The sequence below is a fragment of the Triticum aestivum genome, chromosome 3D, assembly GCF_018294505.1.
Source record: "Triticum aestivum cultivar Chinese Spring chromosome 3D, IWGSC CS RefSeq v2.1, whole genome shotgun sequence".
Taxonomy (NCBI): Eukaryota; Viridiplantae; Streptophyta; class Magnoliopsida; order Poales; family Poaceae; genus Triticum; species Triticum aestivum.
Window position 1 is genome coordinate 45,307,393 of NC_057802.1, and position 72,089 is coordinate 45,379,481.

General features: G+C 43.3%; 2 protein-coding genes across 2 annotated transcripts; both read left to right on the plus strand.

Annotated features, from left to right (window-relative positions):
- Positions 1-31,781: 31,781 nt before the first annotated feature.
- LOC123077261 (aspartate--tRNA ligase, chloroplastic/mitochondrial) lies at positions 31,782-40,029 on the plus strand. Its single transcript, XM_044499495.1, has 15 exons — positions 31,782-32,251; positions 32,723-32,863; positions 33,309-33,418; positions 34,310-34,421; positions 34,905-34,976; positions 35,617-35,708; positions 36,002-36,122; positions 36,415-36,537; positions 36,852-37,047; positions 37,134-37,321; positions 37,441-37,512; positions 38,120-38,218; positions 38,770-38,850; positions 39,148-39,205; positions 39,596-40,029. Exons 1-15 carry the CDS (start codon positions 31,862-31,864, stop codon positions 39,763-39,765), a joined length of 2,025 nt encoding a protein of 674 aa, XP_044355430.1. The 5' UTR covers positions 31,782-31,861; the 3' UTR covers positions 39,766-40,029.
- Positions 40,030-40,290: 261 nt separating this feature from the next.
- On the plus strand, positions 40,291-41,861 carry LOC123077262 (signal peptidase complex catalytic subunit SEC11C). The gene is made up of 6 exons (XM_044499496.1): positions 40,291-40,427; positions 40,560-40,672; positions 40,784-40,894; positions 41,027-41,160; positions 41,294-41,345; positions 41,446-41,861. The coding sequence occupies exons 1-6, from the start codon at positions 40,385-40,387 to the stop codon at positions 41,500-41,502; spliced, it is 510 nt and encodes a 169-aa protein (XP_044355431.1). The 5' UTR covers positions 40,291-40,384; the 3' UTR covers positions 41,503-41,861.
- Positions 41,862-72,089: the final 30,228 nt, after the last annotated feature.

Below are 72,089 nucleotides of genomic sequence, written 5' to 3' on the forward strand. Positions count from 1 at the left end.
TTTTATGCGTGGACACTTTGTCGGATTTTATATTGATATACATTTATTTTTAAAATCAGTTTGAATGTGACTCAAAATTTTGGGATTAAAAACAGTTCGGACCACACCGAAATATGCAAAATTTCGTATAATTTTTTAACCGTGGCCACAATATGGGCTGTAATGCTAACAAAAAGAATATGGGCTCCAAAAAAAACCTTAAGAATTAGCAAATGGGCTGTAAATTGTTAGAAATAATGGCAGATGGGTTGTATGATGTTTTCCACAGATTTGAGGCTTTCCTAAAAAAAGGTTGACGCACAAGCAGTGACTGTTGGATGTCCATCCAACGGTCGTCGTGCTTCTTCAATCTCTGCTCTTCCTGCTCCAGCCGCTCAAACAAGCGCCGGCGGGACTGCCTGCTCCCTCCTCCCCGCGGCCGGCTGTGCTACCGCGCAGGCCTCACCGCCCCACCGTACTCCCATCGCTGGCCTAGCCATCCCTCTACTCACCCACACCTGTTGTTATTCTCCAGCGACGGCAGACGAATCAGTAAACCCTCGTACAGTCATACTCCGCTCCGCGTAGGAAACAACTGTCGAGTCTTCCCTGGCTCCGTGTCGTTCCCTTCCTAGGCCTCGCCGTCGTCCACCGCCCTGGTGCTGTCGCCGCGGCCTGGTCAACGTGGTCAACGACCGACATGTATCTGAAGTGGACTGTACATGGAGAGGCTGACAGCTGGGTCCACGGCCGCACGCAAGGAAATGCCTCCTTATTACGCGCAAAATAATGATTCCTCCACCTGACATCTGGGACCCACAGAAAGGGCCTCTGTATTTCACGAAAAAACGTTACCTCCACTGACAGCTTGGACCACCAACTATATCTTCGCACGCAAGGAAGTACCTCCTTATTACGCACAAAAAAATGAATACTCCCCCTGCTAGCTGGGACCCAGTACATTGGCAGGCTGACTTGTGGGCCTACTAAGTTGACGGGGACGGAGGGCTTTGTCAACTTAGTCAATATGCATGATTCTAGCTCCAGTGACCGTACGATGTCCATCCAACGGCCGTAGTGCTTCTTCAACCTCTGGTCTTCTTGCTCCAGCCGCCCAAAGCAGCGCCGGTCGTGCCTCGTGCTCCTGCCTCCCGTTGCCGGTTGCGATGCGGCGGAGGCCTCACCGCCCCCTACTACTCCCACCGCTGGCCAGGCCATCCCTCTACTCACCCACACCCCTTGTTATTTTGTGGCGACGGCAGGCTCACACCGCAGCGAACTAGTGAACCCTCATACTCCTCTACGCATGGGCATCCACTGCCGCGTCTTCCCCGGCTCCGCGTCGTCCCCTTCCTAGGCCTCGCCGTCGTCCACCGCCCTGGTGCTCTCGGCGCGGCATGGTCAACGTGGTCAAGGAACGGCTTCCATCGGACGTGGACTGTACGTGGAGAGGCTGACAGCTGGGTCCACGGCCGCAGCAAGGATGAAAGTGCGTTATATCGACTAGAGGGGGGTGAATAGGCGATTTTTATGAATTCTTCACTGAGGAATTTGTGGGTGAGGAAATTCCTTAGCGAAGAACTACTTGCAGCGGAATAAGTACTCAAAAGTATGCATAGCAGAACACAAGCATAGTCATCATGATGAAATGAAGACAAGCACAGAGTACAGAAAGCGTAAACACAGGATAACACAGGATGAAGACAAACAGACTGAAGAAATTGAACTGAGGAAATTGAGAACGTCTTCAATCAAAGTCTTCAAACACAGATATGAACAAGCATACAACACATTAATGAGGAAATGAAAGAGTTGAGGAAATAGAACCAGTAGGCTTGGTGAAGATAATGATTTGGTAGACCAGTTCCAACTGCTGTCTCAGTTGTACGTCTGGTTGGAGTGGCTAGGTATTTAAACCTGAGGACACACAGTCCCGGACACACAGTCCTCACCGTATTGTCCTTGAGCTAAGGTCACACAGACCTCGCCCAATCACTCGTGGTAAGTCTTCACGTGACTTCCAAACCTTCACAAACTCGGTCACTCGGCAATCCACAATTTCCTCTTGGATGCTCTAGACATTGACGCCTAACCGTCTGGAAGAAGCACAGTCTTCAAAGGTAACAAGCGTCGGATCCACGTAGGATCAATCTCTTCAGTGATGCTCAATCACTTTGGGTTTGTAGGTGTTTGGATTTGGGGTTTTCCTCAATTGATGATTTTCGCTCAAAGTCCTCGGAGGATGGGATGCTCTCAAATGACAAGTGTCAGTTTCTCTCGGAGCAGCCAACCAGCTAGTGGTTGTACGGGGCGGCTATTTATAGCCTAGGGAGCAGCCCAACATTATAAGACATAAATGCCCTTCAATGATATGACCGTTAGGTGGGTAGATATTTTGGGACAGCAGGCGCATAGCACAGCAACGGTCGGAAATTTGAGTATCAAATTCCTCAGGGCTATCATGTTCCTCACTGTGTAGGCAATCCGCACTGGCGAATTCCTAACTCCTCAGTCAGAACAAATTCCTCGGAGACCAGAAGAACTTCGTCTCTGTCACTGAAGAATATGACTGACCTGTATGAGATTTCCAATGGCTTCACTCGAAGGGATTGGTAGGTGTAGGATTTTGAGTTGAGCATCACATGGAAATTTTTCCTTAGTATTTCCTCGACCCCCTTTAACAGTACGGTGTTTCCTATGACTCAAGAAAGAGAAAATGAAACTACGAAAACAAAAGTCTTCACGCTTCATGTTCCTCAAATGAATACCAAGTCTTCAAGGTCACACCAATTTCTTCACTTTCAAAGTCTTCAGAAAGTCTTCAGAAATACCAAAGTCTTCAGTCGAAGAACTTCATTTTTAGGGGTCGACTTTCTCTGTAAATATCAAACTCCTCATAGACTTATAGACCTATGTACACTCATAAACACATTAGTCCCTTAACCTATAAGTCTTCAATACACCAAAATCACTAAGGGGCACTAGATGCACTTACAATCTCCCCCTTTTTGGTGATTGATGACAATATAGGTTAAGTTTTCAACAGGGATAAACATATGAAGTGTAAATACTGATATTGAGGAATTTGATTGCAAGATATAGAAGAACTCCCCCTGAAGATGTGCATAGTGAGGAATTTGCTTTTGAAGCAATGCACACTTGAAGAGTTGAATCATGGAGAGCTCCCCCTATATCTTGTAATTCATACACGCATTTGACAATATAATATGAAGAATTTGAAATGCATGATGAAATATGGTGACTGATGTAATTCAGCATGCGTGCAATAACATTAATGGGGAATAAGCATGCAGAAGAACATAGCAAAAGTATCAGGTCACCATAGAGTTTAAGTTTATAACTCGATCCAGCAAAGTCATCAGAAGAACGAGAGTTGTAACTTAGAAAAAAACGCCCATAAGATAGACCCGCTTGAAGACTAACTCAAATTTCTCCCCCTTTGTCATCAAATGACCAAAAGGGTCGAAAATGAGGACTAACACCCCCTGAAGAATATCAAGTTGATGAAGGAGCGTCATCGTTGTTGGGGTTGTTTGTCGATGTTTGGCCTGCCGCAGTGTCGTCCAAGTCTTCATGTTCATTAGTGTCACGTGATGAAGAATAGGAGCTGGCCACCAAGGAAGGAACCTTGACCTTCTTGTACTTCTTCGGAGGAGGTGCAACCCAGTCAAGATCTTCCTTGAGACCCATTTTCTTCAGATCTTCTTCACTATAGACTTGAGACAGAACAGCCCAGGTGCGGTAGAGGGTTTCATGAAGGTAGTAGTGGTTTTTCTTCACTGCATTGTGGGTAGCAGTCATGTTGTGAAGAATTGAACCAAACTGACGCTTGACCCATTTATGATTGCGATCAACCTTCTGATGAAGACTGAGGAGAAGCTCACGGTCAGTCATCACCCTGGGTGATGTGCCTTGAGGATTTTGCTTGGGTGCGTTGGCGGCAGAGTCATGGGTGGCAGAGTCATCATTGGTGGAGTAGGATGCAGCCTTGCGAAATTGTCCATCCAATGGACGAATGCCTTCATCAATTACAGCAGTAGCCTTGCCCTTTTCATCAGCTGAGGAATATGCCCGTTTGAGGACTTCAATCGGAGGCAAGTAGCTGCAATGGTTCAGTGTATCAGCTTTATAGTTGATTGAAGACCTTGTCCTGATGAATCTCATAATCCATGGTGCATAAGGCTTCAACTCAAATGGTGACATTGCCACATTGGCCAGAGTCCTCATGAAGAAATCATGGAAGTTGACGGGAACGCCATGAATGATATTGAAAAGCAGATTCTTCATGATGCCAACGACTTCTTCTTCATTTGAGTCGTGGCCCTTGATTGGACTCAATGTCTTCGACAGAATGCGATAGACAGTCCGAGGCACATACAGCAATTCCTTCACAAGGAATTTTGTTCTTGGGGCCTGACCTGGCTTCAAAGGCTTCATCAGCACTTGCATGTAGTGATCGGTAAGCTCAGGTTCATTGTAGACGCAGCAAGCACCTTCAAGGGGCGGACTGAGAGGCAAAGCACGAAGCAATTCAGTAGCTGGTGCTTTGTAGTGAGTGTTTTCAGATATCCAGTCCAGCACCCATGAATTCACATCTTCAGAATTTCCGGTGATGTGCAGCGTTGCATAAAATTGAAGAATAAGTTCTTCATTCCAATCACAGATGTCAGTGCAGAAATTTAACAATCCAGCATCGTGAAGAACACTTAGGACTGGCTCAAAGCACGGTAGAGATTCCATATCCACGTGAGGAATGTGCTCATGATCGAAGACTTTGTCTTTGTCGAACAGCACTAAGGAATAAAAATTTGCCTGGCTGGCAGTCCAGAAACGCCTCTTCCTTATGTGAGCAGAGTCATAAGGGTTGTACTCGGTGAAGAATACGTGCTCGCCGAAGAAATCATCAGCCTTGAATTTTTGCTTCCTTGAGAATGGATCCTTTGGCTTGGGCAGAGGAGTGTCAGTCAGTTGCATGATGACCTCGGGAATCGCAATCTCAGGTTCTTCAGGCTGAGGAATTTCTGGTTCCTCTTCAGTGGCAGCCTGGTTCTTCAATTCTTCATTCTCATTTTCTTCAGCACTAGCGGCTGGAATGTCTTCATGAGCTTCATCAGATCCCATTTGAACTGTAGTGACTGGGGACTGAGGAATTTGCTTTAGTGGAGTGAAGAGTGGAGAATTGGGGTGCTGACTTTCCCAAAAGTCATCATTCATCACAGGTGTGGTACAGCCAATGTCCACATCTTCATCTTCAATTTCTTCAACGCCAGCCTCTTCAGCTGTGAAATGAGGCATAGGCGAGGAAACAACTGGTGTTGAAGGGATTTGATCTGCTTCAATTTCTTCATCCATCTGCTCTGACGAAGCAGCAGAAGGATTTTCTTCATCAGATCCGCTAGGGATCTCATATTCTTCATCAAAAGGGATGATTTCCTTTGATGGCATGGAGGAAACTGGAACAACATCAATTGGATTTGCAAACAAACTGGTCAAAGGCTTCATCTTCTTCGGAGCTGAAGAATCTGAAGTAGCTGATGCTTTCCTTTTCTTCACAGCTGCACGCTCTGCAGCCTTGGTCTTCTTCACATATGATGCAGATGGAAGGATCGGAGTTGGGGTAGGCGCAGGAGGAGCAGAGGAATTTGGTTCAGTTTCTTCAGGAACAATTGATGCAGTTGCCCTGACCTCTTCATTTTCTTCAGGCGCACCACTAGTGGATGCCCTGGCAATTTCTTCAGCGGCTGGAATGCAGTCATCAGCCCTGGAACTCACATTTTCTTCAGCAGCCTGATTATCATCAGCGGTGCTGGCATGTTCTTCAGTTGGCTGAGCAGATGCATCAGCCTGAGGAATTTCCTGTTGCGTTGGGGCTGCAACATTGGTGGTGAACTTCTTAGTCAATTTAACAAACCTGACCTTGGCTCCTTTCCAATCAGCATAGTAAGCGTTGAAATCATCGCTGAGGACTTTGATTTCAGACTGGATCTTTACAAGTTCATCAGTTGTCATAGAGACAATGTTGTTCTTCAGGAACTTCTCCTTCCTGTACTGTGCTTTCTTGAGTTGCCTGGCCTTCTCATATTTCCATTTTTCTTCTTGGATGAAATGGGTCAGCATGTGACTTTGGCCAGGTGTCAACTTGAAATCAGGCATAGGAGTGTTTGGGTCCTTGTGCCAGAGGTCAATGTAGTCGAGGATCAACTTTGGATCCAAAAGCAGTGGCACATATGTGCCCTTGGCTCTAGCGGCCCTGACTTGCCTGTCTCTGATGATTTCAGCAAGTTCTTCATCATCAGCTTCGTCTTCTTCAGACGGCACTTGGAAGGCGACTTGCTTCTTGTGAGGACTTGGGCGAGAGCCTCGTTGAGTAGTGGTCTTTGTCTTCAGTAGAGAGGGTCCTGTTGAAGAATTTGGTGCAGCTGAGGAACTAGCTGAAGCTCCTGAGGCAATAGAGATGCCTGTAGTCCTTTGGCACGTGGTGAGATGCACAGGTGCTGAGGATTTTGTCGGAGCAGCTGAGGACTTTGGAGGAGCAGGAGCGGCTTGAGGAATTTGCCGTGAGGGCTTAGCTGAGGAAATTGGCCGTGAGGGCATTGAAGAAGAGGCACTTGGCTTGTGCGCAGGCTTCTTTGCCATGGATTTCTTCGACCTTACAGAGGCCTCAGCAGCAGCAGCAGTGGAATCTTTGTTGAATTTCCTCACTTCATCTTTTGCCTGTTTGGCCAACTTGGCCTGGCGCTTGGCCCATTCTTCAGGAAAATCCTCACCGCGCTTGATGCTAGTGCGATCTGCCTCTTGGCCAGGTGCCAATGGTGGTCTTGGGCATGGAGGAGTAATAGCGAATTTCTTCATGTATTTTGGAGTCAGATACCTGTACTCCCTCCACTCTTTTGCCCATCACCTTTCTATCCTCTGAATGCGCACCTTGCGCTGATTTTTATCTTCCTCAGGGGATGTGCAGTACCCAGCATAAATGTCCTCAGGGATTTCAAAGGCAGTATTGACCTCAGGCCTCTTTCCTCCTTTCTGTGGCTTCTTTCCATCAGCCATTTTCTTCAGTTGAAGAATTTGAACAATTGAACTCTCTGAAGAAGTATGCAACTTTTCTTCAAGGAACGCTGCAAATGAGTTAAGTTGATGAGAACCTAGTGATTCAACAGCGGACATGAGTACCTGTGAACAGAGTATAGTTGCGAGGAATTTGGAGAGGTCATATGCGTTCTCAGAAGGTTTTTCAAAAAGAACAAGTTTGAGGAATTTGACCAGATGAGTCTTGAAGAATTTCACTAAGCGTTCTTTGTCTTAGGTTCCAGAGTTGTATAGATCGAAGATCCACACAATTGAGGAATCTTGAAGAAAAATGATACTTAGAGAAACAAATCAAGAACAGATGATATGTGAGGTGTTTAGTGTGTGAGGATTTGAAGAAAAACACCTCTGAAGATTTTGTAGTAAACATTTGAATCAAAGAGGGCAGTAAAAGTAACTTTTAATTACCCTGAACGAAGAACACGATGAACTGGGATGTGGAGAAGTGAAGCTCGTCTGTGCAGATCTTCCACGCCCTAACTTGGCGGAGGAAGACGGCTACGGCGGCGACGGAGTTAAGATTTCCGCGGCCGGCGCGAGTTCGGCGGCAACGAGGTCGAGGCAGTGAAGCTCTTCCTCACCGGCGACGATCATGTAGCGGCGGCGCTAGGGTTTGAGAAGCTCGAGCTGGAGAGAGGTCGAGCGGAGTAAAAGAAGTGAGGAAGGGAAGAGGGGTTATTTATAGCCACAGTGAAAAACTGTTCGCCCAAAGATTTTGGATGAACGTGCCCCTGACCCTTCTCATTCGCTTGACATGTGTCACCCACGTACAGAGAAGTGGAGATCGTGTTAGATAGTGGGTGAATAGAGAAGTATATCGTGGGAAGCGGAACGGTTTGAGCGGCAAAGCCGAAAATTTGGATAGGATAAGTTAAAAGTTCCGTTCGCAAATTCTTCAGCTGACAAGGACACAGTGAAGATTTTGAACGAGTTTCAAATAGAACGCACATGAGGAATTTGTGAATAGATTGGGTTGAGTATAGCATAGAGGGGGAAGGGTCCGATCACATTCACTTAGCAGAAAAACTAACTTGAAGAATTAGCCATAAGTGAATGCTGTAGAGGACATAAACTCATATATATATAGCCAATGAAGAAAAACGACGGAAACAGTGAAGATTTTGCAAAGTTGAAGAATATGAACAACTGAGGAATTTCAAAACTGAGGAAAAATTCAAATTGAAGATTTTCAACTTTTGTGGTGGCGTGACCCACCGTATAAGAATGATGATTTCAGACACCGCATACAATTGTCGTAGGGTTCTGAGAATCAAATTCTTCATTAATTTCTTCACACTTAGTGTTATTCTTCATTGATTGAAGAAAAACGTTTCTTCATGTGTTGCACATCTAAGTCATCAATTTTGCATAAGTGTTAGGATGAGTGTCCTTTTCAAAGAACATTCGAAGATTCTAAAATATTTAGCTCACACCGCAACTTGCTAAATCTCTTCTCATCCAAGGGCTTAGTGAAGATATCGGCTAGCTGTTCTTCAATCTTCACATGCTCAATAGAAATGTCGCCCTTCAACACATGATCGTGAAGAAAATGATGACAGATCTGAATGTGCTTTGTCTCCGAGTGCTGAACTGGGTTGTGAGCAATCTTTATGGCACTCTCATTGTCACAGAAGAGAGGCACATTCTTCACGTTGACGCCGTAGTCCTTGAGAGTTTGCTTCATCCACAGCAATTGAGCACAGCAAGAACCAGCAGCAATGTACTCAGCTTCAGCAGTAGACAGTGATACGCAGTTCTGCTTCTTCGAGGACCAACAGACCAAAGATCGTCCGAGGAAATGACATGTACCAGATGTTGACTTGCGATCCACATGATCACCAGCATAGTCAGAGTCAGAATATCCAATGAGATCAAAAGCCGAGCCCTTGGGGTACCATAATCCAAGTGTTGGTGTGTGAGCTAGATATCGAAGAATATGTTTCACAGCCTTATGGTGTGATTCCTTCGGTGTAGCTTGAAATCGGGCACACATGCAAACACTAAGCATAATATCTGGCCTAGATACACATAAATACAATAAAGAACCAATCATGGAGCGGTATACCTTTTGATTGAAGTCAATACCATTTTCATCAGTGCACAGATGGCCATTTGTGGGCATAGGAATTTTGACGCCTTTGCAATCTTGCATGCCGAATTTCCTCAGTACATCCTTGAGGTATTTCTCCTGAGATATGAATATGCCATTGCTCTGTTGACGAATTTGAAGACCTAAGAAGAATTTCAACTCTCCCATCATAGACATTTGATATTCTTCACTCATCATATAGGCAAATTCATCACTATAACGTTGGTCAGTACAGCCAAAGATGATATCATCAACATATATTTGGCATACAAACAATTCTTCATCATATGATTTAGTGAAAAGAGTAGGGTCGAGTGAACCGGGTTTGAAGCCTTTCTTCATGAGGAATTCCTTCAAAGTATCATACCACGCCCGAGGGGCCTGCTTGAAGCCATAGAGGGCCTTATTTAGTCTGAAGACTTTGTCAGGATGCTTAGGATCTTCAAAACTTGGGGGTTGAGCAACATATACTTCTTCCTCAAGCTTACCATTGAGGAATGCACTTTTCACATCCATTTGATATAAAGTGATATCATGATGGTTAGCATAAGCAAGTAATATGCGAATAGCTTCAAGTCTAGCAACAGGTGCAAAAGTTTCATTGAAATCAATTCCTTCAACCTGTGTATAGCCTTGAGCTACTAACCGTGCCTTATTCCTCACCACAAGGCCATTTTCATCTTGCTTGTTGCGGTAGATCCACTTTGTGCCAATGATATTGTGTTTGCGAGGATCTGGACGATTGACCAGTTCCCAAACGTTGTTGAGCTCGAACTGATGTAATTCCTCTTGCATGGCCTGAATCCACTCAGGCTCCAGAAATGCTTCATCTACCTTAGTGGGCTCTGTGATAGAGACAAAAGCATAGTGCCCACAAAAGTTAGATAAATGTGAAGCTTTTGAGCGTGTGAGAGGACCTGGTGCTTCAGTGTCATCGATGATCTTTTCAACTTGCACTTCTTTTGCAACGCGAGGATGAGTAGGTTGTCGTCGAGGAATTTGATCAGCATTTTCTTCAGCACCATTTTCTTCAGCATTTTCTTCAGGTGCGTTAGCTCGATGTTCTTCATGTTCTGGAATGAATTCTTCAGCAGATTCTTCGGTAGGAATGACATCCTCAGTAGCCTTGAACTTGATAGTTTCCTCAGGTGATGGTTCATCTATCACAGAGGGTAGGTGCTCTCTTTGCGAGCCATTAGTTTCATTGAACCGCACATCTACAGTTTCAACAACCTTGTGAAGAACGGTGTTGAAGACTCTGTAGGTGTGCGAGTCCTTTCCGTAACCAAGCATAAAACCTTCATGTGCCTTCGGTGCAAATTTAGCATTGTGATGAGGATCTCTAATCCAACATTTAGCACCGAAGACTTTGAAATAACTCACATTGGGTTTCTTGTCAGTGAGGAGTTCATAGGCGGTCTTCTTGAAGAATTTGTGAAGATATACCCCGTTGATGATGTGGCACGCAGTATAAATTGCCTCAATCCAGAAGTGACGAGGCGTCTTGTACTCATCAAGCATAGTGCGAGCCATCTCAACAAGAGTTCTGTTCTTGCGCTCCACGACGCCATTCTGCTGAGGAGTATAAGGAGCAGATAACTCATGAGTAATACCAAGTTCATCAAGATAGTCATCAAGACCAGAATTCTTGAACTCAGTTCCATTGTCACTTCTGATGTGCTTGATCTTCACACCAAAGTTGGTTGAAGCCCTCGAGGAAAATCGTTTGAAGACTTCCTGCACTTCATGTTTGTAAGTAACAATGTGTACCCATGTGTAACGAGAGTAATCATCAACAATAACAAGCCCATAGAGAGATGCGTCATTCGTGACAGCTGAGTAATGGTTAGGACCAAAGAGGTCCATGTGAAGCAATTCGAATGGTCGAGTAGTGGTCATGATAGTCTTCGTTGGATGCTTAGCCTTGGTCATCTTTCCAGCTTCACAAGCTCCACACAAGTGATCCTTGAGGAATTTGACATTCTCAATGCCAATGACATGCTTCTTCTTTGCAAGCGTGTGCAAATTCCTCATGCCTGCATGACCAAGTTGTCGATGCCATAGCCAACCTTCTGAAGCTTTTGCGAGTAGGCACACGGCCGATTGCGGTCCTGTAGAGAAATCAACAATATACAAGTCTCCTCTCCTAAAGCCTTCGAAGACTTTGGAATTGTCAGCTTCCATAACCACAACACAACGATACTTGCCAAAGACAACTACCATATCAAGATCACAAAGCATTGAGACAGACATGAGGTTGTATCCTAAGGACTTGACAAGCATGACTTTGTCCATGTGTCGATCCTTTGTGATCGCAACCTTACCTAGACCCAATACCTGACTTTTGCCTTTGTCAGCGAAGATGATATGCTTCAGATGCGATGGTGATAAGGGAGCATCAATCAATAGATTCTTGTCACCAGTCATGTGATTTGTACATCCACTATCAAGGACCCACTCAGTGGCTTTGGGTTGATCATCCTGCAGATGAATTAGTGCAGCTTACGAACTTCATATACTTCATCAGTGAAGAATATGACATCACAATTCATCAGACCAATTTCATCAAGCAATGCAATAGTTAAAACAGTATGAGGACGTGAGAAATGAAAGTTCATTTCTTCATGATTAGCATGCGTCCTTTCAGGCACTCTTCAGGTCTCCAGCAAATTCTTCAGGCGTTTGAGCACGTCTGGAGACCTGACCCTGCAGAAGATATTAGTTCTTTTCTTCACCACCCACATCTGAAGGGGTGGCAAAGAGTTCATCACTCTGCGAGCTCCATACGAAAAAGGTGGCATAGAAGCTAATCCATTTCGTTTCACATAAGAGAGGTTAGGGTAAGCATATGAATAAGCAGAGAAATTCTTCGAGGACTTATGAACATAATGATTAGAAGAATAATGCTCATATTCATAGCCCTTGGCTCTTCCCTGCGAAACAGAGTTGTTAGCACGATGATGTTCATATGAGGACTTTGATCCTCTTGAGGAATATGATCCATGTGAGGAATTTGGTCCGTATGAGGACTTGGATCCATATGAAGAATTTGATCTGGGGTTCCTAATCTTCACAGGTGGTGTCATGAGGACATTCACCTGAAAACTTTCAAGGCACCTTTTGGGAACCCAGATTTTCTTCATAGGGGAACTGTTCCTGCAGTTAGTGCCAACATATCTAGCAAATACTTCACCATTCTGAGTTTTAAACAGTTTGTAGTTGGAGTCAAATGACTCATCAGAAGAATGAGAAGATTCACATGTAAAGCCAGATAAATTAGATGGATCAACTGGAGGTCCCTTTGCAGCAACCCATGAGGTTTTGGGGTACTGCTCAGGCTTCCAATATGTACCATCAGCACGTTGAGTTTCCTCTCAAAGGCAATACCCTCTTTCCTAGGGTTCCTGTTGAGGATCTGCTTTTTATGCACATCACAAAGAGTCTGATGCCCTTTGAGGCATTTGTACATGTCTGTCATGTACAATTCCTTCAGCCCTGCATCGTTAGTGATACTAGCAATGTCCTCAGATGAGGAATTAATGATAGCAGAGACAGTTGAGGAATTTGTAGCATTAGAAGCATTTGAACATTCAGGTGAAGAATTAGCAGATTCACGTTCAATGCATTTCAAACATGGAGGAACAAATTCTTCCTGAGCAGCGCTGATTTGTTGAGCAAGTAATGAATCGCGCTCCTTCTGAAGATCTTCATAACTCACTTTTAGCTTCTCAAGATCTTGCTTTCTTTGAAGAAATTCATAAGAGAGCTTCTCATGATCAGACAAGAGAGTGTTATGATGACCTTGAAGGTTGTCAAACCTAGTCTGAAGTCTCTGAAGATTTTCAGTCAAGGTTTTAGTGCGATCCATTTCTTCACCCAACATATCATCACTTTTGTCTAGCATGTTTTGAACCTTTTCAAGGGCCCTTTGTTGTTTCACAGCAATCTTAGCAAGTTTAGAATAGCTGGGCTTAAGGTTTTCATCAGATTCATTTTCACTTGATTCAGATGAGGAATATTTGAGTACTTTGGCACCCTTTGCCATGAAGCAGTAGGTGGGAGCGTAGTCATCATTGCCTTCATCAGCCTTGTTGGTGAGGTCATTTTCTTCAGTGTTGAAGATAGACTTGCTGACGAATGCAGTAGCGAGGGCTAGGCTCGCCACACCGGATTCGGAATCCTCAGATGCCTCCTCTTCCGCATTTTCTTCAGATTCAGCCTCAGAGTCCATTTCTTTGCCAATGAATGCCCGAGCCTTTTTGGAGCTGCTCTTCTTGTGAGATGAAGACTTTGAGGATTTCTTCTTTTTTTCATCATCAGAACTGTAATCCTTGTATTTCTTCTTCTTTGATTCCTTTTCCCACTGAGGACAATCTTGAATGTAGTGTCCTGGTTTCTTGCATTTGTGACAAAGCCTCTTCTTGTAGTCACTGGATGAGGAATCATTGCTCCTTGAGGGTCTTCCAAAGCGACCACGTCTTGAGAACTTCTGGAATTTCTTCACTAGCAGTGCTAGATCATGGCTCAGTTCTTCAGGGTCACCAAGGCTGCTGCCAGAGTCTTCATCATCAGACTCAGAAACTGCCTTGGCCTTCAGTGCACGTGATTTGCCATAGCTTGAACCATATAGATCTCTCTTTTCAGCAAGCTGGAACTCATGAGTGTTTAGCCTTTCGAGGATTAGCACGTTCTTGTACCATCAATGCCAGAGTATCAAATGAAGAATCAAGCGATCTCAACAATTTCTTCACCACCTCATGGTCGGTGATGTCAGTGGCACCAAGTGTTTGAAGCTCATTTGAGATGTCAATGAGGCGATCGAAGGTTTGTTGAACATTTTCATTGTCGTGTCTTTTGAAGCGGTTGAAGAGATTGCGAAGAACATCAACTCGAGAGTCATGCTGAGTTGAGACTCCTTCATTCACTTTGGACAGCCTATCCCAGATAAGCTTAGCAGTTTCCAAAGCACTCACTCTTCCATACTGTCCTTTGCTCAGATGGCCACATATGATATTCTTCCCTTGAGAATCGAGTTGCTTGAATCTCTTCACATCGGCTGCGTTCAGTGAGGGTGAGACAGAGGGAACACCATTTTCCACAACATACCAGAGATCATTATCAATTGCCTCAAGATGCATTCGCATCTTATTCTTCCAGTAGGGGTAGTCTGTCCCATCGAAGGTAGGACACCCAGCAGAGACCTTGATCATACCTGCGGTCGACATAACTAAAACTCCAGGCAGTTAAACCAAAATTAAACAGAACAAGGGAGTACCTTGCTCTGATACCAATTGAAAGTGCGTTATATCGACTAGAGGGGGGGTGAATAGGCGATTTTTATGAATTCTTCACTGAGGAATTTGTGGGTGAGGAAATTCCTTAGCGAAGAACTACTTGCAGCGGAATAAGTACTCAAAAGTATGCATAGCAGAACACAAGCATAGTCATCATGATGAAATGAAGACAAGCACAGAGTACAGAAAGCGTAAACACAGGATAACACAGGATGAAGACAAACAGACTGAAGAAATTGAACTGAGGAAATTGAGAAAGTCTTCAGTCAAAGTCTTCAAACGCATATATGAACAAGCATACAACACAGTAATGAGGAAATGAAAGAGTTGAGGAAATAGAACCAGTAGGCTTGGTGAAGACAATGATTTGGTAGACCAGTTCCAACTGCTGTCTCAGTTGTACGTTTGGTTGGAGCGGCTAGGTATTTAAACCTGAGGGCACACAGTCCTCACCGTATTCTCCTTGAGCTAAGGTCACACAGACCTCGCCCAATCACTCGTGGTAAGTCTTCACGTGACTTCCAAACCTTCACAAACTCGGTCACTCGGGAATCCACAATTTCCTCTTGGATGCTCTAGACCTTGATGCCTAACCGTCTGGAAGAAGCACAGTCTTCAAAGGTAACAAGTGTTGGATCCACGCAGGATCAATCTCTTCAGTGATGCTCAATCACTTTGGGTTTGTAGGTGTTTGGGTTTGGGGTTTTCCTCACTTGATGATTTTCGCTCAAAGTCCTCGGAGGATGGGATGCTCTCAAATGACAAGTGTCAGTTTCTCTCGGAGCAGCCAACCAGCTAGTGGTTGTAGGGGGGCGGCTATTTATAGCCTAGGGAGCAGCCCGACATGATAAGACATAAATGCCCTTCAATGATATGACCGTTAGGTGGGTAGATATTTTGGGACAGCTGGCGCATAGCACAACAACGGTCGGAAATTTGAGTATCAAATTCCTCAGGGCTATCATGTTCCTCACTGTGTAGGCAATCCGCACTGGCGAATTCCTAACTCCTCAGTCAGAACAAATTCCTCAGAGACCAGAAGAACTTCGTCTCTGTCACTGAAGAATATGACTGAACTGTATGAGATTTCCAATGGCTTCACTCGAAGGGATTGGTAGGTGTAGGATTTTGAGTTGAGCATCACATGGAAATTTTTCCTTAGTATTTCCTCAACCCCCTTTAACAGTACGGTGTTTCCTATGACTCAAGAAAGAGAAAATGAAACTACGAAAACAAAAGTCTTCACGCTTCATGTTCCTCAAATGAATACCAAGTCTTCAAGGTCACACCAATTTCTTCACTTTCAAAGTCTTCAGAAATACCAAAGTCTTCAGTCGAAGAACTTCATTTTTAGGGGTCGACTTTCTCTGTAAATATCAAACTCCTCATAGACTTATAGACCTGTGTACACTCATAAACACATTAGTCCCTTAACCTATAAGTCTTCAATACACCAAAATCACTAAGGGGCACTAGATGCACTTACAAAGGAAGTGCCTCCTTATTACGCGCAAAATAATTATTCCCCCACCTGACAGCGGGGACCCACCGGACGGACCACCATATTTCGTGAAAAAAACATTTCCCCCTGACTGCTGGGACCCACCAGCTACATCTTCGCACCCAAGGAAGTGCGTCTGGGCAAAAAAAATGATTCACCCCCTGACTGCTGGGACCCACCAGCTACATCTTCGCAGGCAAGGAAGTGCCTGACAGTCGGGACCCACCTGGTCGAAGCGTACGTAGCGTTGTCATTCTGGTCGCGGACGTGTAAATACATACTGGTCGTTGTAGAGGCGCACACGTGTCGCAGTAGAGGCACGCACGTAGCATGTACACGTACGTACAGCGGCCAGGGTGCAAGAAAGAAAATACGGCCACGTCCGTACATACGCGTAGGGTCTCGAACGCCTACTCGCGCATACGTACAGCCAGGGCTCGTGTACATGGCTGGGTCGGAACGGAGAAACAACGTCGGCGTCGTGTTCATGGGGAGCCAACCGGCTGGGTCGGAACGGAATGCGTCATCGTGTTCATCGGGAGGGCTTGGACGGAACAGCCGATGGAAACAAGGCCTGGCGTACCGCAAAACGGAGGAAACGGCCTTGTGTTCGACCGACCACGTTCGAAACGGGATCCTATTCATCGGGAGGGGTCTGGCGTACCGCAAAACGGAGGAAACAGACCTCCTACGGTCGAAACGGGGGTCTTGTTGATCGGGAGGGGTGTGGTGTACCGCAAAACGGAGGAAACGGACTTGTGTTGGAGCGCTACGGTCGAAACGGGGGTCCTGTTCATCGGGAGGGGTGTGGCGTACCGCAAAACGGGACTCCACGGGATACTGTTCATCTCCACCGTCGACCCCCTCCAGCCTCCACGGGCTACTGTTCATCCATCGTCGACCTCCTCCAGCCTCCACCTACGACTGTTCATCTAGCCTCCACCGCGCGCTACTCCACCGGCTACTGTTCAACCAGCCCTCTCCACGGGCTCCTATTCAACCACCCCTCCATGGGCTCCTGTTCATCTAGCCCTCCACCGTCTACTGTTCATCCTGCCCTCCACGGGGTGGTCCTGTTCATCCAGCCCCGGCCGGCTCGAACGATCGGGGTCCTATTCATCCAGAGGCAACGCCATGGGGTCCTGTTCATCCACCCCCACCGGGACTGTTCATCCAAACCCCCCAGCAACGCTCACTGTTCATCCAGAGGCAGCATCGATCGGCTTCAGTTAGCAGAAGTAGCGAAGGAATCGCTCGATCGGGTTCAATTAACAGCCATCGATCGATCGCTCGGGTTCAGTAACGCGTAGCCTGCAGTGCAATCGCTCGGGTTCAGTTAGAGCCCAACGCCTCGCACACACGCGTGTACGTATGAGAAAAACGCGCATCGCTCGGCCCCCAACCACCCATCGTAACCGGGGACTCCCCGATATTTTCTGTGCCCTCGCTTCTACCATGGTTTTTTCCGTCATGGACGGCCCAAAGAATGTCATGCACCTGCGTCTCCAGCCCGCCCAGGACGAAAAGCCCATTTTCTGTCATGATTTTTTGTCATATAAGTAGGACCCCACCACATCGATGATGATACCGGGTTTTGTCACAATTATCGTCATAGAAGTGTCATAAGTATGACAGAAAAGATTTTCGTTCGGCCCAAAATGTCACGGATGTGTCTTTTTTTATAGTGAAGGGAGTGTGCGATGATGATCTTATCATCCTTGGAATCATTTCCAACACACATCGTCACCTCGCCCTTAACTAGTCTCTGTTTATTTTCAACTCTTGTTTCGAGTTACTACTCTTAGCAACTGAACTAGTATCAAATACCGAGGGGTTGCTATAAACACTAGTAAAGTACACATCAATAACATGTATATCAAATATACCTTTGTTCACTTTGCCATCCTTTTTATCCGCCAAGTATCTAGGGGCAGTTCCACTTCCAGTGACCATTTCCTTTGCAGTAGAAGCACTCAGTTTCAGGCTTGAGTCTAGCTTTGGGTTTCTTCACGGGAGTGACAACTTGTTTGCCATTCTTTCTTGAAGTTCCCTTTCTATTCCTTTGCCCTTTTCTTGAAACTAGTGGTCTTGTAAACCATCAACATTTGATGCTCTTTCCTAATTTCTACCTTCGTCGATTTCAGCATCGCGAAGAGCTCGGGAATTACTTTCGTCATCCCTTGCATATTATAGTTCATTACGAAGTTCTAGTAACTTGGTAATAGTGACTAGAGAACTTTGTCAATTACTATCTTATCTGGAAGATTAACTCCCACTTGATTCAAGCAATTGTAGTACCCAGACAATCTGAGCACATGCTCACCGGTTGAGCTATTCTCCTCCATCTTGTAGGCAAAGTACTGTCAGAGGTCTCATACCTCTCGACACGGGCATGAGTATGAAATACCAATTTCAACTCTTGGAACATCTTATATGCTCTGTGGCGTTCAAAACATTTTTGTAGTCCCGGTTCTAAGTCGTAAAGCATGGTGCACTTGAACTATCAAGTAGTCATCATACCGAGCTTTGTCAAATGTTCATAACGTCTGCATCTGCTCCTGCAATAGGTCTGTCACCTAGCGGTGCATCAAGGACATAATTCATCTGTGCAATAATGAGGATGATCCTCAGATCGCGGACCAAGTCCGCATCATTGCTACTATCATGTTTCAACATAGTTTTTCTCTAGGAACATATCAAAATAAACAGGGAGCTACATCGCGAGCTATTGATCTACAACATAGTTATGCAAACACTATCAGGACTAAGTTCATGATAAATTAAAGTTCAATTAATCATATTACTTAAGAACTCCCACTTAGATAGACATCCCTCTAATCATCTAAGTGATCACGTGATCCATATCAACTAAACCATGTCCGATCATCACGTGAGATGGAGTAGTTTTCAATGGTGAACATCACTATGTTGATCATATCTAATATATGATTCACGCTCGACCTTTCGGTCTCAGTGTTCCGAGGCCATATCTACATATGCTAGGCTAGTCAAGTTTAACCCGAGTATTCTGCGTGTGCAAAACTGGCTTGCACCCGCTGTATGTGAACGTAGAGCTTATTGTCGGGGATCGTTGCAGAAATTAAAAAATTTCTACGCATCACCAAGATCAATCTATGGAGAGACTAGCAACGAGTGAGAGGGGAGTGCATCTTCAAACCCTTGAAGATCGCGACGCGGAAGCGTTACAAGAACGCAGATGAAGGAGTCGTACTCGCAGTGATTCAGATCGCGGTTGATTCCGATCTAAGCGCCGAACAACGGCGCCTCCACGTTCAACACACGTACATCCCGGGGACGTCTCCTCCTTCTTGATCCAGCAAGGGGGAAGGAGAAGTTGGGGAAGAGCTCCGGCAGCACGACGGCGTGTTAGTGGAGCTTGCAGTTCTCTGGCAGGGCTTCGCCAAGCACTACTACTACTACGGAGGTGTTGGGGAGGGAGAGGGCTGCGCCAGGGAAGGGGTGCAGTAGCCCTCCCACCTCCCATCTATTTATAGGGGCAAGGGAGAGGGGGGCCGGACCCCTCCAGATGGATCTAGAGGGGGGGGCGGCCAAGGGGGGAGGCTTGCCCCCCAAGCCAAGGGGGGGCGCCCCCTTTAGGGTTTTCCCAACCCTAGGCACATGGGCCCTAGGGGATTTTGGTGCCCAGCCCACCTAGGGGCTGGTTCCCCTCCATATTCAGCCCATAGGGCCCTTCGGGGCAGGTGGACCCTCCCGGTGGACCCCCGGAACCCTTTCGGTGGTCCCGATACAATACCGATAAACCCCGAACACTTCCAGCGACCGAATAAGGACTTCCCATATTTAAATCTTTATACTCGGACCATTCCGGAGCTCCTCGTGACGTCCGTGATCTCATCCGGGACTCCGAACAACATTCGGTAACCGCATACTAATTCCTATAACAACTCTAGCGTCACCGAACCTTAAGTGTGTAGACCCTACGGGTTCGGGAATCATGCAGACATGACCGAGACATCTCTCCGGCCAATAACCAACAGCGGGATCTGGATACCCATGTTGGTTCCCACATGTTCCACGATGATCTCATCGGATGAACCACGATGTCGGGGATTCAATCAATCCCGTATACAATTCCCTTTGTCAATCGGTATGTTACTTGCCCGAGATTCGATCGTCGGTATCCCAATACCTCGTTCAATCTCGTTACCGGCAAGTCACTTTACTCGTTCCGTAATGCATGATCCCGTGACTAACTGCTTAGTCACATTGAGCTCATTATGATGATGCATTACCGAGTGGGCCCAGAGATACCTCTCCGTCATACGGAGTGACAAATCCCAGTCTCGATTCGTGCCAACCCAACAGACACTTTCGGAGATACCTGTAGTGTACCTTTATAGCCACCCAGTTACGTTGTGACGTTTGGTACACCCAAAGCATTCCTACGGTATCCGGGAGTTGCACAATCTCATGGTCTAAGGAAACGATACTTGACATTAGAAAAGCTTTAGCAGACGAACTACACGATCTTGTGCTATGCTTAGGATTGGGTCTTGTCCATCACATCATTCTCCTAATGATGTGATCCCGTTATCAACGACATCCAATGTCCATGGTCAGGAAACCGTAACCATCTATTGATCAACGAGCTAGTCAACTAGAGGCTCACTAGGGACATGTTGTGGTCTATGTATTCACACATGTATTACGATTTCCGGATAACACAATTATAGCATGAACAATAGACAATTATCATGAACAAGGAAATATAATAATAACCATTTTATTATTGCCTCTAGGGCATATTTCCAACAGTCTCCCACTTGCACTAGAGTCAATAATCTAGTTACATTGTGATGAATCGAACACCCATAGAGTTCTGGTGTTGATCATGTTTTGCTCGTGGAAGAGGTTTAGTCAACGGATCTGCGACATTCAGGTCCGTATGCACTTTACAAATATCTATGTCTCCATCTTGAACATTTTCACGAATGGAGTTGAAGCGACGCTTGATATGCCTGGTCTTCTTGTGAAACCTGGGCTCCTTGGCAAGGGCAATAGCTCCAGTGTTGTCACAGAAGAGAGTCATCGGGCCCGACGCATTGGGAATAACTCCTAGGTCGGTAATGAACTCCTTCATCCAGATTGCTTCATGTGCTGCCTCCGAGGCTGCCATGTACTCCGCTTCACATGTAGATCCCGCCACGACGCTTTGCTTGCAACTGCACCAGCTGACTGCCCCACCATTCAAAATATACACGTATCCGGTTTGTGACTTGGAGTCATCCAGATCTGTGTCGAAGCTAGCATCGACGTAACCCTTTACGACGAGCTCTTCGTCACCTCCATAAACGAGAAACATATTCTTAGTCCTTTTCAGGTACTTCGGGATATTCTTGACCGTTGTCCAGTGTTCCATGCCGGGATTACTTTGGTACCTTCCTACCAAACTTACGGCAAGGTTCACATCAGGTCTGGTACACAGCATGGCATACATAATAGACCCTATGGCCGAGGCATAGGGGATGACACTCATCTTTTCTCTATCTTCTGCCGTGGTCGGGCATTGAGCCGTGCTCAATCTCACACCTTGCAATACAGGCAAGAACCCCTTCTTGGACTGATCCGTATTGAACTTCTTCAATATCTTGTCAAGGTATGTGCTTTGTGAAAGACCAATGAGGCGTCTCGATCTATCTCTATAGATCTTGATGCCTAATATGTAAGCAGCTTCTCCAAGGTCCTTCATTGAAAAACACTTATTCAAGTAGGCCTTTATGCTTTCCAAGAATTCTATATCATTTCCCATCAATAGTATGTCATCCACATATAATATGAGAAATGCTACAGAGCTCCCACTCACTTTTTTGTAAACACTGGCTTCTCCATAAGTCTGTGTAAACCCAAACGCTTTGAACATCTCATCAAAGCAAATGTTCCAACTCCGAGATGCTTGCACCAACCCATAGATTGAGTGCTGGAGCTTGCATACCTTGTCAGCATTCTTAGGATCGATAAAACCTTCCGGCTGCATCATATACAATTCTTCCTTAAGGAAACCATTAAGGAATGCCGTTTTGACGTCCATTTGCCATATCTCATAATCATAGAATGCGGCAATTGCTAACATGATTCGGACGGACTTCAGCTTCGCTACGGGTGAGAAGGTCTCATCGTAGTCAACCCCTTGAACTTGTCGATAACCCTTAGCGACAAGCCGAGCCTTATAGATGGTCACATTACCATCCGCGTCTGTCTTCTTCTTAAAGATCCATTTATTTCTATGGCTCGCCGATCATCGGGCAAGTCAGTCAAAGTCCATACTTCGTTTTCATACATGGATCCTATCTCGGATTTCATGGCTTCAAGCCATTTGTTGGAATCCGGGCCCGCCATCGCTTCTTCATAGTTCGAAGGTTCACCATTGTCTAACAACATGATTTCCAGGACAGGGTTGCCGTACCACTCTGGTGCGGAACGTGTCCTTGTGGACCTACGAAGTTCAGTAGCAACTTGATCCGAAGTTTCATGATCATCATCATTAACTTCTCTAGTCGGTGCAGGCACCACAGAAACATCTTCCTGAGCTGCGCTACTCTCCGGTTCAAGAGGCAATACCTCATCAAGTTCTACTTTCCTCCCACTTACTTCTTTCGAGAGAAACTCTTTCTCCAGAAAGGATCCATTCTTGGCAACAAAGACCTTGCCTTCGGATCTGAGGTAGAAGGTATACCCAATAGTTTCCTTAGGGTATCCTATGAAGACGCATTTTTCCGATTTGGGTTCGAGCTTTTCAGGTTGAAGTTTCTTGACATAAGCATCGCATCCCCAAACTTTTAGAAACGACAGCTTAGGTTTCTTCCCAAACCACAATTCATACGGTGTCGTCTCAACGGATTTCGACGGAGCCCTATTTAAAGTGAATGCGGCAGTCTCTAAAGCATAACCCCAAAATGATAGCGGTAGATCGGTAAGAGACATCATAGATCGCACCATGTCCAACAGAGTACGATTACGACGTTCGGACACACCATTACGCTGAGGTGTTCCAGGCGGCGTGAGTTGTGAAACGATTCCACATTTCCTTAAGTGCGTGCAAAATTCGTGACTCAAATATTCCCCTCCACGATCTGATCGTAAGAACTTTATTTTCCTGTCACGTTGATTCTCAACCTCACTCTGAAATTCCTTGAACTTTTCAAAGGTCTCAGACTTGTGTTTCATTAAGTAGACATACCCATATCTACTTAAGTCATCAGTGAGGGTGAGAACATAACGATAACCACCGCGAGCCTCAACGCTCATTGGACCGCACACATCAGTATGTATGATTTCCAATAAGTTGGTTGCTCGCTCCATTGTTCCGGAGAACGGAGTCTTGGTCATTTTGCCCATGAGGCATGGTTCGCACGTGTCAAATGATTCATAATCAAGAGACTCCAAAAGTCCATCTGCATGGAGTTTCTTCATGCGTTTGACACCAATGTGACCAAGGCGGCAGTGCCACAAGTATGTGGGACTATCATTATCAACCTTACATCTTTTGGCATTCACACTATGAATATGTGTAACATCACGTTCGAGATTCAATAAGAATAAACCATTGACCAGCGGGGCATGACCATAAAACATATCTCTCATATAAATAGAACAACCATTATTCTCAGATTTAAATGAGTAGCCATCTCGCATTAAACGAGATCCAGATACAATGTTCATGCTCAAAGCTGGCACTAAATAACAATTATTGAGGTTTAAAACTAATCCCGTAGGTAAATGTAGAGGTAGCGTGCCGACGGCGATCACATCGACCTTGGAACCATTCCCGACGCGCATCGTCACCTCGTCCTTCGCCAGTCTCCGCTTATTCCGCAGCTCCTGTTTTGAGTTACAAATATGAGCAACCGCACCGGTATCAAATACCCAGGAGCTACTACGAGTGCTGGTAAGGTACACATCAATAACATGTATATCATATATACCTTTGGTATTGCCGGCCTTCTTATCCGCTAAGTACTTGGGGCAGTTCCGCTTCCAGTGACCGTTTCCCTTGCAATAAAAGCACTCAGTCTCAGGCTTGGGTCCATGCTTTGGCTTCTTCCCGGCAACTGGCTTACCGGGCGCGGCAACTCCCTTGCCGTCCTTCTTGAAGTTCTTCTTACCCTTGCCTTTCTTGAAACTAGTGGTTTTATTGACCATCAACACTTGATGTTCCTTTTTGATCTCCACCTCCGCTGATTTCAGCATTGAATATACCTCAGGAATGGTTTTCTCCATCCCCTGCATATTGAAATTCATCACAAAGCTCTTGTAGCTAGGTGGGAGCGACTGAAGGATTCTGTCAACGACCGCGTCATCCGGGAGATTAACTCCCAGCTGAGACAAGCGGTTGTGCAACCCAGACATTTTGAGTATGTGCTCGCTGACAGAACTATTCTCCTCCATCTTACAACTGTAGAACTTGTCGGAGACTTCATATCTCTCGACCCGGGCATGAGCTTGGAAAACCATTTTCAGCTCTTGGAACATCTCATATGCTCCGTGTTGCTCAAAACGCTTTTGGAGCCCCGGTTCTAAGCTGTAAAGCATGCCGCACTGAACCAGGGAGTAATCATCACTACGCGACTGCCAGGCGTTCATAACGTCTTGAGTTGCTGGGAAAATGGGCGCTTCACCTAGCGGTGCTTCAAGGACATATGCTTTCTTGGCAGCTATGAGGATGATCCTCAAGTTACGGACCCAGTCCGTATAGTTGCTACCATCGTCTTTCAGCTTGGTTTTCTCTAGGAACGCGTTGAAGTTGAGGGCAACATTAGCGTGGGCCATTTGATCTACAAGACATATTGTAAAGATATTTAGACTAAGTTCATGATAATTAAGTTCATCTAATCAAATTATTTAATGAACTCCCACTCAGATAGACATCCCTCTAGTCATCTAAGTGATACATGATCCGAATCGACTAGGCCGTGTCCGATCATCACGTGAGACGGACTAGTCATCAACGGTGAACATCTCCATGTTGATCGTATCTACTATACGACTCATGTTCGACCTTTCGGTCTCTTGTGTTCCGAGGCCATGTCTGTACATGCTAGGCTCGTCAAGTCAACCTAAGTGTTTTGCATGTGTAAATCTGGCTTACACCCGTTGTATTCGAACGTTAGAATCTATCACACCCGATCATCACGTGGTGCTTCGAAACAACGAACCTTCGCAACGGTGCACAGTTAGGGGGAACACTTTCTTGAAATTTTAGCGAGGGATCATCTTATTTAAGCTACCATCGTTCTAAGCAAATAAGATGTAAAACATGATAAACATCACATGCAATCAAATAGTGACATGATATGGCCAATATCATTTTGCTCCTTTTGATCTCCATCTTCGGGGCGCCATGATCATCATCGTCACCGGCATGACACCATGATCCTCCATCATCGTGTCTTCATGAAGTTGTCTCGCCAACTGTTACTTCTACTACTATGGCTAACGTTTAGCAATAAAGTAAAGTAATTACATGGCGTTTTCATTGACACGCAGGTCATACAATAAATTAAGACAACTCCTATGGCTCCTGCCGGTTGTCATACTCATCGACATGCAAGTCGTGATTCCTATTACAAGAACATGATCAATCTCATACATCACATATATCATTCATCACATCCTTTTGGCCATATCACATCACACGGCATATGCTGCAAGAACAAGTTAGACGTCCTCTAATTGTTGTTGCAAGTTTTTACGTGGCTGCTATAGGTTTCTAGCAAGAACGTTTCTTACCTACGCCAAAACCACAACGTGATATGCCAATTTCTATTTACCCTTCATAAGGACCCTTTTCATCGAATCCGATCCGACTAAAGTGGGAGAGACAGACACCCGCTAGCCACCTTATGCAACTAGTGCATGTCAGTCGGTGGAACCTGTCTCACGTAAGCGTACGTGTAAGGTCGGTCCGGGCCGCTTCATCCCACGATGCCGCTGAATCAAGATAAGACTAGTAACGGCAAGTAAATTGACAAAATCGACGCCCACAACAACTTGTGTTCTACTCGTGCATAGAAACTACGCATAGACCTAGCTCATGATGCCACTGTTGGGGATCGTTGCAGAAATTAAAAAATTTCTACGCATCACCAAGATCAATCTATGGAGAGACTAGCAACGAGTGAGAGGGGAGTGCATCTTCATACCCTTGAAGATCGCGGCGTGGAAGCGTTACAAGAACGCGGATGAAGGAGTCATACTCGCAGCGATTCAGATCGCGGTTGATTCCGATCTAAGCGCCGAACAACGGCGCCTCCGCGTTCAACACACGTACAGCCCGGGGATGTCTCCTCCTTCTTGATCCAGCAAGGGGGAAGGAGAAGTTGCGGAAGAGCTCCGGCAGCACGACGACGTGGTGGTGGAGCTTGCAGTTCTCCGGCAGGGCTTCGCCAAGCACTACTACTACGGAGGAGGTGTTGGGGAGGGAGAGGGTTGCGCCAGGGAAGGGGTGCAGCAGCCCTCCCACCTCCCCTCTATTTATAGGGGCAAGGGAGAGGGTGCCGGCCCCCTCCAGATGGATCTAGAGGGGGGGCGGCGGCCAAGGGAGGAGGCTTGCCCCCCAAGCCAAGGGGGGCGTCCCCTTTAGGGTTTCCCCCCAACCCTAGGCGCATGGGCCCTAGGGGATTTTGGCGCCCAGCCCACCTAGGGGCTGGTTCCCCTCCATATTCAGCCCATAGGGCCCTCCGGGGCAGGTGGACCCTCCCGGTGGACCCCCGGAACCCTTTCGGTGGTCCCGGTACAATACCGATAAACCCCCGAACACTTCCGGCGACCGAATAAGGACTTCCCATATTTAAATCTTTATCTTCGGACCATTCTGGAACTCCTCGTGACGTCCGGGATCTCATCCGGGACTCCGAACAACATTCGGTAACCGCATACTAATTCCCATAACAACTCTAGCGTCACCGAACCTTAAGTGTGTAGACCCTACGGGTTCGGGAATCATGCAGACATGACCGAGACATCTCTCCGGCCAATAACCAACATCGGGATCTGGATACCCATGTTGGTTCCCACATGTTCCACGATGATCTCATCGGATGAACCACGATGTCGGGGATTCAAACAATCCCGTATACAATTCCCTTTGTCAATCGGTATGTTACTTGCCCGAGATTCGATCGTCGGTATCCCAATACCTCGTTCAATCTCGTTACCGGCAAGTCACTTTACTCGTTCCATAATGCATGATCCCGTGACCAACTGCTTAGTCACATTGAGCTCATTATGATGATGCATTGCCGAGTGGGCCCAGAGATACCTCTCCGTCATACGGAGTGACAAATCCCAGTCTCGATTCGTGCCAACCCAACAGACACTTTCGGAGATACCTATAGTGTACCTTTATAGCCACCCAGTTACGTTGTGACGTTTGGTACACCCAAAGCATTCCTACGGTATCCGGGAGTTGCACAATCTCATGGTCTAAGGAAATGATACTTGACATTAGAAAAGCTTTAGCAGACGAACTACACGATCTCGTGCTATGCTTAGGATTGGGTCTTGTCCATCACATCATTCTCCTAATGATGTGACCCCGTTATCAACGACATCCAATGTCCATGGTCAGGAAACCGTAACCATCTATTGATCAACGAGCTAGTAAACTAGAGGCTCACTAGGGACATGTTATGGTCTATGTATTCACACATGTATTACGATTTCCGGATAACACAATTATAGCATGAACAATAGACAATTATCATGAACAAGGAAATATAATAATAACCATTTTATCATTGCCTCTAGGGCATATTTCCAACACTTATCACACCTGATCATCACGTGGTGTCTCGGCACGAAGAACTATCGCAATGGTGCATACTCAGGGAGAACACTTATACCTTGAAATTTAGTGAGAGATCATCTTATAATGCTACCGCCGTACTAAGCAAAATAAGATGCATAAAAAAGATAAACATCACATGCAATCAATATAAGTGATATGATATGGCCATCATCATCTTGTGCCTTTGATCTCCATCTCCAAAGCACCGTCATGATCACCATCGTCACCGGCTTGACATCTTGATCTCCATCGAAGCATCGTTGTCGTCTCGCCAATTATTGCTTCTACGACTATCGCTACCGCTTAGTGATAAAGTAAAGCACTTACATGGCGATTACATTTCATACAATAAAGCGACAACCATATGGCTCCTGCCAGTTGCCGATAACTCCATTACAAAACATGATCATCTCATACAATAAAATTTAGCATCATGCCTTGACCATATCACATCACAACATCCCCTGCAAAAACAAGTTAGACGTCCTCTACTTTGTTGTTGCAAGTTTTACGTGGCTGCTACGGGCTGAGCAAGAACCGTTCTTACCTACGCATCAAAACCACAACGATTTTTCGTCAAGTATGTGTTGTTTTAACCTTCAACAAGGACAGGGCGTAGTCACACTCGATTCAACTAAAGTTGGAGAAACTGACACCCGCCAGCCACCTGTGTGCGAAGCACGTCGGTAGAACCAGTCTCGCGTAAGCGTACGCGTAATGTCGGTCCGGGCCGCTTCATCCAACAATACCGCCGAATCAAAGTATGACATGCTGGTAAGCAGTATGACTATTATCGCCCACAACTCACTTGTGTTCTACTCGTGCATATAACATCTACGCATAAACCTGGCTCTGATACCACTGTTGGGGAACGCAGTAATTTAAAAAAAAATTCCTACGCACACGCAAGATCATGGTGATGCATAGCAACGAGAGGGGAGAGTGTTGTCTACGTACCCTCGTAGACCGTAAGCGGAAGCGTTATGACAACGCGGTTGATGTAGTCGTACGTCTTCACGATCGACCGATCCTAGCACCGAAGGTACGACATCTCCGCGATCTGCACACGTTCGGCTCGGTGACGTCCCACGAACTCACGATCCAGCAGAGTGTCGAGAGAGAGCTTTGTCAGCACGACGGCGTGATGACGGTGATGATGAAGCTACCGGCGCAGGGCTTCGGCTAAGCACTACGACGATATAACCGAAGTGGATTATGGTGGAGGGGGGCACCGCACACGGCTAAGAGATCAATGATCAACTTGTGTGTCTATGGGGTGCCCCCTAGCCACGTATATAAAGGATGGAGGGAGGAGGAGGCCAGCCCTCATAGGGCGCGCCCAAAGTGGAGTCCTACTAGGACTCCCTAGTCCTAGTAGGATTCCACCCCCCCCCCCCACATGGAATATGAAAAGGGGAAGGGAGAAGGAGAAGGAAGGAAGGGGGCGCCCCCTTTCCCTAGTCCAATTCGGACTAGTCCATGGGGAAGGGGCGCGGCCACCCTTGAGGCCTTTCTCTCCTTTCCCGTATGGCCCATTAAGGCCCAATACGAATTCCCATAACTCTCCGGTACTCCGAAAAATACCCGAATCACTCGGAACCTTTCCGATGTCCGAATATAGCCTTCCAGTATATCGATCTTTACGGCTCAATCATTTCGAGACTCCTCGTCATGTCATTGATCTCATTCGGGACTCCGAACAACCTTCGGTCATCAAATCACATAAACTCATAATACAAACCGTCACCGAACGTCAAGCGTGCGGACCCTACGGGTTCGAGAACTATGTAGACATGACTGAGACACGTCTCCGGTTAATAACCAATAGCGGAACCTGGATGCTCATATTGGCTCCTACATATTCTACGAAGATCTTTATCGGTCAAACCGCATAACAACATACGTTGTTCCCTTTGTCATCGGTATGTTACTTGTCCGAGATTCGATCGTCGGTATCACCATACCTAGTTCAATCTCGTTACCGGCAAGTCTCTTTACTCGTTCCATAATGCATCATCATGCAACTAACTCATTAGTCACATTGCTTGCAAGGCTTATAGTAATGTGCATTACCGAGAGGGCCCAGAGATACCTCTCCGACAATCGGAGTGACAAATCCTAATCTTGATTTATGCCAACTCAACAAACACCATCGGAGACACCTGTAGAGCACCTTTATAATCACCCAGTTACGTTGTGACGTTTGGTAGCACACAAAGTGTTCCTCCGGTATTCGGGAGTTGCATAATCTCATAGTCATAGGAACATGTATAAGTCATGAAGAAAGCAATAACAACATACTAAACGATCAAGTGCTAAGCTAACGAAATGGGTCAAGTCAATCACATCATTCTCTAATGATGTGATCCCGTTAATCAAATGACAACTCATGTCTATGGCTAGGAAACTTAATCATCTTTGATTCAACGAGCTAGTCAAGTAGAGGCATACTAGTGACACTCTGTTTATCTATGTATTCACACATGTACTAAGGTTCCGGTTAATACAATTCTAGCATGAATAATAACATTTATCATGATATAAGGCAATATAAATAACAACTTTATTATTGCCTCTAGGGCATATTTCCTTCAGAAAGCACGTGCGGTGTTTTCTTCGTGGGGAGTCTCCATGTCTACTATGCCCCCCTAAAGGGGTGAGTGATCCTCTAAGGTGTGTGAAGAGAGTGCGACCCCCTAAGGTGTGTCTCCCAGGCTCATCTCGTGCTTCTTGTGAGTTGCTTTCTTCATTGCGAGCTTTAATCAGGCCTGGGCCTCCCATAAGAGGTGGGAGTGCCGAGCCGGGCTCCCTGGATGTCGTGCGATCTGCTCGGAGCTAGTCGAAAATTCACGTTGTCGAGTGGGCCTCGACCAGGCTAGTTATCGGTGCTTGAGCTTGTGTGGTGGGAATTTTGACGTTGGGCCACCGAGTCTTGGATGACCCAGAGGGTTGCCGCAAGGAGGCCAGGATCCACCGCGACGAGCGGTGCATGCGGAGCTTCTGCCCCTGCCGACGGATTGCCTCTGGCGTCTTGGGGCCCTTGGCTGACTTGCATCTTGCATCTTGGGGGCCCTTTCTTTTGGTGAGCTTGGCTCACAAGCTTCGCCAAGTTGGCGGAGGTGCGGCGGCGTTGTAACTCTTTTTTTTGCATGGCTTGGCCATGGTAAGGATGACAAATTTTTCAGCAACATCGAGTTGACGGAGTCACGAAGGCGTTTGTGGTTCCAAGCCACTCCAAGCTTGGCGAAGACGTGTGGGGTTGCATCGTCGCGGATCCACGCGACTCCTGAGTGGAGCTACGTCGAGGATCTGCTTGACTCGAGCTTGGTGAAGATGGGCGGGGTCGCGACGTCGAGGATCCACGATGACTCCAAACTTGGTGACGATGTGCGGAGTAGCGACGTCGAGGCTCCACGCGACTCCTAAGCGGAGTGACATCGAGGATTCGCTTGACTCCGAGCTTGATGAAGGCGAGTCTAAGGCGCCTTCGAGGAGTCCTTCACCTTTTCTCACCTTCGACTTTGGTCGGAACTTGCTTTAGGCGGAGTCATCTAGCTGCAAGGGTCGATGACTTTTCACAAGGCGAGGATTCCCCACGGTCGTCACCAATGTTGATGTTGAAAAATCAACTTTTGGCTAGGGATATCCTTGGCGGCATGGTAGATATTAGTAGGTGGGATGCGTACGACGGCCTTATAGCGAAGGTCGCTCTACACTCGACAAAATGACACAACGGTGTTTTTTAAATAGGTTCAATCACCTTTTGTTGTGAGAGCGTGACCTATGTCTGAAGTGTTTTTTAAATTGTTATGTTTTTACATTTCTGTGTGCCTAATAGGGCCTAAAATTTCTTTCTAAGTTCGGAAAGCATGTATTCAAACCGTTCGAAAGCTTTGAATTCGGGCGTATTTCGCTGCACAGTTCGAAGGTGTGAGGCCGTGCTGTAAGATTCGCGCCGGAGGATAAGGGCCATCAATCAATGGTTCAGAAACCCATCGTCGTCCCTAATCCCAAACCCTCTCTCGCTCCTCTTCCTCCGCTCCCTTCCCAGGTTGCCTCCAATGGCGTCCTCCCTCCTCCGCGCCTCGCCGCTCTCCCTCCTCTCCCGCCTGAGGCCACTCAACCGCAGGCCTCCCGCCTCGCACCTCCGCCGCCTCCTCCTGCTCTCCGGCCCCGCCTCGGCCCCCTCACGCTCCACGCCCACGCCCCGAACCCTAGCGGCCGCCACCGATGCGGCGACCCCGCCGGAGGAGGCGGCGGCGCTCCCCGCGGCCGACGCGAGGCTGGAGAGGATGCAGCCTCTGCAGTGGCCCCAGCGGGACGCGCTCTGCGGCGAGCTCGGGGCGGGCGACGCGGGGCGCCGGGTCCGGCTCTGCGGCTGGGTCGCCCTCCGCCGCTCCCACGCCGGCCTCACCTTCCTCACCCTCCGCGACTCATCCGGCATGGTCCAGGTGACCCGTTTTCGTCTCAATGCCGTTGGTTTGGTTGTTATTGTTGATGCGAAGTGCAAACATAGGCATCAATTCATCATCTCTTAGCTGTGAACATGTAATGTAGTTTGCTGCTGCGGCAGAGACAACCTCTATCTATGCGTTTGACCGCCGATGATATCGCATTTTTTGCCAAAGCTTTCGCCACATAATTTGTGCCACCTGGAATGGTCTGTTGTGTTGACGTGGAAACAAGATACTGCATTTTTGAGTGATTTTGGCTAGTGTTTGCGGTCAGCAAAGGTCAATGTGGAGGCAGTACTCTATACTGACGCAACTAATATTCCCTTTTTATCGGAAAAAAAACTTCGCAGAGGCTTTTAGAGTGATAATTATTTCAAGATTGTCTGTCATATTTATCGATGTTTATGGTCATTATTGTTCAAACTGTTTGGTGATCTCAAGCCAGTGTTTGTTCTACTCTTTCGGCAGGTGACGACTCTGCCAGAATACCCTGAAGTTTACGCTGTTGTGAACAAGCTGAGAGTGGAATCAGTGGTTTCTGTTGAGGGGGTGGTGCGCCTGCGCCCAACAGAATCTATCAACGCAGATATGAGCACTGGGGCTATAGAGGTACTGACTAGCCTCTATAGTAATTTATTTAATGTTTTTTGGGGATGAAAGAGCTAGTTAATGTGGTCAGAATTGGAAATTTACACTATCTAGCACAGAAATGTTACTACCTACTGCTACAGATCAACAGTAGGATGTAGGTTTTCTCCAAGACCTGCCTGTGTTGTTACTCTCTTATCTTTCTATTCCAAGTTGTAGAACTGCAAGACACTGTTACTTCAGTTGATTGTAATGGAAATGGGATCAGGCCATCATCCCATTTCTGGAACATGCAGAATGCATTACAGATTAGCAAAAAGGAGAGAAACCATATACGACATAGTTCATATTTTACTGTTCGAATAATTGTTTCCTTAAACTGTCATGAGATTTCCTATCTTTGTTTCGTGTTCCTCCAAATTGCAACATCTTTTTGTAACAATGATACCATGTTCGCACCTTGAAGGTTGCTGCAGATTGTGTATCAGTGCTCAACTCCGTAACTCGTTCCCTACCTTTTCCAATCACTACTGCTGATACAGTGAAAGAAAAATTTCCGGAAGAAGTCAGATTGAGGTAAGAGAAGCAGAATCTGTGTTCTCTGCATATTTTCTTGTTGGCATATTGTCAAAGACTTGGAAGAAAGTTTTGTTGGACCCCCCAAAATATCCAGCTGCTGATTGACTATTGGCTAGCAAGTGCTTAACACATTTGAGCAGAATGTGATTAGGTTGTACATCTGAAGTTGCACATATTATTTTAGACACCAAGATGATGCATAAGAAACTTAGGCATTGTGAACCACTTCTTTTGCCGCTGACTATTGGGACTTGGGAGCATATACTTTGATTAGGTATTAACTCTTCCGCAAAGGCATCACAATTCATCACTCACTTTGTGATTATCGGAATTTCTGTGGGTGTATAATCATATTCAGTTCGGTTAGCAACAATTACTTAACGATTTATATTGCTATGATTTCTCAATACTTACTTTTATGGTATCTTCTCGTTAGAGCGATTTTTAATATTTTAGTATTCATTGGTATCATGATGGAGGTTTGCAGATTTAGTTTAGTTGAGACATTTTCATCATCATATCGATCATGCTAACTTGTAGTAGTCTATTTGAATATCATACCGCAGTCTGTCAAGTCACTGTAAAATTTTGGTACGATGACTTATGGTAAAATTTTGTATTTCACTGTAAAAAATTTCATTGGCTGTAATGACCGAGTGTCAGCCCACAACTTCACTCTAGATAGAAATATTCTTGTCAAAGATATGACCGCTCCTATATTCCCCTAAATTTCATTTCCTTATTATCACTTCTTCCTCTGTTCAGCTTTAGGGTACCAATTTACCGCTGTCCGTTATGCTTGAATTTATTTAAATGTTGTGTTCAATTTCCACCATTTTAAACAATGAGTGCCCTTTTTGTATGAATGTCCCATCTTCAATATTACAGATTTAGGGTGCTGGACTTGCGTCGACCACAAATGCAGTCAAACTTGAGATTACGTCATAAAGTTATTAAACACATTCGTCGTTATTTGGAGGATAGGCATGATTTTGTTGAGGTATGCTAACTGTACATTTTGTGCTGTTGTTTGGCTGCAGCATGCCCTATTTACCTATATATGCCTGTCATTTTCAATATGGTGGCCCTGTTCTTAAAACTGCAACATAAAGATCAAGATAGGTGCTTAATTGGCCGACCGCTACATAAGCCGCTGGGCCAAGAGGTCAACTTGTCCCTTGGGGTTGCTAATTTTCCACCCACTTGTCTAACAGCATCAATTTTTATGCATCGGCCATTTTCATTACTGGTTGTATAAAGGGGACATAAATATGACCAATGTGTTGTCACCAGTAGCAGTAGTATATAATGCACATTTATTGATGTAAATTATGTGGATTGGTCAAAATAGATGCAACGATTCACTAAACTGAGTGCAGTGCAATCATTAGTGTATCTTCCCTTGCAATATCTAGAATGTATGCATCTCTTGGCATCATTTTTTTAAATATTTTATCTAAAGTTACTACATGTTCCAAGGTAGATTGAGACTCCAATTTTATCCAAGTCTACACCAGAAGGTGCTCGGGACTATCTTGTACCTTCAAGAGTTCAGGTGAATAACCTCTGTACTTCGCAGACACAATTATAACATGGTTGTTTCCTCTGTTGAATCCCACACCATTCTGTTTGCTTTGTTCTCGTACTGTTTGTAATTTTCAAAGATCTGATGCCTAATGCCATATTTGTCTGCTTTATTGTAAAAGTAACGCCAATATCAATCTCTACTCGCTATTATGCGCAATCACCTTCCAGGAGATAAATGTGATTAATTTGCTGTGTTTTTCTTTTGGGTTGATGGCTCATTTTTCTGATCTAGAAAATTACTTTGAAGTTGAGTTGGCTACTTGGCTTTTAGAAGTTGCAATAGAAGTACACTTACGAACTATTTTGGAGGACTAAACTTGTTCCTATTTTATTTTGCCTAGACCCGGACATACAATCCTCTATAGTTTTGTTCTTATATACTTAACGCACTTCTGTTCCATTTGAGTATAACAATGATGTTGCGGAGGTGCAGACTTATTATGCATTAGAATTATGTTGCCATTGCTTGTTAGTGCGTTAGTGGTAGGTATAGTAATTTAACAAGTAATATTTGTCAAAAAAAACTTCATAAGTAATAACTACGCAATGAAGGTTCATCACTTTGCCAAGTTCTGTTCCTCTGATTTCCTCCAATATGATTTCTGAAGCCAGGAACATGCTTTGCTCTTCCTCAAAGCCCTCAGCTGTTCAAGCAAATGTTGATGGCCTCTGGCTTCGAAAAATATTTTCAGATTGCAAGGTAGGTAGCACATTTGAAGGCCTGGGTATTATTTCATAGATATAGTTGTGTTAATGCATGGAGTATATTATTGGTGCAACTATTTTTTATGCCAACTATTTTTCATCTTCGTTTTTGTAACCTTAACTGAATTAATTATAAATACAAATCAATCAGAGCACAAGCATATGTGTCATGTAATGTACTCATGTCCAGTTGGCATATAGTACTATACTAGTATTGAATCAATTAACTACGTCTCTGGAAAGCTGCCTGGCACAATTGTCCTTGTTCACTGAGCTGCTTTATTGCAGATGCTTCCGGGATGAAGATCTGCGTGCAGACAGGCAACCAGAATTTACACAACTTGACATGGAGATTGCCTTTACATCAATGGAGGATATGTTGAACTTGAATGAAGAATTGATGATACATGTATGTTGGTTTTGACCAGCTTTATGTTTTCTTTCTCTTTTTTCTGTCAGACATCTATTGTCATCCTTGTCTGTTAGTGAAATACCTAGTTAGAAGGTAACACAATCAGTGCATTTTATAATTCTAAAGAGGTCACGGGCACAGCAACTGTGTGCTCATTTTGTAGTTTAGCTGCCGAATATTAAACCATCAGTAGTAGTCTCTTAGTTCATTATTCAGAAAACTTTCCCTTTTTTCTTGATCTATTATTGCTATTCATGGTTGATTGAGCTATGGAACATTCATATCACAGATATTTCAAGAGGTAGGAGATATCAAGCTGCCTAAGTGTTTTCCAAGGCTCACCTATACGGAGGCGATGAACCGTTATGGGACAGACAGGCCTGACCTTCGGTTCGACTGGGAGCTAAAAGATGTGAGGACTTTTAATATCTTTGCAGAATGGCCTTGGTAATTTTGGTAACTATTTATTTAGTTAATTACCATCACAAATTTGGACAACTTCATTTTGGATGAGGGGCTACTCCTTGCCCCATTTTTTGCATATAAAAAGCGGAAGCCATCTACTCTAATTCACATGTTATACCGTTAGTAGTATGATATTGTAGGTCTGTAGATTTAGATGCTGCTTTTACCTTGCAGCTTACATGGGAAACATACTTTGTAAACTCTTTTCTTTGTTTATTACTTGCATATTTTCTCCCTTCATTGTTGTTCTGTCAAATGCAGGCTAGTGATGTATTTTTGGGCAGTAGCTTCAAGGTTTTTGCAGATACATTAGAAAATGGTGGTGTAATAAAGGCATTGTGTGTGCCTGGTGGTGCCAAAGTTTTTTCAAACACTGACCTAAAGAAGGGAACTGTTTATGCTGAAGCTTCCAAAGCTGGAGCAAAGGGCCTGCCTTTCCTCAAAGTTATGGACAATGGTAAAAGAAAAATATGTCCTTGTTATGTTAGACAAAACTACAAGGCCTGGCAGCAAATGATATGTTATTTATTTGTGGTACCACAGGGGAGCTTGAAGGAGTTGGTCCGCTGGTGTCAAGTCTGAAACCCGAAAAGAAAGAACACATGTTGGAAATCTTAGATGCAAAAGCAGGTGATCTTATCCTGTTTGCCTTGGGCGAGCAATCAACAGCTAATCAAGTTCTTGGCAGGTTAAGATTGTTTATTGCTCATAAGCTGGAAGTGATAGATACAGTGAGTCTCTCATACCAAGAACTTCCGTCCTTGTATTGTCAACATATTCTTGGCATATTGATGAGACACCAAGAATAGTTCTGTTTCTGCCCTTAAAAAGTTTCTATTTCTTTCTGTAGTCAGCACACTCAATTCTTTGGGTGACAGATTTCCCAATGTTTGAATGGAATAGTGATGAGCAGCGGTATGAGGTCAGTCTTTTAGTTTGTACTAACAAATTATAATTGGTTTGTATTCTTCTTTACTTCTACAAAACCGAAATGGGTATTCCAGTATTCCTTAAGCCTGTGTGTGTATCACATTAGAGAACTAGCATTTTACTGTTTTTTAAGAGACTGCAGTTATTTGCTGAATGTTGATTGCTGTTTAGTTGCTGATAATACACTACGAACAAACGATGAACCTTGGTATAGTAGGATACATAGTACTATGTTGTATCACAAGAATACCCACCAATATTGGACGAATCTTAGAACTTTGTTGATGACATCCAGATATGATCTGGTACGACACATGTTTACAAAGAGATATGTGAAGGGGAACATCAGTTATACAGTTTTCTTTACATGCTAATGCCATTTGGATGGGCATTGATACATACGTACCATGGATTCATGGTTTATATTATAGCATATGCCCAAATATTCTACTGAACAGTATGGAAAGTTGTGTATTTTTGTGAAAAATTACGAACAGAAGAGCCTGGTTGAACTGGGTGTTCACATCTAGCTGAAAGAAAAAAGCTGTATCTTATTTTCTGTTTTCTCAGTACCCTGTTCTTCTCCCTTTCAAACACAGGCTCTACACCATCCTTTCACCGCACCAAATCCTGAAGATATGAATGACCTACCATCAGCTCGTGCCTTGGCTTATGATATGATTTACAATGGGGTGGAGGTACTCCTTGTTTCTCTTTTCAAGTGTGTAGACAAGTTTTAGTTTAGTTTGTCATTTTAATGTTTCAATCTGTTTGAATCTGCAGTTATGCACTACAATGTGAAGTTCATGTACCTAGATTTTTCATGTATTATCTTTGATAAATAGTCATACATGCCTCCAGCAGACAAACAAGACATGAAACGTACTGATATGCATCAGTCAACATAATTTAGTACTCCCTCCGTTCCATAATTCTTGTCATGGTTTTAATTCAAATTTTAACTAAAACCACAACAAGTATGGAACAGAGGGAGTAGTTTTATGCACATTAAGATGATATTGTATCCCCCTGTACAGGCACTACCTGTGTTTTCTTGTGTTACATTTGTATTAGTGTGTGTTTCAAGTTTCAGATGCTAAATAGTAAATACGCTTTCGGAGTTAGTGCCCTTTTCTATTGTAAATGACCAATTGAGCAAGGTGGGCAAATGATCACATGTGCATGTGTTACTGGCTTACTGCAAATGAAATCATACAGTACATCTGATGTTTTGTCCATTTGTTCATAGATTGGAGGGGGCAGTTTGAGGATCTACAAAAGTGATGTGCAACAAAGGATTTTTGAGATCATCGGTATCTCACCTGAACAGGTTTGACTATATCTTTTTGACTTGGTCTTCATGATATTAATTTACTCCCTTTATGTTGTCGATCATGTTTCTTCCAGTCTTCAGTTTGTTGCGTAAACTAGTCAATCAGATTTTCAAGTAAAAAGTATTTTGTTTTAGGCTGCTCTCAACAGCTAATTCAATACTGCACCAACTGAGTCCATAACCATTCAGTAGCTGAGCCTTTTACTTGTTCATGATTGTTAGTTTGGAGAGTATTTCTATATCCAGCGCTGCTCTCTTTTGGCTGTGTACTTAAGATTTGAATTTCCAATGCAGGCGGAGGAAAAATTTGGCTACCTTTTGGAGTGTTTCGACATGGGTGCTCCTCCGCATGGTATGATATTTCAACACATGGATTTCAATGTATCATGTTCTTTAGTGTAAGATTGCATGTTTCATTACACTGCTATTTCTGAAACAAGGGCAGCCTTCTAAAGCAATCTTACTCCTTTTCTCTATAAGTGACGCAATCTTGTTCTTTTGTTGTATCCGTAGCATTAGACAATTTCTTGATTCTAAGTGTTTGAATAATCTTGATAAATTTCCTTTTCTTTTACTTACTAGCACTAGAACTAGGATATCACACAGATGTTAGCCTTTGAATAAAGGCTGTCACTCACACATTTGCTGCGTATTATTTTTATTAAAAAAAATGCTTTTAGTTACCAGAACTAGAACTAGAATATCAAACAGAAATGTCACATTTGTTGTCACCTTAATGCAGGAGGCATTGCCTATGGGTTGGATCGTTTGGTGATGCTTTTGGCTCGCGAAAGTTCAATCCGGGATGTGATAGCTTTCCCAAAGACCACGACTGCTCAATGTTCGCTCACCAAAGCACCGTCCCCTGTGGACCCTCAGCAATTGAAGGATCTGGGCCTGCGTACTTCGTGAGGATACTGTTCATGGCTAAGGGGTGCATTATTTAGGAACAGATACATTGTACACATGGGGCTCAAACTGTCCCTGCACATTCTCTTTTTGCACTGTAGAGGAGAAAATTTTGACGTCGGCGTTTAGATGTCGCCAAATCTGCCAGCATCGATGTGATGCGGGGTATTTTGTTCAAAGTTGTGGCTGCCAACATGTAACCGTATTATTATTGACTTGAATGAACCAGGCGGCTTTGTAACACGGCATTGGAAGTATTTGTGTGTACCAGGTTGAATCTCTGTGGCTTTGTTCGTTGCAGGGAGTTAAATTCCTGTAGCTGGTCGAGCGCTTTTTCTTGCATCGTGCTTGGGAAACAGTCTCGCAGATAGCAGTCCATTGCATGGCTGGAGTCGGACCCGGAAACCGAATCCCGTACGTGTGGTGATCCATCGAGCCCGTCACCGATTCGTGTCTAGTAGTACGTCTATAACTACCTACAGCTTCTTGTATCCTCCCTCCTATCTATATATACACGCACGTTAAGGTGCTAGCTGCAAGCGAGATCACACGTTCGCTGGAAAACTAGACTCGGTCGTAAAACCACTTGTGTTTAACCCCCATCGTCCACTCGAGAAGAGCTATGAAGATCCGGCACGCGCTCACCCAATCCGTCACCTTCCTCGGTACATATACATCGGCATCCTTTTTTTTTTGGTGTGTGGAATCGGCATCTCTCTTCACTGTGTTTTCCCACGCCGACGCGTCCATCTGTTCTTTGTTTCTGGAGAAATTTTAATTGAATTTGGCATGTGCAGTCATGGTCGTTGCATTGTTGGTGCTGGTGCCGGAGGGAACGATGCTAGTGACGGGTGTCAAGACACCCGCTATGGCGGTTCTGTCGGAAAGTATGGAGCCTGCAATTAGAAGGGTACGTGGTACACATTTTCTTATAAGAAAAATGTGCACTTCAATTTGCCTTGCGCCCTTTAATTCCGACTGGCATATTGTTAGATGCATGGAACATGTGCTTATTTTGCAGGGCGATATGGTGTTTGTGCACAACATGAGCAATGAACCTTTCCGCATAGGAGAGATCATTCTTTTCAAAGTTGATGGCTTTGAACATCCAGTTGTCCATCGTGTGATCAAGGTAACAACAAACCCTCTAGTATATGTCGCTACACACCCATCAAATAACCCCTCCCCTACTTCATTCGATGTTTAGACGTCATTTTTTGTTTGCTATGAATTTACCTGAATATTTTTCTTTAAATTATTATAGGTTCACAAGCACCGGGATACCGGAGAAATTCGAATACTCACCAAAGGAGACAACAATTCAGTGGACGATCAGTTTCTCTATCCAGTTGGGCAGCCCTGGCTTCAGCCGCATGATATTATTGGACGGGTTGCGAGGTACGTGGGTTACTATCTCACCTAATGCATCTAGTACTGAATTAGGACGCAAGTTTAATTTGACTTTATATACATCGGTCTACCGTTTCAATCACCTAATGAATTTTCATTGTGTTATGTCTAATGCTAACAGCTATCTGCCATATGTTGGATGGCCTAGTGTTTTCATCAGCGAAGCTTATAAGGTACGCAACCACACATTATATTCTGGTTCATTTCTGTACATATTATTATTTATTTAATTAAATACTCACGCAAGGTTTTTTTATTTTGTTCTTATAAAAGATGTTGCAGAGTGGTGGAAGCACTACAACTCCACAAGTACACTGGGTCACAATGTAACCGGGGCAGATTTCTGTGGGTTGCTGTCAAAGTGTCCTGTTCATAGTCAAGGAATGCATCAAGCCATCGAGGAGTATGTAAAACACACATCATTATCATAGTTTCCGCACAGAGTTAATACAGCTCTCAGCTCTGTCTGTTTTGTCGAAGTCAATTCAGTACACGGTCGACATGATTCTAACACCTTCTTTGGAAGGTAGATTTTGATGAAACATGTAGTTTTTTTTTGCGGGGAGATGAAACATGTAGTTACATGTATACTTGTTGAGAATGGATTGACATGCAATTAAGTTTATCCATTTTTCAATAAAAAAAAACACTTTCCCGATGGACCAATTGTATGGATACGGTGTAGTCCGCCACCTATGAGATGATGCAAAATATTTTGTACAATTTCGCTATTTTCTTGTACTCACAAGAGGATCTCTTAACGCTCGATGTCGAGAACCGTGGATCCAAAAATGTGATCCAGCCATGTTCCACAATTCTGCACAATGAGAATAAATACTGCAATTCTTTTGCACTCGAGTACTACTACAACTTGATGAACATTTTGTAACGGAGTAGTCTAGTTGGCAAACCTTACGATTTTAGAGATTGTCGGAGACTGGGATTTAAATGAAATACGAAGGGGAAAACAATGAGAACCGAAGCCACTGACCATCGCCGGACCATGCGTACGAACGGAACTCGTATCGGCTCTCTACGGCGCGTTGGCCCAGATAAGAACAACTTTTTTTTTTTTAGAACCAGATCAGAACAACTAAGGCATGACTCAGCATTTTTTTCATAGTAAAACGTGTCTTATTTATATCATAAGTATCATAATACAAATCACGTACACACCAATCTTGTAAAAATGAACAACTAGCATAACGCGCCTTTGCACAAAGAAATATCAGCCAAGAAGTAAAATTACAAACAAGACCGAAGGAACCTTTGAGTTTGACACCAACGCCCGTCACCTGCCTCTGGCACTAGCACCACAGCCACCAAAGTAAAAAAAATGACGGATTACCTTCACACTCGAGCTCGACGCGGCTCCATCGCTGATTTGCAGCTTTGCGAACCTCCAAGGTGGCTCGTCAAAGGCGAAACCATTACCGTTGAATGAATCAGGCCGGGCAACACCCCGGACACGCTATCGAACTTCAGATCTGGCATCGCCACATGACTAAGGAGTCTAGGAGGAAACCATATCTGTCATCCACATACCACGAACCCAGCATACGATCCACCATCTTTCAGATGCCACAGATGTAGACCACAATCTGCATCCATTCCCGGACTACCTCCCAAGCTCCGCGCCGGCACTGGAGCAGACGCCGTCACAACGGCGGAGCCCGAGGACACAGGTACACCACAAAGATGCCGCCGCCGCACCATCCTTACTTGAACAGACTGAATTCCAGACCCATCCCCAACCATAGGATACATCGCCTCGTTGGAGTAGGATCTGAAGAAATTTTATTCAGCGCCACCATCGCCGCCGCCAAAGCCAAGACGATGAACAACCTAAAAACTAAACAATTTTAGTCTAAAACTATCCACTCGCATGGATCCAACGACCCCTTACCACCGACGACCTCTTGAGGAGGGGAGCCGCCGGAGGACGGCGCTGGAAGGCTGGCTCTCTTGGGCGCTAGGGTTCCAGTCGCCCTAGACAAGAGGAAAAGACGTTCGTATGTCAACCATTACAAACAGTCACTCTCCCAGCCACATACAACCATCGAGGCGTATAATTCACACCTGGGCCAAGGTGAGTGCCAACGAAGCCTTGGCCGTGATTGATTGAGCCACTCGTATCTCTTCGACCACATTGGAAAAGTTTGCATGAGAGACAAACAATAAGAGCAAGTCATCCGGTGATAGATTAACGTAGTCAGGTATTTGTTGGATATACCCAACCATAGTATTAATTAAAAAGTCCCCTTTGATCCTATACACAATAACTCACGAACTCGGTTTAGGTTTCTGTCACCCCCGAAACCCATTATATATAAGCGAATAATTAACATATTGCAACACCTTAGAACGGTGATCCCACATGCTTGCTCAACACGGAGGGCACCATAGAACAACACCCAAAAAAAGCTTGCAACTCAAACAAATCATGATCACCGATCAACCATAGGACAAAAGGAATCTACTCAAACATAATAGACGTGCAACAAATCATTGGATAAACATATATGGCATAAAACACCATGTTTAAGTAGCGCGTACAATGGGTTGCGGGAGAGGTGTTGTTGGAGATGATTGCCATCACAATGGTTCCTCCGGTGGCACTCTGGCGCCACCGAGAGAGGGGGGCGGGGAGAGCCCTGATGACCCACAAGTATAGGGGATCAATCGTAGTCCTTTCGACAAGTAAGAGTGTCAAATCCAACGAGGAGCAGAAGGAAATAACAAGTGGTTTTCAGCAAGGTAATTTCTGCAAGCACTGAAATTGTCGATAACGAGTAGTTTGATAGCGAGGTAATTTGTAACGAGCAAGTGACTCTAGCAACCCATCATCTAATAACTACTCCACAATGCATTCCTTAGGCCCAAAGATGGTGAAGTGTCATGTAGTCGACGTTCACATAACACTACTAAGGGAATCACAACATACATTCCATCAAATTATCGAACGAATACCAAATTCACATGATTACTTGCAACATGACTTCTTCCGTGGCCTCAAGAACAAGGGCAACCACTCACAAATAATATTCATGCTCAAGATCAGAGGGATATCAAATAGCATAATGGATCTGAACATATGATCTTTTACCAAATAAACCATATAACATCAACTACGAGATGTAATCAACACTACTAGTCACCCGCAGGTACCAATCTGAGGTTTTGATACAAAGATTGAACACAAGAGATGAACTAGGGTTTGAGATGAGATAGTGTTGATAAATATGTTGATGAAGATTGGCCTCCCAAATATGAGAGGGTTGTTGGTGATGACGATGGCTTCGATCCCCCCGGAGGGAATTTCCCCTGGCGGAATCGCTTCGCCATAGGGCAAAAGTGCTCCTGCCCAAGTTCCGCCTCGAGACGACGGCACTCCGTCCCCAAAGTCCCCCCCTTATTTTTTCTAGGTCAAAATACCTTATGTACCAGAAGATGGGCACCAGAGGTGGGCCAGGTGGCCCACTACCCACCAGGGCGCGCTTGGAGGGGCGGGCGCGCCCTGGTGCCTTCTGGTCACCTGGTGGCCCCCTCTGGTAGTTCTTTTCTCCAATATTTATTATATATTCCAAAATAATTCTCCGTAATTTTTAGCTCATTTGGAGATGTGCAGAATAGGTATCTCTGACATATAGCTTTTTAAGGTCCAGAATTCCAGCTGCCGGTATTCTCCCTCTTTGGGTAAACCTTGCATATTATGGGAGAAAAGACATTAGAATTACTTCACAAAGTGTTATAATGCATAAAAACACTATAAATAATAGTAGGAAAATATGATGCAAAATGGAGGTATCAACTCCCCCAAGCTTAGACCTCGCTTATCCTCAAGCGAAAGCTGATATCGAAAATCTCATGTCCACATGTTTAGAGAGAGTGGTTCCGATACAAATAAAATGCGGACATAGTAGCATCATGCTTATTATTATAACAACAACAAACTTTATCATAAAAATGTATCATATAGCTTCTCATGAATAAGTAACAATTCATCACAACATCGAAGTAGAAAGCATAAACTTTATTGAAAACTAACAAACTATATTCTCAGTTAACTTTACAACTACAATTCATCATATTTTCAGGAAGGGTCTCGTATCGGAGCCTTTTGGCAAGTCCACATACTCAAAAATCATTTAATCTTTTACGATTGCTAACACTCACAACATATATATGAGCAAAAAGTTTCAACCAGACACATAGAAAGATAGGGGCTTATAGTTTCGCCTCCCAACTTATTCACCTCAAGGGTGATGTCAATAATAATAATTCATGCTCACTCATATATATCCAACTGGATATATGTGCCTAGATCTTTCCCCACCACATGGTGTTTGCCAAAGAGAAAAATAAAAAGGAACAGAGAAAAATACTTTGACTCTTGCATAAAAAGTAAATACATAAAAGTAAAAGATAGACCCTTCGCAAAGGGAAGCAGAGGTTGTCATGCGCTTTTTGGTTTTATATGCACAATCTCTTAATGCAAAAGAACGTCACGTTATATTGCCCCTTATGATAGAAACCTTTATTATGCAGTCCGTCGCTTTTATTACTTTGCCATCACAAGTTTGTACAATGCTTATTTTCCTTTACACTAAAAGACCAAACACATTTAGGAGTAATTTTTATTGCCTTTTTGCACCGATGACAACTTGAAGGATCTTACTCAATCCATAGATAGGTATGGTGGACTCTCAAAACAAAGATTTGGGTTTAAGGGTTTTAGATGCACAAGTAGTATCTCTACTTAGTGCGGATTTTTTGCTAGCAAAGATATTGAGCAAGCACCACATGTTAAAGGATATATGAAAATATAACTTCTATGTGAATATGAACAAATATAAATCATTACGTTGTCTTCCTTTTCCAACGTCAACAATTTGGCATAAGATATTTAATGGGGGCTCACCATCATAAAAGATGTCCAAGATAGTGTATTTGCATATGAATCTTCACTTCCCTGTAACATCCCAAATTTTCAATTTGGAATGTTATACATTAGATCATCATTGCATATCATAATTCATTTCATTTTGGCTAGATCCTAGAAATTCTACGCAACTCAAGGACCCACCGGAGAGAGTTGGGGATTTCGTTATTTTCATATTTGGGTTTTCTCAAATTTGAAAATAGGATCATTTGGTTTTATTTATTTTATCTTCAATTATTTCAATTATAAAAATATGAGAGAGGGAATAAAATGACTTTCCCAAAATAAAGGAATAATGAGGATTTAATAAAAAAATCAAAGAAGATTTTATTTTGGAGTTTTTCGCTATTTTATTTGGATAGGAAAAATGCGTGTTTTTAAAAATTGCATTTAGGCCCCAAATAAATGTTCATCTTCTCCGGCTTGATTTTAGAAGTCGGGAAAATTTATTTCGGGATTTTTGGAGTTCGTTTAGTATTTCTTTTGTTTGTTTTTCTGCGCGTATTTAAAAAAAAATGAAACCGACTATGGGCCATGTTCAGCCAGGACTCCGCCTGGCCGGGTCCTTTATAAGTCGCGGCCCGACCCCCGCCATTGGCCCAAGTCGCCCGCCGCCCCCGAACCCTAACCCTAGCCGACCCCGCCGCCGCCGCCGACGCCGCCGCCCCGTCGCCCGCTGTCGCCCCGTCGCCTGCCGCCCGACGCCGTTGCCCCCGCCGCCCGTCGTCCCGCGGACCCCGCCGGAGCTCGCCGGAGCCGCCGCCCCTCGCCGAGGTAGCCGCAGGAGTTGTCGCCGCCGCCGGCGGTTTTCTCTAAAAAGCCGCCCGGTTTTTTTTAAAAAAGCTGCGGTTGTTTTATTTTTTTAGATCGGTTTATTTTTTTTTCTTTTTCTCGGTTTAGTTAATTAGCGAGCGTTCGCTCATTCGTTCGTTTTAACGAACGTGTTCATCGTTTAGTTACAGTTAATGAACATTCGTTCGATAAACTGTTCGTCAGTTTTTCTTTTTCTCGGATTTTCCGCGATTATTCCAGATCGCGATTTCTGATCCGATTTTCGTTCTAGTATATCTTTTCGCTCGTTTAACGGAATCAGGCGATTGAAGCGCCTAGAGTTTCGTCTCGAAATTCTCTTTCCATTTAACCAACTCAAACAAGTTTTTGCTACTGTAAAATTTGACTTAGATCCAGATTAGTAAACGAAGCTTGTTTCCTTCGCTGTTTGAATTTTGTTGCTTCGTTTGATTTGATTCTTTTTGCAAACCGGAGTTCTTAAGTTGAACTTTCTGGTTAGATCATTTATTTGAGTTTTACCTGTGCATTAGTTGAGTGCTTACTGTATGCTTGTTTGTTTGCGATAGAGTACCCGGAGTGCGCCGCTTGCTACTTCGAATCTCTAGGTTTCACGGATCATCAGCAAGGCAAGTAACACTTTGATCATACCTCTTTACTACCCAGTTTTATTGCATTAGACCAATCCTCAAACATTGCATGATTAGGATCTAATTAAATTGTGGGTATTGGGAAGTAGATGAGGTAGTACCTATTACTTGTTTTGTTATCAAACCTTACCTATTACCTGCTCATGTTGCTATGCTATGCTAGTAGACGTGGATTGGGTGAGTGTATCCATGACAGATGTGAGATTGTTAATTTAATGGTTTACTTAAGGTGGCAACTTAAACACACATCTGGGTGGATTGAGGCACCTGGGTATTCCAGTGATTGCCTGTTTTTTATGGACCGCCACCCAGGCTCAAAGGGATCATGAGATTATTCATGCTAGAAACTTCCGTGTGCAGCCACAAGCTATTATGGGCTCTAGCATAGTTGAATAAGTTGTGTGAACTCTTACAGTGGTAGACTAGCAGATGTAGGGGAAAGTAGGTGTAACGGTCTACCCGAACGTAAGGTGCAAACACTTCTGAAAGACTATGTCTCCGTAATCCGTCACTCAAACACCATGTAGTGCGAGTAATCCAACGGAGGAGATCGAGTCTTGTGGGGAAAAGTGCACAAACCTCTGCAGAGTGTATAAACTAATCATGGTTAGCCGTGTCCCTGGTTATGGACGTCTTGAGTATCTAGTACTTGGATATCATGTGAATCTCATCATGTTACTCAAATCAATTTTGTTGGGTTAAGGATGATACTTAATTGGGATTGAGATGTTGTCAACCATTCTCAATGTTTAACAACCACCATGATAGTTAAATAAAATTTATTCCTTTGTAGTAGGAAAAAATTGGCTTTTCGCAAAACTGTAGCCATAGAGCTTAAACACCAGCCAAATATGCATGTAGTATAGCTTTATTCTGTTCATTACTCTCTATGTGTTATTTTGCCAGCATATTCCATGTGCTGACCCGTTTTCGGGCTGCAACATTTCATGTTGTAGACTTTTCAGACGACGAGTAAGGTGCCTTAGGTCGTGGTCTTATACTCAATGATGCCGTTGGAGTTGATGGACTCACTTATCTTCCAAGTCTTCCGCTGTTATCGTTTTAGATGGCCTTAAGCCATATTTGTCATACTTATTTCTCTTTTGAGATACTCGATGTAATAAGTGTGTGATTGCTACCCTGTTATAAATCCTCCAAGTACTGTGCGTGTCAGCATTACTGATCCAGGAATGACACTGGTGCACGGTAGATCAGACTGTTTGAGGTCTGGTCACTACATTCCCTTATTAGTTCTTTCATGAATTGCATCATTGACCAATGCTATGTTTGTCAACTTTCAATAAATTTTACCACTTATACTTTTCCTTATGTGATGTCATTACTTACCATAAGATTAGCATACGATATTTTTCATTATTTTCCTTTATTTTGATTGGAACATAGAAGGTAACGAAACAAAAACTCAAAGTAAACTTTATTATATAACTCTCACTCAATTACATAGATAGATATATCACGAAACTAGCACCAGAAAATAGATAATACTAAACTTTTATTAAACTAAATCACGAAATAGCCAAGAATCGAACTAAGGTAGGTAAAGGTAATAAAAGTGATCGTGATACGATACCGGGGCATCTCCCGCAAACTTGGCACAAGCCAAGGGGAGTGCCCATACTTGTGTGCTTAAGTCTCCTTCTTTGGGGATGAAGACGATGGTGGTGGTGATGAGGTAGTAAGCTTGTCCTCCAGCTTCCATGGAAGGGTTCACCATCATAAGAGGATGCACGCGTCTCCTGAGTCCTGAAACCGACAGCTAAACTCATACCTTTAAATCTTGCTTCATACTCAAAAACTTGATTTCGAAGATCATAGATTTGGCTTTGCAGAAAAATGATTTGCTCGTTGAAGGTGAAGACGATGTCCTTCATAGACCGGCCATCCACCTTGGGATCACGGGTGAATTCCGTCATCATGGAGTGATTGGTACTGAGTCTACGGTCCACCATCCCTTAGCGCTTGAAAATCTCCTGCTCCACCGCCTCAAGCTTGGCCTCCACGCTTCCCGTCCTCTTGGGGCCTTGAACGTCTCGGATGTGAAGCACCCCCTCACGCATCTCAATAGCTTGAGGGTGCTTCAACACCTTCGGTAGGTAGGGGTTGATGACCTTCCCGAAGAACTTGTCCTTGGAAGAGCTTGGGGTAGCCATGGCGATCTAGATCTGTTAGAAAAACAGCACGAAACAAGAGCAGAGGATTTTTCTGCGATACGATAGTCAAATTGTCCAGGGGTATTTATAAAGAATTTTTATCTTGTGAAACAAGTATACGAAAGGAAAACAGAGTCGGGAAGGTGCCCGAGGGGCCCACTACCCACCAGGGCGCGCCAGGTGGGGCAGGCGCGCCCTGGTGCCTTGTGGGCACCTGGGTTGCCTTCCCGGTTGTTTTTTTTCTAATATTCCAAAACTGACAAAAAATATTTTTGCGGAATTTTTGGAGTCCGTTTACTTACCGTATCACGTACCTCTTCCTTTTCAAGGTTCTGGAAGGTTTTTTTATGTGTTCCTCCGGTGTCATGGTTTCGATAATGTTAGTTCAACATTAATAAGCGTACCTGAAATATAGTGTTTAATTCTTTGTCCATTGACCACCTTCGGATTGGTACCTCATTATTAATCTTGATAGCTCCAGAGCGATAAACTTCTTCGATGATATATGGTCCTTCCCATTTGGAAGAAGTTTTCCTGCAAAAAAAATCTGAAATGAGAATTGTACAATAGGACATATCCACCAACTTTAATTCCCGCTTTTGGATTGTTTTGTCATGCCATCTTTTAATTTTTTCTTTGAATAGTTTGGCATTTTCATGAGCTTGGCTTCTCCATTCATCTAGTGAGCTAATATCAAATAACCTCTTTTCACCGGTAAGTTTGAAATCATAATTGAGTTCTTTAATTGCCCAATATGCTTTATGTTCTAACTCAAGAGGCAAATGACAAGCTTTCCCATAAACCATTTTATATGGAGACATACCCATAGGATTTTTATAAGCTGTTCTATAGGCCCAAAGTGCATCATCAAGTTTCTTAGACCAATTCGTTCGGGACCTATTGACAGTTTTTTGTAATATTAAATTTATTGCTCTATTGCTAAGTTCAACTTGACCACTAGATTGAGGATGATAGGGTGATGCAATTCTATGGTTAACATCATATTTAGCAAGTAATTTACGGAAAGCACCATGAATAAAGTGTAAACCACCATCGGTCATTAAATATCTAGGGACTCCAAACCTTGGGAAAATAACTTCTTTAAGCATTTTAATGGAGGTATTATGATCAACACTGCTAGTTGGAATAGCTTCTACCCACTTAGTGACATAATCAACAACAACCAAAATATGTTATATTATCATGCTGTTATATTATCATTCTTGGATGTTTTACAATCATTTTATAGCAACTTTATATCTTTTTTTGGGACTAACCTATTGACATAGTGCCAGTGCCAGTTGTTGTTTGCTTCTTTTTTACATCGCAGAAAATCTATACCAAACGGAGTCCAAACGCAGCGAAACTTTTTGGAGATTTTTTTTGGACTGGAAGACATCCAGTGGGCCAAAGAAGTGCCAGAGGGGAGCCCCGAGGGGGGCACAACCCACCAGGGCGCGCCTGGGGGCCCAGGCGCGCCTAGGTGGGTCGTGCCCAACTCGGTGGCCTCCCGCACCGCCTCTTCGCCCTATAAATTGCTAAATATTCCAAAACCCCGAAGATAACCCTAGATTAGAAGTTCCGCCGCCACAAGCCTCTGTAGCCACGAAAAACCAATCTAGACCCCGTTCCGGCACTCCGCTGGAGGGGGAAACCATCACTGGTGGCCATCTTCATCATCCCGGCGGCCACCATGATGAGGAGGGAGTAGTCCACCCTCGGGGCTGAGGGTTTGTACCAGTAGCTATGTGTTTAATCTCTCTCTCTCTCTCTCTCTCTCTCTCTCTCGTGTTCTTGAGATGGCACGATCTTGATGTATCGCGGGCTTTGTTAATATAGTTGGATCATATGGTGTTTCTCCCTCTCTATCTTGTTGTGATGAATTGAGTTTTCCTTTTGAGATTTCGTTCTTCTCGGATTGAATACTTATATGGATTTGAGATCACTTATGTCTTGCATATGAATACCCATGGGTATTATATTGATTCACTTGAGGTATGCTTTGGCACTCAACTCCTGGATTCCCGAGGTGACATTGGGGTAATCTATGCATAGGAGTTGATGCACGTTCTCGCCTTTTGTTTCTCCGGTAGAAATCTTGGGGCACTCTTTGAGGTTCTTTGTGTTGGATTGAGTATTATGAATCTGAATTTGCTTTGGTGTTATTTTAGTACGAACTCTTGATAGATCGGTCGGAAAGAATAGCTACATGTCATTTTAGTATGAACTCTTGATAGATCGATCGGAAAGAATAACTTGGTGTTATTTTAGTACGAACTCTTGGATAGATCGATCGGAAAGAATAGCTACAAACAATTTCTTCTTATGTTCTCCGCTAGATAGGAACTTTGGAGTGATTCTTCATCGCACGTTGAGGGATGGTTATATGATCCAATTAGCTTAGCATTGTTGAGAGATTGCACTAGCGAAAGTACGGACCCTAGGCCTCATTTTTCAGCATTGCAATACCATTTGTGCTCCGTCTTATCAATTGCTACTTTGCTGTTTTTTATTTTTCCTATTACAAAACTCGATATGTACTATCATTACTACGCTTGTATCACCATCTCTTCGTCGAACTAGTGCACCTATAAAAATTACCATTGTATTTGGTGTGTTGGGGACACAAGAGACTCTTTGTTATTTGGTTGCAGGGTTGCTTGAGAGAGACCATCTTCATCCTACACCTCCCACGGATTGATAAACCTTAGTTCATCCACTTGAGAGAAAATTGCTACTGTCCTACGAAACTCTACGCTTGGAGACCCAACGCGAGTCTACAAGAATAAAGTTGCATAGTAGACATGAAACTCTTTTCTGGCGACGTTGCCGGGGAGGTGAGTGCTTGAAGGTATATCTTTAGATCTTGCAATCAAATCTTTTAGTTTCTTGTTTTATCACTAGTTTGGTTTATAAAAGAAAACTACAAAAAAATGGAATTGAGGTGGTCTCATATTGTTCGTCTTTATAATGTCTTTCATGAAAATGATGAAAAGGAAAATTCTGCTCAATTGATAGAAGAAGAATTCAATAAAATGTTTGGCATAAATGATGAGCAGATTGCAATGTTGTTAGTATGAATTCTATGAATATCCAAAATACTAATGATGATTGCACTAGTCGTGTTAAAAATGTTTCTTATAAACATGTCAATTTTGTGGAGTGCATAAAGTTTGTGAAGACGTGCCTTATAGGGAAGATAGATTTTGTAAGAAGCATAAACATGATAGAACCAATTCTTCGCTCAAAGTGCTAGATGAATTTGCTACAAAATTATATTCTCTTTGTCCTATTACTTGTGAACTTTGCAATAAGGTTGGTCATCTTAATTTCCAATGCAAACTTTGTCATGATCTAATCATGGCCAAATATTGTAATGATTTGATCACCCTTGAACTTTATAATGAGCTTTGTATATTTAGGGGGAGTGAATAATTGACACATAAAAATAGTTGGTTTGAAGTATTCATTCTCACGGACGACATTGAAACTAATCTAAAAAATATTTGTATGTTTTGCATGGTAAATTGCAATGAGAATGCTTATATTGCCAACAATAGAAAGACGGGGAAACCAATAGAATATAAAAGGAATACTAATGAAAGGGTAAAGATTTCCACTTTCCCTCCTATTGTCTATCATGATGAAATAGGTGGCGAGGAGGAGCTCCCTATTCAACCAATCTCATCAATAAGAAGCTCGAATAAATTAATTAAACCCACACATGATGTGGTGAAGAAGAAGAAGAAAATAAGAAATAATAGAGGTAAAAAGGTATCTCTCCCAAATAATGTTGCTCCTATTATTGTTGTGCCTCATGAAAATGAATCAAAAATAATTGTGGAAGATGATGCACTTGATGATGATATTGCTTCTTTGTCTTATGGCACAATGTCCAAGAGCACTATTGATGATGATTTTGTTATGGCTATTGCTTGTTGTGATGATTACGATTGGGAAGATAATGATACTTCTTATAATCTTGGAAATCTTTTTGGCACCAACTTGGGAAATTATGATGATAGAAATTGTTATACCGTTGGTCCTATTCATACTTTTAATGATGAGAGTGCTTATGTTTATGATATGCCAAGCCACAAGTTTGGGGATGCTATGTTCGATGAGAATGACATGTTTGAGAATTTATTTGCTGCAATTAATGTTGGGCCCAAGCTTGGGAATGATATGCTTAATGAAGATGATATTTTTAGCCCCCCTACTTTGAATGATAAAATTTTCTGTGATGATTGCATGCCTCCTATCTATGATGAGAATAAAGTTGCTACTTATGATGATTATTGTGATGATACTTATGTTATAAAAAGTAGTGATAATTATTGTCATAATTTTGATTATCCTTTCACTGAACATTACTCTTTTAATGTGGAAACAATTTTTAGTATCCGAGTTTCATATGATACTCCCACAATTGTGATTGAGAATAAAATTGCTTATATGGAGGGTAATAAATTTTTCATGCTTTTCAATCATGAAAAGAATGCTTTATGTGATGGTTATATTGATGAATCTATTCATGATGCTACTGAAAATTATTATGAGAGAGGAACTTATGATTCATGATGCTCTTGTTATGTTTCAATTCTTATCTTTTATGCGAGCATCATTGAACTCATCATGCCTAGCTAAAAGGCATTAAAGAAAAGCGCTTGTTGGGAGACAACCCAAAATTTACCCCTAATGTTTTTGTGTGTTCACATGATTAGGCTACTGTAGTAATCATGTTTTATAGATTTTGTTTCAATAAAGTGCCAAGTAAAGTCTTTGGGATAGTGTGGATGATAGTTGACTTAATTCTGTGCAAAAGCAGAAACTTTTGCACTCAGTCCAGGAATTTTCAAAATTCAGTGTAATGTGCTTTTAATCTAATCTTTTTACAGATGATCTATATACAAATTGCCTACGTTTTCCTACTTTTTCAGAATTTTTGGAGTTACAGAAGTATGGTTGGAGTACAGATTACTATAGACTGTTTTGTTTTTGACATATTCTGTTTTCAATGCATAGTTTGCTTGTTATCTAGTTTCTATGGCTTATATTGCTCAATATAAATTGTGGAAATGATAAGGTACAGTAGGAATTGTGTCAGAACAATTTTGAATCTTGTCTTTGACAATACCAAATTGAATGGTTTGCTCTTTATCATACTAACCTATCTCACGAAGTTCCGTTAAGTTTTGTGTGATTGAAGTTTTCAAGTTTTGGGTGAGATGTCGATATGAGGAGAATAAAGAGTGACAAGCAAAGCTTGGGGATGCCCAAGGCACCCCAAGGTGATATTCAAGGAAGATCCAAGCAACTAAGCTTGGGGATGCCCCGGAAGGCATCCCCTCTTTCGTCTCCAACAATATCGGTAACCACACTTGGAGCTATATTCTCATTCGTCACATGATATGAGTTTTGCTTGGAGCGTAATGTTATTCTATTAGGATTTGCTTGCTGTTATTTAGAATAATGTTTTGCATCTTTTATTTCAATAAAAGTGGCAAGGGTAGCCTTTGCCATGCTTATTTTGCAAGTCTATATGTTGTTGTTTCAAAACAGAAAGTTTGTCACTGTTGCAAAAATTCCCGAGAAAATTCAGAATGATAAAATGTTGAAACTTTTTGCACAATACGCTCTGATAAATTTTCTACAGTGTGTTAAATTTTCAGAATTGTTTGAGTTACTTCATCATCCATTACAAACTGTCCTGTTTTGGCAGATTGCTGTTATGTTTGCATATGTTTGCGTGTTTAATGATTCTATTTGAGGATAGGAGTATTAAATATGCAGAGGCATTTTGTATGCAATGTTAAATTATAACTTCAGTGATTTGCTACAGTAGATATTGATAAGGCTATTGCATTGATTTATACTAACTTATCTCACGAGTTCTTGTTTAGTTTTGTGTGTATGAAGTTTTTAAGATTTAGGGAAACCGTGATATAAAAGGAATTAAGGAGACACAAAAGATCAAGCTTGGGGATGCCCAAGGCACCCCAAGATAATATTTCAATAAGTCTCAAGCATCTAAGCTTGGGGATGCCCCAGTAGGCATGCCACCTTTCTTCATCAACAATTATCGGTTAGTATCGGTTGAGCCTAAGTTTTTGCTTCTTCACATGAGTTGTGCTATTATTGAAATTTCATTTTGTTTTGATTTACTTGCTGTTTTAATAAAATACTTAGATCTGAAAGCTTTTAAATAAGAGAGAGTCCTCAATTAGCTACCCCTTTACTTAACTACTCGCTTGATCTTCACTTATATCTTTTTGGAGTAGTTTGTCATTTACTCTTGTGCTTCACTTATATCCTATGAGTAAATTGTTGAATGAATTGAATATCATGAAGTTGAAATTATATGTTCATATCATGCCTAGTAGTAGCTTCACATTGGGTTTAGAAAGTGAAATATTTTGAAGCTTGACAATCACAATATTGGTCATACAAGCGATTCATGAATGATTAGTATAAGGAAGAGAACTTTCACATACAAATATATTATCTTGGACATCTTCTATGATTGTGAATACCCATTAATTATTTTCAAACTTGAGCAAATTAGTTGAAGTTGGAAAAGGAAGACAAGTAATGAGTTATGATTGTGTATATTTGCATAGAAGTTATATTGTCATGGATCCTCCAACATGTGGTGTTTGCCTAGGATCTTTTGCTAGCCAACAAATTCGTACTAAGTAGAGATACTACTTGTGCATCCAAAAACCCTTAAACCCAGTTTCTTGCCATGAGTGGCCACCATACCTACTTATGTATTGAATAAGATCCTTCAAGTAAGTTGTCATCGGTGCATAAAGCAATAAAAATTGCTCCTAAATATATTTGATCTTTTATTGTAAGGGAAAACTGAGCGTTGTACAAACTTGTGATGGCAAAGTAATAAAAGTGACGGACTGCATAATAAAGGTTGGTATCATAAGGGGCAATATAACGTGACATTCCTTTGCATTAAGAGCTTGGGCATCCAAATAAAAAGCGCATGACAACCTCTGATTCCCTCTGCGAAAGGACTATCTTTTACTTTTCAGTTTTTACTTTTATGCAAAGAGTCAATAGTATGTATTCTCATTTCAACCTCAATTATTCTCTAGTTAGCAAGCATCATGTGGTGGGGAAAGATCTAGGCACATATGACCAGTCAAATATATTTGATCATCAGTTATTATTGTTGACAATTATCTCTATGATAAATGAGTTGGGAGGCGAAACATTAAGCCCCTATCTTTCTCTGTGTTCGATGGATGCCATTTGTTCTAAGAATATGCTTTGAGTACTAGCAATCATGGAAGACTATATGATGATTGAGTATGTGGAGCTCTTACTTAGACTCTGTTGAATAAGTTGAATTGCAATTGTTTGGTGACTAAGAATATAGGTTGTTGAGTTTCAAGAGAATTCATTGTTTGAACCTTAACATGTGAATTGGTTGCTACTTTAACATGATGAGTATTATGAGAAAGAGTTGCTGTTATGATGCTAGGAAAAGTGATTGAAATTATTATCATTGATCAAACTTATGCACTTTGCTAGCATTCACACTTCATAATTTTTTTTTTAATCATTTACCTACTCATTATGCTGGTCTCAGCTGGAAAGAGTTTCTTACCAAATCATATGGTCGCAAGCAACTAGGAGCAGTTCCTGCCCGATGCCAGCCAGCATGCAATTTCACTCTGATAGGATATATATATACTCTGATGTCAGCTTTATGGAGTTCTTAAGTTCACAGGCGAGGTAGCATGTATACTCTGATAGACAATTGAGCTTGAGCGCTTTATAGATTTATCAGCCCAAGATGAGCAGCTCACATATAGTACTCGTACTAATAGTTTGGCCGTAGGATATATATCAGAATTCAGAGCACACATCAATTCTGTTAACTGTGTTGATTAGCCATCAAGCAGATCATACTACAAATTAACCTGCTCGTTAATTAATGAAATTAAGGTAGCTGAAATAGTACAGTACTTGCAGTACTCGTTAATTAGGCTCTACTGAAGAAGTGCACCTGTGGAAAGATTCAGTTATCCAACGGTTGTCAAGCCCTAGAGAACATACTGTCACTTCTACTCCCTTGTAGCGTGTCAGCGATCTGCACTGAAGCAAGGGATGCAACTCAGGTTGGTACTGTCCAAACTGAAGATATAAGGCAGAACAGAAGAAGGGCGCCAAGGCGCCAGCTAGTGGGTGACGCGGCAGGAATTGATGTGGGCCAGCCTATTAGTGAATAGAGTGGGGCTCCTTTGTAAGACAGTGCCGTGTACGTTTTTTTCCGGGTAAAAGGTGAGTTTTTATTCCATGGTAATAGGGTTAGAGCATCTCCAACAGGCGCCGAACGCGCCGCGCGCAAAAAACTGCTTTGCCGCGCGCCCATCGCCTGGTTTGGCGCGGCGCGCAGCGCTGGCTCCAGCAGCTGCGCTAAAATGCAGCGCGCGCGCGCCGCTCCAGCAGCACGCAAAAAATGCAGCGCGCGCGACTCGCCGGGGCATTGCATATATGGCATTTTGAACACAAAATAAAGTTGAAACATTCAAAATGCAATGAACATGACATATAAAATTTCACACAAACAAGTTGATGAAGAGGCCGCGTGCGAGGCCGATGGTCGGAGGAGCTCCGGCGGAGGCGAGGCCAATGCCACCCGGGCTAGGGTTTGCGGCGGCGGCGGCGGTGGAGGGGTCGCGGCTATAGGATGGGGTGAGCGGGGTGCCGGCGCGTGCGTCCATGGGGTGCAGTTCGCCGGCGCCGGCGCGCGCGGGGCGTAGGAGGCGGAGAAGAGAGAGTGCAGCGCGAGCGCTCGAGTGTGTCGCGCTCGGAAGCGGGCGTCCCAAATACACCGCGCGAGATAGCGAATCCGACCGCGCGCCCAACTCTTTATACCGCGCGTGCGGTTATTGCGCGCCCGCTGGAGCCACCCGCCGGGTTGCGCGCGCGCTAAACTGGCTAAATTTGCGGCGCGGCGCCTGTTTAGCGCGCCTGTTGGAGATGCTCTTACAACCACAAGTGAAGAATTCCTCAATCACCTGAGGTCTGTCAAACATGCTCACGGCAGTTTAGGTACTATTAGTTGCTGAATATGGTGTGACTCTATCCAGCTGAAGAACATGTAGAAATGTAGAGCTGGAGCTTGGCGCTTAGGCATTTAATTTGTTAATACCTTCGCGGTGAATTCTAGCAGCGAAGCCTCTTCATTTCAAGCAGTGATGTAGCGCATATGCGAAGCCTTTGATCCGAGGTAAAAATGGTACATCGCCTCTCCTTACAAGGTGTCAATTTTAGCATCTATTTATCCGGCCAAAGTGCATATGCGAAGCTTTTCTTGATGCGTAGTTCTGTACCATAGCCTAAGAATCAGAGATTGATCTGTATATGCGAAGCTTTTCTTGGTAAACTGCACTGTCAAATCTGGACAGCAAGCTTATATCTGATAAATGAGTTAGCTAGGCTCAGAATTTTGAGTTGGCCTCTTTACATAAGTTTTAGATAAAGTTCCAAGGTTTCTTTAGAGTATTTATTTGTGTCGTTTGGATGTACGGTTTGAGAGCAGCCATCAGTTTAGTTTGCTGTCCCGAAATATATGTTCCTGGGTACAGTATTTTGATATGGGAGATTAGGCCCTGTTAGAGGTGGTATTAAAATAAAGTTACAACATGAAAATTTTAGAGGCTGTTCTGTAGATACTTAAACACATATTACTTATCAGGTTTCATTCGGTATATTAAATCCTACAAAATTATCAAAGTGGGCTGTACGTACAATGTTGGACAGAATTTTATGTTTGGACTTGGGTGAATGTAACCAGACTTATACTCTCAGATTTTGTCATAGTTGATGGTGTGAGGACTTATAATGTAATAAAGTATATACGTTGTTACAACACCAAAATCAGTGAAATATATTTCCTTTTTTTGCTGCCGATGACATCTCCTGGAATCTTGACTCCATAAAGTAAGGATTTAGATAACATCATATGTTCAGAGTTCAGTTCTTTTCTTATCTGAAACTAACATATTTTACAATGGGCATGATGGATGTTGCAGGTTCATTGATGACAGCCAAGGGTTCATGCTCGGAAACGACTACATCTTGCTCTATGTTGTCGGCTTAGCTAAAGTCCTTAATCATGAGGAGATGGGACACGTCGATTGTTAGAGTACACTTGAGAGGTGCATTTTGTGAAATTCTAGCCAAAAGATTGATAGCATGCTTGCCTGCTTGTTCTTTTCAGTTCAAATAAATGTTCCTTTTCTTATTGAATCCAAAGTAGCTAGCGGAGATCAAGTGAAAGGCTGTTGATTGTCCCGAAGTTCTTTCCTCTACAAAAGAGTGTGACCAATGATTGTTTCCAACATGCAAGGACGTGACCACACAAATTTATATATCTTAATCTCATATGCTATCAAGCTTTTCAAGTGCAGTTACCAAGCACCGCTTTTATTTAAGGAAGAAGTTGCTGATTTTTTTATTCAAATAGTTGTACCTAACTAGGTGAATGAGAATTTTTTTCTGTATTCGTGCATGTTTGCTAGTACTATTTGGTTGAACTGATGCAATTTGTGTACTAACAAGTTTTCACTTTCCCCACGTGGGCGCAGAGGTGATCGACGCTGACTAGCATGGCCCGGTGGCGCTGTGCTCTTCAACCACTCGGAGACGGACTTCGCCGTGAAGCCTGGTTGCCACGTCGCATAGATGATCGTCCAAGTGATTTCGACGCCGGAGGTCGCCGAGGTGGAGGACCTTGATGCCACCGTCCGGGGGAGGGAGGATTCGAGTCCACCGACGTCTGAACTCCGAGCCTAGGTAGATACATCTAGAGAAGTTTTCTGTTTAGGTTGGTGGTAGACCACTAGGGAAAGTACCAACCTTACGATGATGGTTGTGTGTGTCTGATGTTAAATGGAATCTTGAGATGGTTCAGTGACATGTTAAATGGAATATTGAGATGGTTCAGTGACATTGGTTTGTTTTGCATTGGACGTATTACTATTCATGAATACTACATCTAATTTTTATTTTTTTTTAAAATCCTAAATTGTTAGTAGTAGCGTGGGGAGGAATCTGAGCGCTACTAGTATATAGGATACTAGTAGCGTTGATTGTTTACCCATTCTACTACTATTTCATTAGTAGTAGCGCGTGTACGTAATAGCAGTAGCGTGGGTGGCACACGCTACTACTAACAAAGTTAGTAGTAGCGCGGGTTTAACCCACGCTACTATTAACTATTAGCTGTAGCGCGATACTAGTAGCGCGGGTACCCGCGTTGCTAGTAGCCATTTTACCCGCGCTGCTAGTAGCCTTTTTCCTAGTAGTTACATCACGTTCGAGATTCAATAAAAATAAACCATTGACTAGCGGGGCATAACCATAAAACATATCTCTCATATAAATAGAACAACAATTATTCTCGGATTTAAATGAGTAGCCATCTCGCATCAAACGAGATCCAGATACAATGTTCATGCGCAAAGCTGGTACTAAATAACAATTATTGAGATTTAAAACTAATTCCGAAGGTATATGTAGAGGTAGCGTGCCAACGGCGATCACATCGACCTTTGAACCATTCCCGACGCGCATCGTCACCTCGTACTTCGCCAGTCTCCGCTTATTCCGCAACTCCTATTTTGAGTTACAAATGTGGGCAACCGCACCGGTATCACATACCCAGGAGCTACTATGAGTGCTGGTAAGGTACACATCAATAACATGTATATCATATATACCTTTGATGTTGCCGGCCTTCTTATCTGCTAAGTACTTGGGGCAGTTCCGCTTCCAGTGACCATTTCCCTTGCAATAAAAGCACTTAGTCTCAGGCTTGGGTCCATTCTTTGGCTTCTTCCCGGCAACTGACTTACCGGGCGCGGCAACTCCCTTGCCGTCCTTCTTGAAGTTCTTTTTACCCCTGCCTTTCTTGAAACTAGTGGTCTTATTCACCATCAACACTTGATGTTCCTTTTTGATCTCCACCTCCGCTGATTTCAGCATCGAATATAACTCAGGAATGGACTTCTCCATCCCTTGCATATTGAAGTTCATCACAAAGCTCTTGTAGCTAGGTGGAAGTGACTGGAGGATTCTGTCAATGATCGAGTCATCTGGAAGATTAACTTCTAGCTGAGACAAACGGTTGTGCAACCCAGACATTTTGAGTATATGCTCGCTGACAGAACTGTTTTCCTCCATCTTACAACTATAGAACTTATCGGAGACTTCATATCTCTCGACCCGGGCATGAGCTTGGAAAACCATTCTCAGCTCTTGGAACATCTCATATGCTCTGTATTGCTCAAAACGTTTTTGGAGCCCCGGTTCTAAGCTGTACAGCATGCCGCACTGAACCAGGGAGTAATCATCACTACGCGACTGCCAGGCATTCATAACGTCTTGAGTTGCTGGGAAAATGGGTGCGTCACCTAGCGGTGCTTCAACGACATATGCTTTGTTGGAAGCTATGAGGATGATCCTCAAGTTACGGACCCAGTTCGTATAGTTGTTTCCATCATCTTTCAGCTTGGTTTTCTCTAGGAACGCGTTGAAGTTGAGGGCAACATTAGCGTGGGCCATTGGATCTACAGGATAGATTGTAAAGACAATTTTAGACTAAGTTCATGATAATTAAGTTCATCTAATCAAATTATTTAATGAACTCCCACTCAGATAGACATCCCTCTAGTCATCTACTGATACATGATCCGAATCGACTAGGTCTTGTCCGATCATCACGTGAGACGAACTAGTCATCAACGGTGAACATCTCCATGTTGATCGCATCTACCATACGACTCATGTTCGACCTTTCGGTCTCTCATGTTTCGAGGCCATGTCTGTACATGCTAGGCTCATCAAGTCAAACTAAGTGTTTCACATGTGTAAATCTGGCTTACACCAGTTGTATGCGAACGTTAGAATCTATCACACCCGATCATCACGTGGTGCTTCGAAACAACGAACCTTCGCAATGGTGCACATTTAGGGGGAACACATTTCTTGAAAATTTGTGAGGGATCATCTTATTTATGCTACCGTCGTTCTCAGCAAATAAGATGTAAACATGACAAACATCACATGCAAATCATAAAGTGACATGATATGGCCAATATCATCTTGCGCATTTGATCTCCATCTTCGAGGCGCGGCATGATCACCATCGTCACCGGCATGACACCATGATCTCCATCATCGTGTCTTCATGAAGTTGTCTCGCCAACTATTACTTCTACTACTATGGCTAACGGTTAGCAATAAAGTAATGTATACATGGCGTTTTCATTGACACGCAGGCATACAATAAATTAAGACAACTCCTATGGCTCCTGCCGGTTGTCATACTCATCGACATGCAAGTCGTGATTCCTATTACAAGAACATGATCAATCTCATACATCACATATATAATTCATCACATCCTTTTGGCCATATCACATCACATAGCATACCCTGCAAAAACAAGTTAGACGTCCTCTAATTGTTGTTGCATGTTTTACGTGGCTGCTATGGGTTTCTAGCAATAACATTTCTTACGTACGCAAAAGCCACAACGGTGATATGCCAATTGCTATTTACCCTTCATAAGGACCCTCTTCATCGAATCCGATCCGACTAAAATGGGAGAGACAGACACCCGCTAGCCACCTTATGCAACAAGTGCATGTCAGCCGGTGGAACCTGTCTCACGTAAGCGTACGTGTAAGGTCGGTCCGGGCCGCTTCATCCTACAATGCCTCCGAATCCAGATAAGACTAGTAACGATAAGCAAATTGACCAAATCATCGCCCACAACTACTTTGTGTTCTACTCGTGCATAGAATCTACGCATAGACCTAGCTCAAGATGCCACTGTTGGGGAACGTAGTAATAATTCAAAATTTTCCTACGTGTCACCAAGATCAATCTAGGAGATGCTAGCAACGAGAGAGAGGGAGTGCATATTCATACCCTTGAAGATCGCTAAGCGAAAGCATTACAAGAATGCGGATGATGGAGTCGTACTCGCGGTGATTCAAATCGCAGAAGATCCGATCTAGCGCCGAACGGACGGCGCCTCTGCGTTCAACACACGTACAGATCGAGGATGTCTCCTCCTTCTTGATCTAGCAAGGGAAGAGGAGAAGTTGAGGGAGAGCTCCGGCAGCACGACGGCGTGGTGGTGGAGCTTGCGGTTCTCTGGCAGGGCTTCGCCAAGCACTACGGAGGAGGAGGAGTTGGAAGGGGGAGGGCTGCGCCAGGGGGGAGGGTTCCGGCTGCCCTCCATCTCCCTCACTATATATATATATATATATATATATATATATATATATATATATATATATATATATATATAGGGGAAGGGAGGAGGGGGTGGCGCCCCTAGGGTTTCCCCTAGGGGGCAGCGGCCAAGGCAGATTGGATCTCCCTAGACTTGCCCCCCAAGCCAAGCCAGGTGGAGGCTTGCCGCCCAAGCCAGGTGGAGGCGCCCCACCTCCCCAAGCAACATGGGAAAGGGTGTGTGGGTGCACAGCCCCTTAGTGGGCTGGTTTGCCCCCTCCCCTTGGCCCATGAGGCCCTGCAACACTTGCAGGGCCCCCCAAAACACCTTTCGGTCATGCTGGCCATAGCCTGCTAGCCCCGGAACACTTCCGGACTCCAATACCCTTGTCCAATATATCGACCTTCACCTCCGGACCATTCCGGAGTTCCTCGTCACGTCCGGGATCTCATCCGGGACTCCGAACAACCTTCGGTAACCACATACAATTCCCATTACAACTCTAGCGTCACCGATCCTTAAGTGTGTAGACCCTATGGGTTCGGGAACCATGCAGACATGACCGAGACACCTCTCCGGCCAATAACCAATAGCGGGATCTGGATACCCATACTGGCTCCCACATGTTCCACGATGATCTTATCCGATGAACCACGATGTCGGGGATTCAATCAATCCCGTATACAATTCCCTTTGTCCATCGGTATGTTACTTGCCCGAGGTACGATCGTCGGTATCCCCATACCTTGTTCAATCTCGTTACCAGCAAGTCTCTTTACTCGTTCCGTAACACATGATCCCGTGACTAACTCCTTAGTCACATTGAGCTCATTATGATGATGCATTACCGAGTGGACCCAGAGATACCTCTCCGTCATACGGAGTGACAAATCCCAGTCTCGATTCGTGCCAACCCAACAGACGCTTTCAGAGATACCTGTAGTGCACCTTTATAGTCACCCAGTTATGTTGTGACGTTTGATACACCCATAGCATTACTACGGCATCCGGGAGTTACACAATCTCATGGTCTAAGGAAAAGATACTTGACATTAGAAAAGCTCTAGCAAACGAACTACTCGATCTTGTGTTGTGCTTAGGATTGGGTCTTGTCCATCACATCATTCTCCTGATGATGTGATCCCGTTATCAACGACATCCAATGTCCATGGTCAGGAAACCACAACCATCTATTGATCAACGAGCTAGTCAACTAGAGGCTCACTATGGACACGTTGTGATCTATGCATTCACACATGTATTACGGTTTCCGGTTAATACAATTATAGCATGAACAATAGACAATTATCATGAACAAGGAAATATAATAATAACCATTTTATTATTGCCTCTAGGGCATGTTTCCAACATATATAGTCCCCACTTGGTGGCCCCGCAGACCCTGAAACCGACGCTATAAAATCCTATTTTTCCAGAAAAATCAAGGAGAAAGAATTATCACGTTCCACGAGACGGAGCCGCCGTCACCTCCTGTTCTTTATCGGGAGGCCAGATCTGGAGTCCGTTTGGGGCTCCGGAGAGGGGGATCTTCGATCTTCTTCATCACTAACCCTTCTCCATCGCCAATTCCATGATGCTCCCCGCCGGGAGTGAGTAATTCCTTCGTAGGCTCGCTGGTCGGTGAGGAGTTGGATGACATTCATCATGTAATCAAATTAGTTTTGTTAGGGCTTGATCCCTAGTATCCATTATGTTCTGAGATTGATGTTGCTATGACTCTGCCATGCTTAATGCTTGTCACTTTGGGCCCGGGTGCCATGATTTCAGATCTGAATCGTTTATGTTATCACCATTATATCTATGTTCTAGATCTGATCTTGCAAGTTATAGTCACCTACTATGTGTTATGATCCGTAAACCCTGGAGTGACAGAAGTCGGGATACTTTCCGGTGATGACCGTAGTTTGAGGAGTTCATGTATTCACTATGTGTTAATGCTTTGTTCCGGTTCTCTATTAAAAGGAGGCCTTAATATCCCTTAGTTTCCAATTAGACCCCGCTGCCACGGGAGGGTAGGACAAAAGATGTCATGCAAGTTCTTTCCATAAGAACATATGACAATTTTGTTGGGGCTTGATCCCTAGTATCCACTATGTTCTGAGATTGATGTTGCTATGACTTTGACATGCTTAATGCTTGTCACTTTGGGCCTGGGTGCCATGATTCCAGATCTGAACCGTTTATGTTATCACCATTATATCTATGTTCTAGATCTGATCTTGCAAGTTATAGTCACCTACTACGTGTTATGATCCGGCAACCCCGGAGTGACAATAGTCTGGATCACTCCCGGTGATGACCGTAGTTTGAGTAGTTCATGTATTCACCGTGTGTTAATGCTTTGTTCCGGTTCTCTATTAAAAGGAGGCCTTATTATCCCTTTGTTTCCAATAGGACCCCGCTGCCACGGGAGGGTAGGACAAAAGATGCCATGCAAGTTCTTTCCATAAGCACATATGACTATTTATGGAATACATGCCTACATGATATTTATGAACTGGAGCTAGTGCCGTATCGCCCTAGGTTATGACTGTCACATGATGAATATCATCCAAAAAATCATCGATCCAATGCCTACAAATTTCTCTTATATTGTTCTTGCTAAGTTACTACTGCTATCGTTACTGTTGCACTTGCTACAAAATTACTGCTATCACTATTACCTTTATTATTGCTGCTGCTACTATTATCAAAACTATCATACTAGTTTGCTACTGATCACTTTGCTGCAGATAATTAATCTCCAGGTGTGGTTGAATTGACAACTCAGCTGCTAATACTTACAAATATTCTTTGGGTCCCCTTGGGCCGAATCTATAAATTTGGGTTGAATACTCTACCCTCGAAAACTTTTGCGATCCCCTATACTTGTGGGTTATCAAGACCTTTTTCTGGCGCCGTTGCTAGGGAGCATAGCTATATTTGTTGAGTCACTTGGGATTATTATCAATTTATCACTATGAAGAATCTGAAGGATGCTAAGACCAAGATTTTTCCCTCTAAGACGAGGGAAGGTAAGGAACTGCCATCTCCATCCACACTAGATCACCTTCTGTTATAAGTAAACTTGCAGCCCCACCACATGCTATTAATCCTGATATGCCGCAAGTTATTGATGATGCTACTTCTACTATGAATAATACTTATGATGATGCTAGTACCTTGCTGATACGTCTCCAATGTATCTATAATTTTTGATTGTTCCATGCTATTATATATTTTGTTTTGGATGTTTAATGGGCTTTATTAGACACTTGTATATTATTTTTGGGACTAACCTATTAACCGGAGGCCCAACCCAAATTTCTGTTTTTTTGCCTATTTTAGTGTTTCGCAGAAAAGGAATATCAAACGGAGTCCAAACGGAATGAAACCTTCGGGAACGTGATTTTCTGAACAAACATGATCCAGAGGACTTGGAGTGGACGTCAAGCAACCAACAAGGAAGCCACGAGGCAGGGGGCGCGCCTACCCCCTGGGCGCGCCCTACACCCTCGTGGGCCCCTCGTGGCTCCACCGACCTACTTCTTCGTCCTATATATACCTACGTACCCCGAAAACATCAGAGACGGAGCCAAAACCCTATTTCCACCGCCGCAACCTTCTGTACCCGTGAGATCCCATCTTGGGGCCTTTTCCAGCGCTCCGCCTGAGGGGGCACTGATCTCGGAGGGCTTCTACATCAACACCATAGCCTCTCCGATGATGTGTGAGTAGTTTACCTCAGACCTTTGGGTCCATAGTTATTAGCTAGATGGCTTCTTCTCTCTCTTTGGATCTCAATACAAAGTTCTTCTCGATTCTCTTGGAGATCTATTTGATGTAACTCTTCTTTTGTGGTGTGTTTGTCGAGATCCGATGAATTGTGGGTTTATGATCAAGATTATCTATGAACAATATTTGAATCTCCTCTGAATTCTTTTATGTATGATTGGTTATCTTTGCAAGTCTCTTCGAATTATCAATTTGGTTTGGCTTACTAGATTGATCTTTCTTGCAATGGGAGAAGTGCTTAGCTTTGGGTTCAATCTTACGGTGCTCGATCCCAGTGACAGTAGGGGAAACGACACGTATTGTATTGTTGCCATCGAGGATAAAAAGATGGGGTTTATATCATATTGCATGAGTTTATCCCTCTACATCATGTCATCTTGCTTAAAGCGTTACTCCGTTCTTATGAACTTAATACTCTAGATGCGTGCTGGATAGCGGTCGACGTGTGGAGTAATAGTAGTAGATGCAGGCAGGAGTCGGTCTACTTGTCACGGACGTGATGCCTATATACATGATCATACCTAGATATTATCAAAACTATGCTCAATTCTATCAATTGCTCCACAGTAATTTGTTTACCCATAGTAATACTTATGCTCTTGAGAGAAGCCACTAGTGAAACCTATGGCCCCTGGGTCTATTCTCCATCATATTAATCTCCCATCAACTAGCTATTTCTTGCGCTGTTTATTTTTGCTTTCTTTACTTTTAGTCTTTATTATAAAAATACCAAAAATATTATCTTATCTTCTCTATCAGATCTCACTTTTGCAAGTGGCCGTGAAGGGATTGACAACCCCTTTATCGCGTTGGTTGCAAGGTTCTTATTTGTTTGTGCAGGTGCAAGGGACTTGAGCGTGGTCTCCTACTGGATTGATACCTTGGTTCTCAAAAACTGAGGGAAATACTTACGCTACTTTACTGCATCACCCTTTCCTCTTCAAGGGAAAACCAACGCAGTGCTCAAGAGGTAGCAAGAAGGATTTCTGGCGCCGTTGCCGGGGAGTCTACGCACAAGTCAAGACATACCAAGTACCCATCACAAACTCTTATCCCTCACATTACATTATTTGCCATTTGCCTCTCATTTTCCTCTCCCCCACGTCACCCTTGCCGTTTTATTCGCCCTCTTTTTTTTGCTCGCCTTTCCTTTGCCATGACCGAATCAAAAGGGGCTAGGGGTTCTTTCCTAGGTTTCAATGCCTTGGATAGCCCTTCCGTCCTCTCTAAGCTCATAAATAATGATGCTATGGAAAAACCTACCGGGCTTATCAATGAGAATCTGAATAATTTCGATGAAGATGATTCCGGAATATTCCGTTATTTACTTGATGAGTCTTTGAAAGATGCTTGGGATAGGTTACTGAGAATCCGGGCCAGCTTTGTGCCCCAATATCAAATTGAAATATACTTAAAAAGCTTTTATGTTGCCTTACCTTCGTCGTTTAAGCATGTCTTAGACTCTATTTTTGAAGAAGGTTTTCTTGAAGGGGATGCCATAGATACCTATGAAAAGATGAAAACCTTATTTGGGCACCCCATGAATGAGAAGGTCGAATCTACCTCTCTTTTGCTTTCCTATCAAAACGAAACTATCAAAGAGATGAAGGCTAGCTTAGATGCTAATTTCTGTAACGTGCTTAATCTTTCTTCTACCATTAATAACCATGTGCTTTATAAAAATAGAAATATTAATGACATAGATAACAAGTTTGCTCTTTTCTTTCCTAAAACGAAAGATGACAATACCTAGATCTATCCTTGTTTCGACGCCTAGCTAGGGGCGTTAAACGATAGCGCTTGTTGGAGGGCAACCCAATTTTATTTTAGTTTTTTTTGCTTTTTGCTCCTATTTAGGAATAAATCTTTGATCTAGACTCTGGTTAGATTTATTTTTGTGTTTTAATTAGTGTTTGTGCCAAGTTAAACCTATAGGATCTTCTTGGATGATGGTTATTTCATCTTGCTGAAAATTCCAGAAACTTTCTGTTCACGAAAACAATTGTTTAAAATCACCAGAACGTGATAAAATACTGATTCCAATTGCAGTAGATCAATAAACAAATTATCTAGGTCCTCCTATTTTGGTAGAAGTTTTTGAGTTCCAGAAGTTTGCGTTAGTTACAGATTACTACAGACTGTTCTGTTTTTGACAGATTCTGTTTTTCGTGTGTTGTTTGCTTATTTTGATGAATCTATGGCTAGTAAAATAGTTTATAAACCATAGAGAAGTTGGAATACAGTAGGTTTAACACCAATAAAAATAAATAATGAGTTCATTACAGTACCTTGAAGTGGTGTTTTGGTTTCTTTCGTTAACGGAGCTCACAAGATTTTCTGTTAAGTTTTGTGTTGTGAAGTTTTCAAGTTTTGGGTAAAGATTTGATGGATTATGGAACAAGGAGTGGCAAGAGCCTAAGCTTGGGGATTCCCAAGGCACACCAAGGTAAATCCAAGGACACCAAAAAGCCAAAGCTTGGGGATGCCCCGGAAGGCATCCCCTCTTTCGTCTTCGTCCATCGGTAACTTTACTTGGAGCTATATTTTTATTCACCACATGGTATGTGTTTTGCTTGGAGCGTCTTGTATGATTTGAGTCTTTGATTTTAGTTTACCACAATCATCCTTGCTGTACACACCTTTTGAGAGAGACACACATGGTTCAGAATTTATTAGAATACTCTATGTGCTTCACTTATATCTTTTGAGCTATATAGTTTTTGCTCTAGTGCTTCACTTATATCTTTTAGAGCACGGTGGTGGTTTTGTTTTATAGAAACTATTGTTCTCTCATGCTTCACTTATATCATTTTGAGAGTCCTACAAAATAGCATGGTAATTGGCTTTAATTGTGAAATTAGTCCTAATATGATAGGCATCCAAGATTAGTAAAAACTTTCTTATAAGTGCGTTGAATACTAAGAGAAGTTTGATGCTTGATAATTGTTTTGAGATATGAAGATAGTGATATTAGAGTCATGTAGTTGAGTAGTTGTGAATTTGATAAATACTTGTGTTAAAGTTTGTGATTCCCGTAGCATGCACGTATGGTGAACCGTTATGTGATGAAGTCGGAGCATGATTTATTTATTGATTGTCTTCCTTATGAGTGGCGGTCGGGGAAGAGCGATGGTCTTTTCCTACCAATCTATCCCCCTAGGAGTATGCGTGTAATACTTTGTTTTGATAACTAATAGATTTTTGCAATAAGTATATGAGTTCTTTATGACTAATGTTGAGTCCATGGATTATACGCACTCTCATCCTTCCACCATTGCTAGCCTCTCTAATACCGCACACTTTTCGCCGGTATCATACAACCACCATATACCTTCCTCAAAACAACCACCATATCTACCTATCATGGCATTTCCATAGCCATTCTGAGATATATTGCCATGCAACTTACCACCGTTCCGTTTACTATGACACGCTCCATCATTGTCATCTTGCTTTGCATGATCATGTAGTTGACATCGTATTTGTGGCAAAGCCACCGTTCCTTATCTTCATACATGTCACTCTTGGTTCATTGCATATCCCGGTACACCGCCGGAGGCATTCATATAGAGTCATATTTTGTTCTAAGTATTGAGTTGTAAGTAAATAAAAGTGTGATGATCATCATTATTAGAGCATTGTCTCAAGTGAGGAAAGGATGATGGAGACTATGATTCCCCCACAAGTCGGGATGAGACTCCGGACTAAAAAAAAGAGGCCATAAAAAAAGAAGAAGGAGAAGGCCCAACAAAAAAAATGAGAGAAAAGAGAGAAGGGATAATGCTACTATCCTTTTTCCACACTTGTGCTTCAAAAGTAGCACCATGATCTTCATTGATAGAGAGTCTCCTATGATGTCACTTTCATATACTAGTGGGAATTTTACATTATAGAACTTGGCTTGTATATTCCAATGATGGGCTTCCTTAAAATGCCCTAGGTCTTCGTGAGCAAGCGAGTTGGATGCACACCTACTTAGTTTCCATTGTTGAGCTTTCATACACTTATAGCTCTAGTGCATCCGTTGCATGGAAATCCCTACTCACTCACATTGATATCTATTAATGGGCATCTCCATAGCCCGTTGATACGCCTAGTTGATGTGAGACTATCTTCTCCTTTTTGTCTTCTCCACAACCACCATTCTATTCCACATATAGTGCTATATCCATGGCTCACGCTCATGTATTGCGTGAAGATTGAAAAAGTGTGAGAACATAAAAAGTATGAAACAATTTCTTGGCTTGTCATCGGGGTTGTGCATGATTTAAATACTTTGTGTGGTGAAGATAGAGCAT

Excerpts from the sequence above, each read along its gene's own strand:
- LOC123077261 (XM_044499495.1), top strand. The coding sequence starts at position 31,862 with ATGGCGTCCTCCCTCCTCCGCGCCTCGCCGCTCTCCCTCCTCTCCCGC. Across the intron at positions 37,513-38,119 it reads GTGATGAGCAGCGGTATGAG|GCTCTACACCATCCTTTCAC; the intron begins GTCAGTCTTTTA and ends TTTCAAACACAG. Across the intron at positions 38,851-39,147 it reads TCGGTATCTCACCTGAACAG|GCGGAGGAAAAATTTGGCTA; the intron begins GTTTGACTATAT and ends TTTCCAATGCAG.
- LOC123077262 (XM_044499496.1), top strand. The coding sequence starts at position 40,385 with ATGAAGATCCGGCACGCGCTCACCCAATCCGTCACCTTCCTCG. Across the intron at positions 40,673-40,783 it reads TGGAGCCTGCAATTAGAAGG|GGCGATATGGTGTTTGTGCA; the intron begins GTACGTGGTACA and ends CTTATTTTGCAG. Across the intron at positions 40,895-41,026 it reads TTGTCCATCGTGTGATCAAG|GTTCACAAGCACCGGGATAC; the intron begins GTAACAACAAAC and ends AAATTATTATAG.